The sequence below is a fragment of the Pseudoliparis swirei genome, chromosome 16 (assembly GCF_029220125.1).
Source record: "Pseudoliparis swirei isolate HS2019 ecotype Mariana Trench chromosome 16, NWPU_hadal_v1, whole genome shotgun sequence".
NCBI lineage: Eukaryota > Metazoa > Chordata > Actinopteri > Perciformes > Liparidae > Pseudoliparis > Pseudoliparis swirei.
The window spans coordinates 15,455,310-15,524,798 of NC_079403.1; the positions used below are offsets into that span (position 1 = coordinate 15,455,310).

General features: G+C 41.4%; 1 protein-coding gene across 1 annotated transcript; it reads left to right on the forward strand.

Moving 5' to 3' along the window:
* Window positions 1–3,303: 3,303 nt before the first annotated feature.
* On the forward strand, window positions 3,304–26,703 carry LOC130206399 (receptor activity-modifying protein 3-like). Its single transcript, XM_056434351.1, has 4 exons — window positions 3,304–3,574; window positions 18,763–18,792; window positions 18,951–19,110; window positions 24,620–26,703. The coding sequence occupies exons 1-4, from the start codon at window positions 3,523–3,525 to the stop codon at window positions 24,873–24,875; spliced, it is 498 nt and encodes a 165-aa protein (XP_056290326.1). The 5' UTR covers window positions 3,304–3,522; the 3' UTR covers window positions 24,876–26,703.
* Window positions 26,704–69,489: the final 42,786 nt, after the last annotated feature.

A 69,489-nucleotide genomic window follows, 5' to 3' on the forward strand; every position in this document is an offset into this window, starting at 1 on the left:
GGCCCATGAGCTCAGGGGGCCCCTAAGCCAGAGCCTCTGCATGAAGTCGCTTTTATTAACTTTGTATTACTATTGATATGATGATATGACACGATGCGCCATAGCCGGTAGGCCTATATGCTAGGCTTAAGTCATTCATGTCATGGTCATATAATTCGCGTTATGTTGTCTGCTCAGCTCCGGTATCGTTGTTCCATACGGACTGTTTTGTTAGCGATGTTTAAAAAATATTTTTTTCTTTTTTACATTTGTTGGTCTTTTTTTGTTTTGTTGCGGGGGGGGGGGGGGGGGGGGGCTTGACACGTCACAAGTCACGGCCCGAGTCAAGTCCGCCGGGGGCATCTCGCCGCGTCGCGTCGCCGCCGCATCGCGTCTCGCCGGCATCGCGTCTCGCTGCCCCCCATGTGTATATATATATACTGTATTTAATTCCTTTTTTATTCATTTCATTTGTTTTATATTATTTCTTTTTTTCACTTTAGAATTAAGCCATTCTATGAATCGGCCAAACCTCCCTTCCCAGGGGGGGGTGTGAGGGATTCTTATGGCAGAGACACACGAGGTGAATCAAACCGACCCCCCCCCCCACACCTGCAGAAGGTGTAGGCGATTCTACACCGAAAGTTTAGGAAATTTGCCTACAAACCCCCACGTGTGTGGGCAATGGCCGACACTCAGGGGAGGGCAGGCAAATCCCTAGAACTTTCTCCTACTGCCTCCTACGGACTCACAGATCCGTGCCGTCTGCTAGAAATCACTAGTATTACATAGTCTGATTCGCTGCTCCGTGACGTCACAGGCGACTTCAAAGCACAGAACCAGTTAGAACTGGTGGGTTGAGTGACGTCACAATGCTCGCTTCAAAGACGTCTCTATGGTAGTTCCGATGCGATATATCTTTGGCCACAAGTCTTTGGGGGCGCTGTTTCCCCCCTGGACACGAGGCAAAGAGACCCCGTATGTTCCCCTTTGAGTGAGAGACGACCAGTGTTGCCAGGTCCGCGGTTTTCCCGCGGAATTGGGCTACTTTTGAAGTGTTGCCGCGGGTTGAATTTTGTGTCCGCTGGTTCGGTCCTCGCTCATCTGCGCCGGCCGGGGGCGTCTCGCCGACGTCGTGTCTCGCCGGCATCGCGTCTCGCCATCGTCCCCGGCCGGCGTCTCGCTGCCCCCCCCCCATATGTATATATATATATATATATATATATATATATATATACTGTATTTAATTCCTTTTTTATTCATTTCATTTGTTTTATATTATTTCTTTTTTTCATTTTAGAATTAAGCCATTCTGTGAATCGGCCAAACCTCCCTTCCCAGGGGAGGGGTTTGAGCAGGGATGGATTAACCAACGGGCCTACCGGGCCCAGGCCCAGGGGCCCATGAGCTCAGGGGGCCCCTGGGCCTGAGCCTCCGCGCGTGACGTCGCTGTGATTAACATTGTATTGATATGAATATGATGATATGACACGATGCGCCGTATGCCGGTATATGCTAGGCTTAAGTCATTCATGTCAGTAACAAGGCCCCAATAGTCCTACTGAGGGATGGATTACCGAACGAGCCTACCGGCACCAGGGGCCCGTGAGCTCAGGGGCCCGTGAGCTCAGGGGCCCATGAGCTCAGGGGGCCCCTGGGCCTGAGGCCCGCTGTTATTAACATTGTATTGATATGAATATGATGATATGACAGGGGCCCGTGAGCTCATGCTGGGTTTAATCATTCATGTGAGTAACAGGGCCCCAATAGTCCTACTGGGGATGGATTACCGAGTTCAGGGGCCCATGAGCTCAGGGGCCCCTAATCCAGAGCCTCTGCGTGAAGTAGCTGTTATTAACTTTGTATTGATATGATGATATGACACGATGCGCCATAGCCGGTATATGCTAGGCTTAAGTCATTCATGTCATGGTCATATAATTCGCGTTATGTTGTCTGCTCAGCTCCGGTATCGTTGTTCCATACGGACTGTTTTGTTAGCGATGTAAAAAAAAACAATTATATTTAAATTTTTTTTTTTTGACTTTTTGTTTTTTTTGCGGGTGGGGGGGGGGGGCCTTGACACGTCCAGGCCCAGGGGCCCGTGGTTTCTTAATCCGTCCATGCTTATGACCACTATAGTCATCAGCTCCTCATCTTAAAGATAATACAATACAATATGGCCGTGGGTGCTTTTTAGATTTTTTGAGACAGTTAGTTCCTGAGACCTCGACACCATCAGCAGTGCGCTCGCGGAACACGATCCACCACCACCTGCCACCAGAAACCCTCATGGCTTCGGAGAACAGCGCCCCCTTCCGGTTCCGGCACGGCCCGCCACTGGTATCTTCCAAAGTGACATACTTTCTTTCGGTACATAATTCCCTCGGTTTGTTTCCCTGATGTTTCCTGGTTGAGCTGCAGTGAAGAGACGGTGACACGAAGATGGAATTCTGCACGGAGAAGACAGAAACTTTGGAAGATACCTTGATGTGTCTAATTTTGACAGCTGAAGCATACAGATGCACTCTGGGATACATTGATGTGCAGAATGAGGACTAGATTAGATTAGATTTAACAAATCGACTACGGATTGTATCTACCACCGTTTACATTGGAGGCAAAATGGTGACCTATCCTTTGAGTGTTTTCGGGCTAAACGTTGAATAAATACATTGATACAATTAAGGTGGATAAAAATAAGTCATTTTAATAAAATGAGGGTTACAATAATCTGAGTTGTTGCATTGCTGTTATTGAAGGCTTTTATGATGTCTGTGCGTAATCTCGGGTTTAAATTGGTCTGTTGTCTGATCCACGTGCAATTTCAAACTAAACCTGACGAGGTCAGTGTCGTTTCACACAAAACTGCAACCGACAGCAGTGATTGATTCAGCCTGACAGATACATTTTAATCTCGGGGATCATAGATCCGATTTATACAGCAGTGATATCGTAACAATGATAAATTGTATTGTTTTATTGCAGTGCAATTAGAATGGAATTATGATAGGATAACATTGATATCTTACTGTTTGTAATTCACTGTATATTCATATTAGTTGCACTCATTAAGATGTCAATCTAATAAAAAAAAAGACAGAGAACCCCCCCCCCCCCCCCCCCGCTGCTATTGCATGTTGGGTCTATCCACGGTTTCTTATCTGGCATTTAAATGCTGTGGATGAAAGGCTTCACTCTGCGCAGTTCCTCAGTAAACCTAATCCAGTTGTGCTTCGGAGGAACCCGATCCTCCTCCTCCTCCTCCTCCTCCCACACAGAGGATGCAGGGCAGTGGAGTGGTCCTAAGCTCTGACTCCTGACTGCAGAGAGAAGTGGTCGCGATCATCACAAGGACAGTCAGAAATCACACTCTTGGAAGCCCTAAGAATCCAACACTAATTTATCTTGACTCTCGAGAGCATGACAGAGCTCGGACTTCCACATTTGGGATGATTTTAATAATGGTTCGCTTCAAATGCACATTTTCACGGAGCTGCAGTTGAGGTTTCAATCAAAGTCCGACTGGATTCTCGCAGCGTGATGGATACAAATGAGTTCACAGTCCTGAAACTTTTTGTTGTCGGGATTTTGGGTGAGTGTGATGGATCTTTATGATTATTATAATGTATTCCTGCTTGTATTATTTATAGAACACGTTACATTACAAAGACTGAAACATGCATTCTGTGTGAAGACACTTGTCACAGCATCAATTCAATTCAATTCATTTTATTTTGTATAGCCCAATATCACAAATTACAAATTTGCCTCAGAGGGCTTTACAGTCTGAACCCACGACATCCCTGTCCCAGGACCTCACATCGGATCAGGAAAAACTCCCAAGAAATAGAGAAAACCCTTTCATCACACCAGAGCCCCTGCTGTTTTAGTAGTTTTTTCCCATCTCCTCACTCTTCAGGTATGCAATAGCCTTGAGCAATTCCATGGTATTCCAGTGTATTACCACTCAGGTGTGATACTCTTCATCACCATGCCTCTGCCTCTGCGTGTTAAGTTGCAAAGTGTACATCATAAGGATTGCTGTGACGGATCATGAACTCTAATCACCTCTCATATAGCGCATGCATTAAACGGGGAATATACTGTACTGCACCATGCCCCAGCGGACAGACCTGACCTATATCGCTGCCAATGGGAATTTCTGGATCTGGCTCATTAGCTGGTGGTCCAAGGAGGAAATCATGTATGAAATGATGTGTGTGACTGGTGAATCCACTCCCTGAAATGTACATTATCATGATTAGGATGTTTGTGTTGATGCTGTTGGATGTGCCCTGCTCAATATTGACACCAGAATACTGAGCATTGATTGATATCAGTCAGCATGAATCTATATAATCTGCGGTTGTTATTCGAAGCCCTGTTACCTCCTATAAGTGCAGCACTGAAAGTAGAGGCAGTACAGGGCACATATGACTCAGTGGTGAAGAGGAGTTCAGATATTAAGCTGATACGCAGCACAGTGGGCTCTCTCCATCAGCTGGTTAACTAGGATTAGTGCTCTTAGAGGGCAGTTGTGGAGCTGATATTTGGTCTGAGTGCCACCTGGTCTGACGCTGATAGAATGTACCCGGCTTCCTCCCATGTGGACACACAAGGAAGCCGATAGAGGATTTCAATATAAGGCTTGTCGTTCAGAGAGACTTTCAAACTGAGGTGCTTATCAAGTGTTGTTGTTTACCTTGTGCCTGTGGAGCGGTAAACCTAAAGGTGGATCAATAATGAACAAAATGACCAAAGATGCAATACTCTTCAGGAAGGCTTTTGGACATTTTACAGAGTTTTACCTGTACTAGATAATACAATGTGGTCCTTGTTTGGCTTCAGTCTGGACTCCTCTGGATCTCGACCACGTGAACAGCTGTGGCCCTGCAGCACCAAGCTCGGATTGTGACTTGAAGCATGTATGAAGCTCAGTCCCTCAAAATGCTACGGTCATGGAAAATGGAGAACACGATTTTTGTGTGATTTGTCTGCAGCTGTGGCGGCTATCAAAGTGAAGTGAGGCCGTGTTCCCAATGCTGTAAAGACTTGCTGCGCTGGTTTCCTGATAGCTCTTGTCTAGCCAAAAAGAGTTTCCCATTAGGATCTTCATTGGAGAGAAGAAAAGGTGGAGGCCAGATGCGTTCAAGGAGAACCAGATCACTCTGATTACTTTCAGTGTAAGGCAAGTGTGATTGATGCAGCAGGAACCAGAGTAAGCCCCCCCCCCCCCATCTGCACCGCAGTAGAAAAAAAAGAGCGACTCCGTCTGACGGCGAAGCATCTGCTCAGGCTAATAAACAGCGATTTATAAACTCTCACAGCAAGGGGACATGCCTTGGGCTCCATGTGTTCCTCTGCCATCTAAAAAATAGCACTTTTGTGAATTATTTAAAAATGCTATTCATAGACGTGGTGATGAGCTCAGTTGAGCGCATGTGGCTGATGCCCATATGCCATGCAGTTTTTACACATGGTGGTGTTTATCACCTGCACGTTCCAGGAATGTAATGCTTTCAAGTTTAGAAATCATGGCAAATCATTTGTTCAAATATATTTAAAAAAATGTTTATGTTGCTTTTTTGTCAGATATCAGGAAATAGGCCGATTGAATGTTACACTCGTAGTCTTCTTCGTCTTGTCATGCTGATTGTCCATCCTGCAGTTTGGCCCTGTTGGTCTATTCTGTACAGATATGTTCCACGTCTGTCTCCTGGAAGAGAGATCCCTCCTCTAAAGCTCCTTCTGAGGTTTCTTACTTTATTTTCTCCGTTAGTTTTTCCTCCTCTGAATCAAGCGTATCAAGGATGGAAGGTGTTACAAACACTTAAAGAAATATTTTTTAAACCATATGTTTTAAAACAACTCAGTCAAAATGTATAAACCTGCCATCCCACAGGGTTAAACATTCAAACTAAAAGTATTCAGTCGTGTGTCTGGTGTTCCCGACACTCACTAACACATAAAGAAAAAAATATTCAGAATATCTCGGATTACTAACGCGCTGGTCCGTGTCTCCTTTGTTCTGTGTCTCCTCTGTTTTGATTGGTTAATTCCCTTCACCTGCCCTCATCCACTCTTGTCTCGTTAGTGTCTCATGCCGTACACCTGTTTCCTCCCCTATATTGTGTCAGTCTTTCCCTTGTCTCCTGCTGGTTTGTTGTCTTTGGTTATGTCTTCCTTGTGCCCTGTGGATCCCTGACCTGCCCGTTTTGACCCTGCCTGTTTTGACCCTGCCTGTCTGCCGCGACCTCCGATTCTCTGCCTGCCTCTTTTTAGACTTTTTGTTTTTTTTGAACTTTTTGCCGCATTAAAGAGTTTTTTGTTATTCATATTGTTGCCGGTCCTGTTTCTCTGCACCTGAGCCTCACCCCGTGACAGGAATAGTCCGGACAGTAGATTGTAGTTGGTTCATTCTGCCACACTCGGCTTGTTCATCATTCAGACGTCCACGTCTCTGTCCCTGCACCCAAAAGAGTCGACATATAGTTAGAACATTGCAGACATGCTCGGTGTAGCAAATCCTTGATGTGTTGCTCATTCACACGTTTGAGCATCCTCTATAAAGCGCAACTGCAGTGGAAGCATGTTAAGAGCATTATTAATCTCAGTTGCCTGTAAAAGATTAATGAACTAGAAAGGTCCTGATCTTTGTCTCCTGACTCCTCCTGCTCATATCAAAGGCTAAAGCTGAGCTCCGGCTGATCCAGAGTCGCAGTGTGTGTCAGACCGAGCTCCTCGTGGTCATAAGACTGCGGAGGCTTCTTAAACTTTGTAGATGCGCATATTAACCAGATACGTACCTGTTATGATGATTCCATCTGCCAATAGAAATATATTTGTATTCATTACTAACTAGTTTTGACCAGCAAGTCATTTTTTGAGGCAAACATTCATTGGTGTCAGCTTCTCAAATATGAGCATCTGCATGTTCTATGACGGTAAACTGTTTATCTTTGGGGTCTGTTGACTGGATAACAAAATATACATTAATCTCACCATGAACCCCTCCTTAATGCACAGGAATAAGAACTGAGCAGTCAATGTTACTGCCTGCATGGACCAGTTGTTCTCAAATGGTGTTACACGTACCCCATGGCGTACGTGAAGGCACTCCAGGGGGTACGTTAAAAAATCCTCCTACTCCACAATGACTGATCAAAGCAAAGAAACAGACTGAGTCTGGAGAAGAGTTTGATCACAGCAGTCGCCTCCCTGCCATCGGACTGACAAGCACAAGTTTCTCACTAAAATAGAATGCAAAAGCACTCAGTTCAATGCAATCTTCAGTTTCTACTGTTCAATAATTCAGGCACTGATGGCACAGATGTATCTACCAAAAATGGTTAGGGGTTACTTGGCTGAAAAAAATGTCACAGGGGGGGTACATTACTCCAAAGCAGCCGTCTTCTATAATGACTCTCGTGACGTCATACGGGCTTCAAAATGCTGCAAGTCTAAGACTTTAATTTGAATGACAGCTCGGATTGTCTGAAGAAGAAGAAGTAAGAGGACAAACCGAGTTCCCATTATCTGATCTCATTTGCAGAGGACGTCATCCACTGGTACCGGCTCCTCCAAAGAGCAGCACGAGGGCAGAGACGGAGGTGGAGGGTCGTTAGTTGTCTCTTTATCACAGAACATAGGAGATATAGGAGAGAGGTCGTTTTCTGCCACACACCAGACAGATCCCCCGTTTTCAAAATAGAATAATGAGCACTATTTAACTGAGCATTGAATGGAAGTTGTAATGGATGATTGAAATGAATACCGACGGACTGAAAATAGCTTATGATGACAGGAGAGGGCCACAAGTTGTTTTCATCATTTTTGGTTGCACGGCCAAGAAGTAATTTTCCAATGAAATACGTTTCAATGACCACAGTAGACACTTTGTAATGAACTGAAACTGTAACGAATTGGATGAAGAAATAATAATCCTTGACATAATGATCAGTAATCCACTGCACTCTGTGTGAATCAGTCCTTGGTCGAAATAATAAATATTCGCTGAGATTGAGTAAGCAGCCTTTTACATTAAGAAACAGATCCAGACTTGTGGTGCTGAGAGAGAGCTTTGGTTACTGAGGAATGGTGCAATAGCTGTAAGAAGTTGTAAAATAATGCAAAATCTCACTGGCGGGGTTCATGGCGCTTCTTCAGTGATCCGTTTTTTAAAAACATGAATGACAAGTCAGTTTCAAGCCATCCTGTTCTAACTGCAAGCAAAATGACCATCTAGACATTTAAAAATGAGAACAATGAACAAATCTGGAAATCTAATAGTTAGGAAGAGTGTACCAGACCTCTGCTCGCTCCTCGTCTCTGCTAGAGACTAATGTAAATATTTTCACCGTCGAATCATTTGTATATTACTGTAATTATAATGAGTAATATAGGGGAGTTTATGGTTCATGTGATCTCGCATATTTCCTCTTTAATAAATACACCTACAGCAGTCAGACATCTATGCATTTATTCATGTATAGATCTTGTCACGGTTGTTATAAGGTGCGCCACCAGACAAATTAGCCCCAGTCAGATTTGGATTTTGTAAGTTTTTTATGAATATAGTGGAGAGCAAAGAGAGCACAGATACTTCAAAAGCTCCTGCAGTGATGTTACACTTCTCTCTGGTATTGGATCTCAGATTCATTAAGGCCCCACTCCCATCGGTCCTCTCGGTCTCTGCCCTGGGGTTGCAATGTGAATGTCGGACTCTGCCACAGCGTCTCTGTCTCTGCATACCAAACCTTCTCTCTGTCCGTCTCCCTCTTTGCCTCCTCTGCTCTCTTTTCTCTTTCGCCCTTTTGTCTGTAAAACCGGCAGATGAACAGCTTGTTGGCTCCCACTGCCTCCAGGGAAAAGGTCTTTGGCAATGTCGGCCAACCATTTATATTGCATTTCTTTTTTTGCTCAATTCCTTTATGCAATCAGTTTTTTTCCCAGGAAATGGGATTGAGTAAATAAATGTGAAAGGATTTGACGATCGCGTTATGTGTTTACTGTATAATTAAATCCGCCCATTTGTATATCCATTACATCCCTGGTGAGAAGTTTGGCCAAAGTCGGAGCGATAATGCATTCCTTTGGTGTGCTCTGGCTTTTATCACGCAGATTGTGCCAATTCTCTGTAATTAATGGTCAGAACAAGTTGACATATTTATAACCGGCTGTGTGGAGGACTGCATCACTCACAGGAGTAAAATGTTTACCGCTGCTGCGCTTCAACAAGTTCAGACATTTAGGGAAGATTGCATCAATTGCATGTGTCATTTTGGCAACAGGAGGCAGAATAGTAACACGGTGTCCTGTATTTCACATTGAGCCCAGTCCCAATTTAACAGCTTATTTTACAGCCTATTTATGTGAGAAGCAAAAATCACCCATTTCAATTAAACCGTGTTAATATATAGCTTTGTCTTTGTGTAGAGACTCCACTGTGATTCCTTTCAGAAGCATTTAGTGTTTTTCTGAAAAAAACAGCCGACATAAACGGGAGTAATTAATGCCTGCTGTGAAGTTATTTCAAACAATTACTTTTTTTTGCTTTTGTTGAAGGCAAGCCCTTCGGTGGAGCTAATTTGTGTGGTTTGTCAACAATGGGGTGAAAGAGAGGGGCTTTCATCTTTTGAAATGATACAGTTGTCTGGAGTTGAAGAGACCCGCATGGGGAATACCGTTCAAAACCTAAGTGGCGTTGCCTCTATAATGTTATATTTCTGGTTAATTATCTTCGTTAACCAAGAACAATTGCGAATTTATGTGCGCTGATTCTGCAAATTCAGTGTGTTATAATCAGATCCGAGCTCCTTATCAGTCACCAACAGCTGCCATGTGCATCTGTGTGAACACAACTGGCTCATGGGAATACTCTTTCACAAAACTAAATGCAAAAGCACCTTTTTAATTCCACTATTTTGTTCCGGCGCTCCATCACATAATGTTCATGAGACGCTGAGTGCAGCTGCGATAGCTCATAAACACATGGATTCTCCCCGCGAGGCCTTTTTCCGCTGAAACTCGGCTGTAATGTTCCTCTCTTCATGACAAATGGACTGCATATATATTGAGATGTTATCCCAAAAGCCTCGCATTCACCCACAACAGGCTGTCAAACCACAAGCAAAGCAATCACAAGCGCAACCGCTCCACCACCTACACACACAGCGGTTAAACAGGTTAAAGAAATTGCATTTGGCTCCGGAAAATCCCCCATCACAGATTCCTTCTTCTCCGCCACTGGCATCTTATTCTCCTCCCCCTCTTCCTGCTTTTGTTTGACAAGTAGCCCTCTGTCTTGGACATGTGTGTCATTTTTCCTCTTCCTCTCTCTCTCTTCAACCCTGGGACCCCCCCCACACACACACACACACACACACACACACACACACACACACACACACACACACACACACACACACACACACACACACACACACACACACACACACACACACACACACACACACACACACACACACTGATAAGAGCAGCCTGGATGCTTCCACTGAGGCCTGAGAGAAGGGAATATCTGTCTTGGTTTATCTTGCACTGCATGTAAGACACTCTTCTTCATTGTCTTTTTTACATTTTTAAATTGTTTATCTTTCAGGAGCTAGCTTTGGTTAAAAAGGAAATCAGTGGCAAGTTGCGCTGAACCATGAGAATACAATATTTTGTCTTTAGTGTAATATTTATCGCCCAGATTGACTTATTTTTCTACTTTCCCCAACGGCTTTCTTGTCCGGTCTCGGTTTGTTGATTGCTCATTCGCTCCTTGCGAATAATAATAATAATAATAATAATAATAATAATCACCCATCAGTCCATCACTGTAGTTTCCTCTCAGAGTTTTCTCATCTCCACGGGAGGTGATCACTTTTGCTTTTGAGTAAAATAATTCCAAGACTAACCAAAGGACATGAGGAGAGTCACACACCTTTCTGGGTCTGCATGTCTCTCGCTCCTGTGACTGTGGGTATTTCCAGATTTGTGGTAAACATCTGAAGCAGTTCATCAAGTCTGAGGCTTCAGAGGAGCAGCAGCGGCAGACAGCTGGTAGCCAGGCTGAGGAGAAGTGAGTCTTTGACAGGTGACATATCCATCTTAGAAATGATGTTCCCGAATGATGTTCTTTCCTCCATGTAATGCTGTAACAATATTATTGTTTGCTTAGATTCATGTCTGGATTTCTACTGAATTTCCCAACTGATTCAAGAGTCTGACTATCAGTCACATGTGCTAAAAATATAAGCTGTATAGTAATCAATAATAATATATTCAGAATATATCAAATCAATACGTATAACGCAATATGAGTTGCATGTACGAAGCCACAAATAATGCTTACCCAACGTTGCTGTACCCTCAGTTTTAAGTATCTTATAACTAATTGCAGTAATATATTTTGAGCTTAAAGCTTGTTGCGCTGTTAATTTCTGAGATATTCTTGTTGCTCTTTCCGAAAGCAATGTCTTAGTCCATCAGGAAAATCCAGAATCTATACTGTAAACTATTTGATTTGAAACTATTTCTATTGCATTTAGAAAATGGAAATACAGTCTCTTTAATATCTGATATCAACCCTCTGTATTAAGGAGACATCTTTGTGAACACAGCCACAGAAAAACAGTTTTAAAAAGAATTTCTTTCTCATAAGCTTTTATTTGTTTGGGCCACTAAAAAGAGTTTGTTACCCCCAAGAGGCTTAGAGGCATTTCAACGCTGAGAAGAAAATCTATTATGGGGAATAAAAAGGGAACATAGTTAAATTTGGGACAAAAGTTCAGAAAAAGATATGAGCTATTTATCGGTGTGAAAGTACAACGATATCGGTAATACTTTTATTAGATGATGTATGCCGGGACCATGAATAAAATGTCTTTTATAGTTTAATATGTGTTGTTCTGTTTGTTGTCCCTGACTCCAGAGGGTTAAACACTCACCAAATGATCAAACTGACCAGCACTTATACTCAGTTGTATTTGCTGTGGTCACAGTTTGTTTTCTTTCTCTTTCCTAACCTTGGACCAGCGGTGATCCTCTCACATAACCTAACACTGATTTTACGTGATGCTCTGTAACCCAACGTGACCCGGGCAGGTCAGTGTCTTTATCCCGACAACATCCTTTCCTTGTTGTTTTGTCAGATGAGGACACCTCGATGGCCCTCTGCGGGAGCCCTCTTCTACAAGGTCATTTATTTTCCAACTACTGAGCTCTACAGATGACATGGATGACTGAGTCTATCGCAGCCCATCCTTCTCAAATGCTGATGCTCCTTTAGCCGTCCTACACTTCAAACGGTGGCGCTCCAGGTGCCCTTCTTGCATCAATTTGAACACATGACATCTATTGCTTCTGTCCATCCTGGAGAGGGATCCTCTTCTGTTGCTCTCCTGAAGGTTTCTTCTCTTTTCCCCCTGTGACTGTAAAGACTGTAAAGCCCTCTGAGGAAAATGTGTAATTTGTGATGTTGGGCTATACAAAATAAACTGAATTGAATTGAATCAAAACTCTTCAGCACCTGATATTCACTTCAACTCTGTTCATGTCTGTTGTGGTTAAAAGGCTTTCTATTCATCTGTAGGGGAGTGCGAATATTTCTCAAAAAAGCAAGCTCTCTGCCTCCGTGACCTCAGGCGGATAACCTCAGTCATTGTTTGTAGAGCTGTGAATTCCCCTGGATCTGAGAAAGAAAAACAAAGGAGAAAGGAGTAACTTCATCCATGTAAAAGCAGAACAATTCTAATGGTGGGTCTTTTCTAAATTCTTGAGGTGTTTTGTACGGCATAAAAGGAATTAAAAAAAGTCTCTAAATATTCTTAAAATGATCTTATTATTATTAGGATGTTTTAAAATCTTAATCTATTACAATTCCTGCTGAAAAATCTGCAAAACAATTCCCAACAAAAGTTTGACCTCTCTCCTAAAATAAGATATCCATTATAATACGTTGCTTCCTTCTGGCCTGCTTATATGTTTTAGATGTCTTATATATTTTAGATGTCTTAGATGTCATCTGCAATTGAAAAACTAATTAATAAATTAACATCGGATGGTTGTGTTCTTATTGATGTAGCTTGTTTTAGTTGTTTTTCTGCAGATGGGGAATACGGGGGGGCAGCGGGGCTTGAAAAGCCAAGAACTCAATGATCTTCAAAGTAGAGTGGGAGGTCAGGGTGTTATTCATAAATGCTGAGCTTTGTTGGCGGATAAAATGAGCTTCAAATTTACTCAGAAAACAACGGTTTTGCTTGATTCACGTCAGATGTCCACACGTTGCTCAGAAATACTTAAGCAGTCTTCAGTGCCGAGTACATGAGCACAGCCCTGTAACTGCTGCTGTTCGATAGGTGAATGAGGACTGGATGGCAAAAAGTACTGTGTGGCTCTTGCTATTTAAATTGTACAAGGCTCGTGGCACATTTAATCATGTCACCCTAGTTATCAGAATCATCCAAACATTTACAGTTATAAAGCCCAGCCCTTCTTTTCTCAAAATTTGCAAAGGTTTTCATACCCATACTAAAACCAGTTCATCTCCTCAACCGCAAGGGCTATTTGAATAATGTGTGTTAGAATAAAGATGCAAATTGGGAGATTGGTTAAGATGTGTATATAGCAGTATATGTGTTTTGGTTTTTATAGTTATGAAAGACTGAACACAGAAAAAATCTAAAAATAAAAATAAACAAAAAAGGACCTCCAGGATGAAAATCTCTTTTAAATGACACATTTGTCAGCGTTCACTTTGCCAGATCTTAGCACAATATCTTAACAGTCTCTCTGCAAAGTTTGACTTTGATAAAGTGAAGTAGATCATTTTGAGAATTATTTTAGTAGACTTCACCAAATCGTGCTTTTTCTACAAAAAAAATTGTGATATTTCTATTTTCTCATGTAACGCACTTTTTTATTTCACTTTTATATCGCTAATGGTGTTCAATACATCCACATTCAGCAGTAACATAAACTAGATAAACCTAAATAATGCTTTTTTGCCATTAAATCATCATAAATATTTGCACATGTCATTTCACTCCGATGTAAATCCTGCAGCTTGATTATTAGATGCAGAGCAACAGACGTACGAGCGTCTGCTAATACATTATTAATAGGCAATTCGTGTTTTGTGATGTTCACGAAGCCAACGTGCATTTCTCTCCCTCTTTTCTTTACTCTTGCTCGCCTTCTGAATGCCCCATCACTCTCTTTTTTCATTTATTGCTCAATGTGCCTTCAGCGGATTTTCAGCGACTGTCTGTCTGTGGAGGAAGACAGCAGAAGACAGACGGCGCAGCAGGAAGAAAAATAGACAAAAAGACACCTGATGTATTACTCTTTCTAATTCCCCAGATTAGATTTGAATAAAGAAAACATTATTGCCCCAGGCATAGATACAGAGTGAGACAAAACCTCCCTCATATCCTGTTGGGGATGCATTATTTCATCCTCCCATGTGTTCAAACCAACAAAAGATGTTCACGGTGATGAAATCAGAAATTCAATTGGCAGAAAGAGTGCAGCCAAAGAGCAAAACTTCCCCCTCTAATTAAATCTGACAGTTATTACGAACCCTTCTCTTCCCCGGTACCTTCCTGTCCTGATGATGATGATGATGATGATAATGAAGAGGACAAGGCAGACCTGATAGAAGGCGGAGGTTGTTGAACAAGTCCTGCCTCTTGCTTTAAATCTATTTGAACAGTTCTGGCAATTCATCTACTTCTGTTCATCTTCTATTTCCGGCAATTTCATCAATATTTATCTTACCAACCTAACTGGCCACCTGAGCGAAATTTAACTGCCACGCAACCAGCGTGTAACACCTTCAAGCACCTTGAATTAGCGATCCCCTAGTTTAACACAGCTCTGCCTGGCTGGCATAATTCACACGTTTAATGTTGTTTCAATGTCGCACTCAGGCCACTTTTGAGTCGACAGTTCTAATTCGGGGCAAAAGATTTGTTGGTTTAAAGTTTGCCCCGAATAACAAATAATTACTGATTCTTGCTTTAAGGTGCAAGTATCCTATTCAAGTGGAGGTTGTCTTTTTATGGATTTGGTGTGAGGCCTAATGAACCTGTATGGTGATTGCTTCCTATGAAGTTAGGAACAAAAGGAGACTTACTTATGCCAGTTTTATTATGTTTGTGACTTTTTATTCGTCTATCAATAGTGTAACAGTTATTCCACCATAAATAGCCATTTTTCATTCTCAAGCATTCATTTGACAAAAAACAAGAGCCAGAATGCTTTGATTTGGCAAACTATCACACGCCAGGACGAGAGAAGCACCAAGCAGCTTTAATTCATACTCTGGAGCCTGTAAATCAACCACATCTCCCAGATAAACACTCACTGATTCCTGCAGCTCATCAACCTGATAGAGTGGATTTAGTGTCAAACTGACCCTCATGCTGAAGGCAATCCTGCTGCGAGATTATTGTACGATCCTCTCTCCTGCTTGTGTTTAATTATTCCTTTCAATAATATTTGATGGGTGTACGTGTCGACAGCTCGCGAGAATCGCACTCGAACAAGCATACAAAACAGCGTGATTTGTCCCATCTGAATAGTGAAAGCTGCTCTCGCCTTGGAAGCTCTTTGATTTCCGTCTTCTCAGATTCACCCAGCAGTTTGTTTGAAACTGTGTGGTTGAACTTTATGCTGAATAGAAAGCCCCGTCCGACTCAATTTATGGGTTACAGCAGCACAGATTTATTTTAATGACATTCATGGGAATAATATGCATACAACATGAAGAAGAAGAAGAAGCATTCTAGAGACAAAATATTCCGTTTAGCAAACACAAATACGCAACCCTTGAAAATAAATGCATTTTGCATAAATGCATTTTGAACTATTGCAGATGATTTACAGTATTTAGTTGTGTGAATCTGGACAGTTTAATTTGGTCATGGACTTTATACAAAAAAATCAATCCATTTATATTAAAATCAATGACCAACCATTTACATTCTCGACTTACAGCTCCACTGCGTATTTGAATGTGTACTTAGTCTCCAACGTGCCCGGAGTTGAGGGGAAATGAAATGCCACAGGAGAGCTGAGGGAAAGCAGCCGGCTGAAAGACAACTTTTAAAGTCGTAGAACTTTCAAAGATTGACATTTTCAGAGTGCTCTGTAATTTTCCATAATATTTGATGTATTGATTACTAGACACAAAGGACATACTTTCTCTGAATCTGAAGAAATGATTTTCTGTCTGTGTGTGCCTTGAAGAGAAGACAGGAAGTGGATTTTCCCTGAGGGAACAATAGTCCCAGAGAAAGAGCTGTGTGTATTTGACTTTGTGACATCTGACGAGCTCGGGGATTTCAGGCTGTCTTTTTCGATCCCATCTAATGAACTCGCCCGTCACCTTCAGGGCCCCGTTTGTTCCAAAACCTCTCATCTGAGTCCAAGTCCCTGTCATCTTTCAACTTTTACTTCCTTTTTCCTTTTTTTGTTTCAAATAATCCAACGCTGTGGGAACTACGTGATTGTGCATTCTTGTTCTTTTAATGCTTTTGCTAAATCTGTGAATGCATCGAGTTCAGTTCATAATCGGATTTCAAACCATTGACAATTGAATTCAGAACCACACATTTGTACACAATTAAATTTTCAATAGCAATACTGGTGCTTTTAAGTTTTGCAATGACTTACAGGAGAACATTGATACCACAAATCTTCTCATCTAACTCAACACAAAAGCACAAGATACAAAATGTCAGACCTTTGAAGGGTCTGTAAACTAAAAATATAAATAATAATAAAAATAAATCTTGTCTTTGGGTCTACAGATGAAAAATAGCCTCTTGGCTAACTCTGGCACATTTACTGCAATGTTTTTATCAATGTGCACTGTCCCTTATTAAATAAACCATTTGTCAGGGTGAAACAAAATAAAAAAGCTAATCAAAGTACAGCTAGTAAAATCAGGCCAGAATCTATTCAAATACTTGATCCATCTATAATATTCAAGACGAATATAACACCAGAATATAATAAATAGAATAATCTCCTCCCATCACAAACACTGCACCTCCAAACATCCTCAAACAGGGAAGTCTCTATATTTAGCCCGATAACTGGGTAGCAGTCTTCGTCCTGAGGGCATCTTTCCCACTGACTCTTCGCTTTGTAAGGGTGGCACTTCAAAGGGAGAATTCACCTTCCTGTGCAGCCGCACGTTTAGCTTTGGTCAGCCGTAACACTGGCGTGGAAAAAATTAGCTGCTGTGAGTTTGAATCAGAGAACAGGGAGGGGTGAGAAAAGTTTTTAATAGTGTGTACGATGGATGCACTTTTGTATTTAGCGGTATTATTGGGACACTTCCATTTCACTGTCATTTTTCTTCTCTGTTTGTCTCTTTCCTATTTTCTTTACCTCAGCTGGGTGTTCACCAAAAGACTAAACACATAAAAAACACATGGAACTGAAAACACTGTGCATGTGACAAAATAATGCATTTTCGGAATTTTTTTGATTTTGTTTGTTTGTTTCACTCATTCACGAAAATAGAGGTGATCTGGTTCGTATGTCACAAATAATCTGCTGATGTTTCGCAGGCAATGCCATTTACCACTGTCACGACATCTTATGTGAAGATCAGTTGGCACTGAAGACAGACGAGGCTCATGGGAAGTCTTGCTTCCATTGCTTCCATGGCTGAGTTGCAGTGGATCTCAGGCAACCGGTCAATAAAAGGCCCAGGGTCGGGAAACCTTGATGACATACTTGTGGTACTGACCGTGTTTACATGCATTCGAATAACTGGCTTAGTCGGACTGAAATCGAATTATCCGTTTCATGTAAACACCTTTGTTCGACTGTGCGGTCCGACTACGATCCGATTAACACCCCTGGATAACTCGATCCGATCCGGTTGATAATTAGACTATCGCGGCATGTAGCGGTGAATTGGATTAGGAACTGGACTTTGCGTCTTTGCGCATGCTTGAGATCCCGCCGCGCTCCTCCCCCCTCCCTCCCATGTCGTGACCCGGAAGTCGAAAGAGACGATAAGTTGTCACTGCCGGGAGCCTGGCCGGCAGAAAACAAACAAACAACGCTGTGGAGAACACAAGAGCCACCACACATTTCTGGACCGAAGAGCAGACAGAATTTATGCTTAATGTATTGAAGGAGTTGAACATACTAAAGTTCATGGTTCTTTCTCGAAATGTTGATGTGGTTGTTGTTGGTAGTGGTGAAGAATTACTCACTGCCATGTATATTGGGATAATAGCAGATGACCCAAAAGATAGCATAGTCCGACTAAAGCAAGATTCGAATTACACCATCATGTAAACGCACTGACTGATTCCCTGCAGAAGGAACTCATTGTGCCTCTTATCTCTGGAGTTACTCCCCCTACTCCCTCCCATTGTGCTGAAAAAAGCTCTTGTTGACTCCTCTAGTGAATAATAGAAGTCGTTACCACCTTCATTTTCGAAACACAATGCAACCGCTGCGGACGCTCTACTATAAAAGTTCACATGGGATTTTGCAAAGCTTTTGATGTGAAACAAGAGCACTGGGGAGTTTGAGTTACTTAAAAGATTTAGTTTGAATGCAGCTCAGAGATGATACATATTCCGACAAAGATCGACGCGTTGATTTTGATCAGTGGATCAATGGTCACAGAGAGAAGCACACACTACATTCATGTGTTTTTTAAAATTGAATATGTATAACATTTGTAGCCTAAGTCATTACCAGTTCACTCTATTTGACACTTTATTCCCTTTTATTTCTCTACAGTCAATGCCTGGTTGATGCGGGGGTTGTCAGGTAAGAATACGCATCCATCAAATACAATGAGATGACAGTCCCTGGGGACACCTGAACTGAATTGCTGTTTTGCTGACATGGCCATTTATCAAAAGTGAAACCCACAAAGCAGGATATATGACCCATGAATGTTCTTCTTCTTCTTTCCGTCTTCTCAGCCACTGAGAGTTTCAACATCGAGCCCACTCTCCCCCGGCCAAAGAAACTCTGCAATGAGTCCCGTCTGCAGTGGGAGGTGGAGGTCTGTGGAGAGGGCTTCAAGCGGGACATGGGTCACATAGATCAACAGCACTGGTGTAACCTCACATACTTCATCAGGTACTACATTATGTTTATAACAGTATACAACTGTGTTAACCAGGAGAGGGGTGGGGGGGGGATACAAGTCAGAGTTGCTTTGGGCCATTTTGAAAGACTTCCATCAACTAGAGGCTGTGTTTATAATTGGAGGAGAATTTAACGCTGGAATGAAAAGCCATTGACTTCATCTTGTCTTCCGGAGTATTTTCAAAGCGATGCAACATCTGACACGCTTGATGTTGCACTGCACAACAAATCTGTTGAAAAAACAGAAAACCGATGACAAGTTATGCAGATACCCCTCCTAATATATAAAACTGTTTACCATCAATTGTCTTTATTGGCATGTTGGGGATTTTGCATCAGTCCTGCTGCTGTAGTTGTCAGCACTAACATGCAGCACAAAAAACGACATTGATGAAATAATACATAACCCTTTCTTTCTGATTTGTAAATAGATTTCTGAACATTTCTCCTCAGAGAACTTATCTCTGCCAGTCCTCTTTTCTCACGTACTGTTGTCTCCTTGTTTGTTTGCTCTATATTCGTAGTCTCGGTGAAGGGGTGCTACACGGTGGTACTCTCAACGGAACGCTTAATTGATAGAAAGACGGTAATCCATCTCAGCCTCATGCAGCTGGTTGGATGTGTGTGGGTGGGAAGACAGCTGGAGGTCTGCTTCCCAAAACCAGAGTTGTTTTTAAAGAGCATCTGAGCTTTGACCACCCATCTGTATCTATCGTTATCCAACTCTTCACCTCATTCCCCCCGCTCACCTTTGACCTCTCACATTTATTTATTTTCCTTTTAACTGCGGAGTCAGAAGGGGAGGGAGAGACTTTTGCGGTTTCTCGCAAATACACACACGTGGGAGCTTAAAATCAACGTCAAAATAATCATCTGATTCAAGGATTTCTAGGAAAAATGAAGTAAAAATATTCTGTGAAGAGGAGTTTCACCCATGAGTCAGTCTCTCTTTCTTTTTACAGTCATGCACTAATTTATTAAAATATGTGTATATTGAAGTGTGAAATGTGAGATGAACTACATCAAGAGTAACTGTCAACTAAATATGACGCTCATGAAGCCAGATGACTTTGGACATGATGGTCAGGGATAACATTTAGGAGGTCAGGTAGCAACGGAGCCTTTCATTTAGACATTTCAACAGCCATCTATCGATCTGGCTGTCAGCGGTGCCATTTGGAAATGTATATAAGGATTGCTTTTGCAGAAACAATAATTGGATAGAAAATAGCAAAACTGTAGCGTGATGAAATGTGAAATTAGATGTCAAAGCAAACCAAAGTTAAAGCTGCTATATTCAATACTATTCTAATAAATCACAGTACTACTTGTGTCACCCAACCCAATCATCCAACTCTGTATTTACCCTCAACCTTATGGAGTGTTTCTTGTTTTTCAGATTGTTTTGTTGTCTGTTTTGATTCCCTCGTAGCGTCATTCCAGACACAGCAGGCAGATGTTTTCAGAGAAAAGGCGCATCCACCGCACGGTACCTGCAACACCAAACAGCAGCTGGCGACTAGCTGGTGAACACAGTGGAACATTTAGCAGCTCAAGAGCTGGTTGGAGAGATGGTGGAGACCAAAAACAGAGCTAACAGAGAGGGAATATTGGACTTATATTCGTTGGGTAGAAACAAACACAACTTCAAATGAATGATAATGTTTATCCTTAACCACTGGTTGTGTAAGGAGGCACATGTTTGTACCGTTAGATTAAAAGGTATTACTTGTTTTTATTGTGATCAAAGCTCCCAAAAAATCTGTTTAGTACGAAAACGCTATTAATCTGATCTCATCCAAGTTCAACGCCTGCCTCTCTTTGAGGCTCGGCTTTCCTCTTTCTGAATGCAGTCTAGAGTCAGCCACACAAAATGATTCAGTCAAAAGTACATCAAAACAAGTGATACTGATTTTCAAATAGATGGACACTGAACACTGACCTGAGCTCTGGCTCAGATCACGAAGCTGGTCCAACTCTGATTCTTCACGTGGGCATATTGCAGCGTATCAAGTTGTTTACATTCCAGAGCTCAGGTCCAAATGGTGTCTCAAGTGGTACTAAAGTCAAAGTACAGGCAGATTGTCTCTGCTGGCTACAAAGAAACATAACACAGGACTTCTTTCAACTTTGGCTGAAATGTGGAGTGAGACTGCTCATGGGAGAAGTTTCCCTGAGGGGTTTAGTTCAACCCAAAACATGGTCTTTAAACCTAACCCAGTAGGTGGGTTGCCTAAACCTAAGGAGATTTCTGACAGAGTCCTGAAGGCAAACGTGTCCCATGTGCACTTCAGGTTGAACTGATCAGATTTTGGTGGTCAAACGTCACGGTCACCACACAAAACACATTTATGACCATAACTCAAGAATTAAAATGCTAATTATGACAATTTCACACATATATTTCATTTTGATGAAAGACATTTTTAATGTGGGTGTATTTACTACACTACTATTACATGTCATTTAGCTGACGCTTTTATCCAAAGCGACTTACAACCACGTTACATTCATACACCGTAGACACAGCTACAGGGAGCAATTCAGGGTTTGGTGTCTTGCTGAAGGACACATCGACTAGGGTGGGGATTGAACCGCCAACCCTCTGATTGAAAGATGGACCTGCTTACCACTGACCCACAGCTCCCCTATTTGTGCACTTAATACTTCATTTGAGCCTGAAGGAAGGGGATAACAAGGCGGGAGAGAAAGAGGCCGAGCAAAGGCACAAGAGGAACAAGAGAGTAGAGAGAGGCATCGGGCTTGGAAGAGCAAGGGGCCTCATGTTTAAACAAAAGCGACCCCTGCAAAGCTTCCTCCCTTTGACAAACGAGCCGTGCCCCTCTGCCGCGCTCTCTGCATGGCCAAACACGCAGTCAACGTGATTGTTATTGTTGTAAATGAGCCGACATTTCTAAGACACAAGTGTGAGTGTGTTGTGTGTGTCCGTACAAGTATTCACACACTTCAATCATTTACTTCTAGTAATTATCCATTTTCTGCCCACAGTTGTTTCCAGCTCATAGAGTAGGCTTAATGTTGAGCACTAAGGAGCAGGGAACAGTGGTGTCGGTCTATCTGGACCTTTTAATAATATACTGGAGAGTCACTGTTAGGAATTAGTGTTAGTCCCTGTACGGAGCAGATGCTGTTTCCTACTGCCACTAATGATAACTGATGAACCATTAAGATGAGCAAGCCTCATTTTAAGTGGGTTATGTGGTTCACACAACTGACTGCTACCAACAACTGTACCAGCCAGCCATGGAGAGAGAGCTCGGTGCATGCTTCCCAATCATAGAGAGATGTTCTGCGTTGCACAACGATATAAGTTCCAAAACATAAGACGCATAGTCCAAAAAAAATACGTTTGCTTTGCCTCATTCTGGAGAATTTCACTTGCGCACAGTTTAAGTGTTTATTCGTTTAATCTGATTCACCAGTAAATTGAGTCGTCGCTCCCAGAGCATAAACAACGGAAACACAGTAAATACCAACGAAGAGAAGCAGCATTGCATCCTTATGCTAGTGTGTGTTAGTGTGTGTCTGGTGTGTGGATGGGCCAAGGCGTCCGCTTGATGCATATATTAAGTGTGTCTCAGTAGAAATCTAATATCAGCTGGTCAGGGGTTATCTTGCCCGAGCAGTATAATAATAATAATAATAGATTATATTTATAATGCACTTTTTAATTTGCATGGGCAAAACTCAAAGTGCTACAAAGTAAAAATGGTTTAGATAAAACAGAATAAAAGCAGCGACGTCTATGTTCAAATCTAGTGAAAAGCTATTCTAAAAAGGTGTGTTTTTAGGCCTTTTTTAAAAACATCCACAGTCTGTGGTGTCCTCAGCTGGTTTGAGAGGGCATTCCACAGTCTCGGAGCAGCGGAGCAGAAGGCTCGGTCTCCCATAATTTTCAGTTTGGTCCTGGGGGGAAGAAGGAGGTTTGCCTTTTCAGAGTGTAGGCTCCTCGTGGAATTTTGTGGGGTGAGAAGTTCTTTGATATATGAGGGCGCATTTCCATGAATGCACTGATAGGTGAAGAGGGTGATTTTGTAGTCAATCCTGAGTGAGACCGGGAGTATGGTTATTGTGGGTTCAACTGGGAGCTATGATGTCTCAGGGGGAGCTATTGATACATCATTTTCGCAGGAAATAAATAATATTAGAAACTAAAGATATGCTCTCCGCAGCTTTCGTATAAACTATCCGTACCTTTATGTCATTAGAAACTGTCTTGAGCAAAATATCACATGCATGTGCTGTTTATGTGTTTGAGATCATGTTTGCAGTTATATAATGTATCTAATACCATGTTATTCCTTCAGTAAATCATCTGAACTTGGGATAACTATTTTTACTCTGTTTATTGTGCGTGCGTGGCAGTTTGAAAACCTTTTAGCTTTTGTGTTTTACATCTGGGGAAAAAACTTAAAAAGTATTGTTATTCCCCACAGTCCTGAATGCTGCATTTTGAGCACTTCTGCTTGAAATTAAAAAAATATATTTCTCCCTCCATCCTGTTATTTCATTCTCCAATCACTCACCCAGTCTTCTGCAGAGGTATAAATCACACTTTTAGAAATTATTTGACGTTTTTGCACATAGAACAATCCTTATTTACTCATAATTAGTTTTATGGACAAACTTTTTACTAAGAGCAAAAAGATATGCCGTTTGTAGCCTACATTAAGATGTCCATTTCCCCCAGTATCTTGCAACATTAAGCTCAACTTTTTTCAGTTTCCACAAAATAAACTATTGGGGCCTCTTTGCCTTATATGCTTTGCATTATTTATATATATATAAAACATACAAATAAAGTATAATGAGCAGTATGCTTGAGTTTCATGTATATTGAAGTAGCTGACAGTCTGTATGTAGTCAACAACTGACGGTCAAATAGAATATAGGAAGTTCAATTGAATAATATCTTAACAATATTTATTGTCAGATTTCATATTGAACTGAATGAATTATAAATAATATATACTCTTATCATAAATACAAGTTATTCTCTTATTTCTAGTAAATTAAGGGCTGCATGCAAAAAATAAATACAGAGATATTTTGTAAAATGTGCATCTTAGAATATTTTTTTTACTGAATTGTAGTTACGATTCAGCTTTAAATTCAGTTTATTCAGGTGTGAAGTGATGTTAACCAAGAAACATGATATTATATTATTATCTTCTAAAAAGATAAATTTGTGTGCAGGGACTTTATCTGTGATTGAAGCGTCTTGTTTCCGCTCAACTACACTCACTGTGAACGTCATTGTTAACCAGTGAACTCATGCGTTCAGATTCTGAACATATTGGGCTATGACAACTTTTATTTTCTGTTCCTACATTTTGGATGTGAGTGGGTACGTTAGTTTAAAAGATGTGCTCCGTCTCGTAGGGGTGCATCACATTGACGCTTTTAATAATCCTCACGGTCTCTGAACAGAACAGAAGTCAGTTGTGATTTTCTTCTAATCCTTCCCCTCTCTTCCCAGTGAGTACTACGTCTTCACCAGCTGCACAGAGACGAAGGCCGAACTCGTCAGCTGCTACTGGCCCAATCCACTGGTGGAGAGCTACATCATCGGTATACACAAGCACTTTTTCTCCCACTGCCCCATGGACCAGGTGGTGTGGGTGGACCCGCCTGAAGACACGCTCACTATCCTCATCCTCGTCCCCGTTTTCCTCACATTGGCCATGATCGCCCTGGTGGTCTGGTGCAGCAAGAGGAGTGATGTTCTGGCTTAGAAGGAGAGGAAGATGGAAGAAGGTGGAGCCGGGTGGAGTTCGGACGTCTCTACTCAAATTATTCTGTACAGAGGAGTGAGCAAAGGTTTTAGGAGATTGCTTCAGCTGGCCAAATGACCCCATAAGTGATGCCACAAATCACCTCAACCTTCAGGGAAAATTAAGAAAGTAGGGCCTGGGAGTACAACGCAGTATTTTATTTCATATTCTGATATAATGAGTGTGATTTTTCACAGTTTTGACATTGATGTACAATCACTCAACATGCATAACTGTTAAAGAAGCATTTGAAGCACGGAATTCAGTTCCACTGTTGAACATCTGATATGTTAATGCTTAGCAGTAGAATGTTGCTACTGTCCAAAGGGAGAAAAACACAGCACCCATGAAGCTCACTTTTTCACAATAGTTTATTTGGAACCAAAAAAGAAAAATAATACGTTTTAGAGCAGAACCTGAACAAGAAATTGTAAAGAATCTCTCATAAAACCACAACTATCGCTTTTTACACTTTGTTAAACAAAATTTAAAACATGTTAATTACAGTAAGTGGGATTTGTTACATTTGGATGGCGCCATATTAGCGGTTTCCCTTGTTTACCGCCTTAAAGAAATACTTCACTCACAAAACGACCATTTCTATCCCAATTACCATCACATGTTACATGGGAATATTGAAGATTTATTTTTTCATGCATGCAGCTTGGGTAAACAGAGAATCTGAAAAAAGATGGAAAAAGTATTTTAAATAATCCGATTGTGGCAAAAATGTATGTGTTTGTGAAGTACTGAGATGCGACTGGATAAACAAGAGTATATTTCACATACTGTGTTAGAGTTTGGAAACAATATTGAAATAGTTTGGCTATTGTTTGGCACGGCCCCCATTTTATTGGCAAAGTATTCCTTTATTAAACTAAGCTGAGCGGACATGAAATCTTCTAATTTAACTCTCGACGAAAAAGTAAATCATCCTATTTTCCCAAATAGTCAAACTCTTCCTTGGAGACACAGAGGACAATGACCGACATCACTTGGGTCATTGGGTCAATTGACCAGCGGGACAATCAACTAAATTCTTGAAGCTCATGGATCCGGACCGCTGACCTCGGGGATTTATGTCTGAGCTTTGGACCTTTGCTGAAGGCCAAAGTATCCACTAAGCCTCTGAGGCAGTGACTGAAGTCTAAACTGGTGGGAGACGACTCCCAGAGGACACCATTGTAACATATTACTGGATGATGGCTTGGATAAAAAAAAAGTAGAAGACGACAAATTTGGACTTAGTACTGATTCTGAAAGTTTGATCTTACTGTTGAGTTACTGAAATGACTGTCGCCACTGGAAAGGATGCACTGGCTCTGCAACCCAAAGACAAGACAACACGATGATCCATATATATTTTGGGACTAACATTTCTTGTGTGACTACCTGAGCCTCAAGGGATTGTTTTGTAACGTATCAGATACTGTTGAGTAAACTACTGTTCACTCACAAAGAGAGGGTTCTCAATGGAAACGAAGAACTTTGAAGTGACATTGAAACCTCATTCTGAACAGGTATGCTCTCTGTCCGTGCGGTTTACTGTATGTGCATCGACCCTCCTGTGTTACTCAGACCACACCGATGCTTTGAAGTGAATTCCTTGGGGGAACGGCTTGATTTAATGTACACACTTCATTCGTTCTTTGAATTCTACAGGCACGAGGCAACTAAACCAAGCACTGCTATTTTCTTTTCTTCCAAAGCATAAGGCATCAACCACTGTATGTCAAGCCTCACCTGCACACTTCTCTCTATGGAAACTGATAAATATCTCTTAAAATAAGTGTCTGCTCTCCTTCATTACATGAACAAAGCAAAGTACATAGAAAACAAGCACTTTCTAACTTTCTAACTCAAATGTTGCGATGCAATGTACTCATAGCTTGTACATCTGGGATTGAACTCATTGGGTCTCACGCAGTAAGCAATCGTACGAATAAGTTTCCATTCATCAGTTTTGTGTGGTCCAGACCTGTCGTAGTCATCGGTTGGTTGTTCCATTAGCCAACCGATAACCGAGCCTAAGGTTTTCACTGTTGGATCGTATATTTCATTACTTTGAAGCAATTTTTTGTGTTTGTTCTTCAATAGTTTGGAAATTCAATGTAGGACATATGGGGCAGGCTGCAAAGCCCACTAAGGTACTAATGTGGCCTTGTCTAACAGTTATAAACCACTTCAATGCCAACAAAAAAACAGTCAATATAATTGTTAGATTCCGAGAAACCTCATAAACTTCATCTACTCCAGGTAAATATTCTTAAGATTTCAATAAACCAAACCCACTAAATGGTCGCCATTTTTTCCTGCAACAGCCAATCATGTATTCAGATTCTGAGACTTCCCCTCTATGCAGACTTATTCACAGTAACAACTCCGTTAGACTTCACTCTTCTGGTGTTTTCTTTTAGTAGGATTATTTTGGTGTAACCTCCTTTGGAAAGATATCCAGCCCAGCGCAGGTCAGACGGTGCAACTCATAATTAAACAAACAATCACATTCAGTAAGTTTCATGATTCATCGCACGGCCTACAGGTGTTTCCTATGAAACCAACCCACCTAGAATCTGGCGCCTCTGAAGTCGTCCAGAAGCTGCTCCGCCCCACTGAGTGAGCACTGCTTATGAATAAATATCTGAATCCACTTAAGTCCTCTCATCTGAGAGGCATGATAATGTACGTGTCTGTGTAGCACTAAACATCCATCACTGTCAAAAGGAAATGCAATCATTCCAGGCTTGCTTCGGCATGCTCATTTAATCATTTTCCTGACTGGATATATGGTCACAATTAAACTCAAAACAAAGCTAGAACTATGCTTCATGTCCCCATTTTCCTTTTCTCACTGTTTCTTTAGCAATCGGGAGAACACACAAATACATAAAGATGTGCAGACACATCCAATCTTGAACTATGAGTGTTAAATTAAGCTCTTCTTATCCTTGTTTAGCCATTCATATTTTCCTCCGTGTTCAGCACTATTACCATTCCATTATCCAAACCGCTTATCCTTCTTTAGGGTCGCGGTGAACTGTTACCAGACAAACTTTCTATTCCAAATGCACATTTCAAAGGAAAGTGAGGTCACAGTATGAGGATGACATGTCATCTTTACAGATATTTAAAGGGCCTGGTGGGGACAGCTGTGTCCAGCTATTCCATCTGATTAGAAGTCCATCTGGTCATCAAACTACGTGAACCAATAAGAAATGACTATACGTGGTTGAAGTCTGTCTCCGGCTTAATTCATACTGCACAAAACACCTGGTCCCACCAGCATCTGAAATGATAAAACGTATTTCCTTTCAGTGGAGTCTCTGCTCTCCGTGGATTAGCTAGTGGGGATATATTGTGTCGTAGTAGACTTGCTGTTGACTATTTACATTTTAATTGTTGTGCACACTGAGAATCTGTGTGTCCAAAAAAGAGGAAGACATGTTGCAGCTTTAAAAAAAAAGTAGTTTAATTTAGTAAGCCTACTTATCAACCTTCCTACTTGTATTTAGGTTTCCTACAGTTTATAAACTGTTCCACAAATAGTGGTTTAGCTTTTAAACAAAAAAATAGATACGTCTGTTTGATAAACGTGTTAACTAGTCCTGGAGCGACCGAGCGAACAGCAATTAACAAAAGGCCAGGAGGAGAAAAACGAAAAGAACAGAGAAAGTAATGAAACTCAGAGCTGATAATTAGAACAAGCATGTTTTGTATTGCTAGGCTGCTACAGGAAGACATCGGCATGAATAACAAGTGGCACAACAAGTGGGAACTCCTGCGTAGGGTTACCAAGGTGTTTGGGGCTTTTAAATGCACAACAATGTGCCTGAAACCTTCACATAATTCATCACTCTAACTCTGTTTCAGTTCTTTTCATTCTCTGGCCTTTCCACAGGCCTTAGATGAGCTTCTTTCACACTGCAGTGAAAAGGTGCTTTTGGAAAATGAATGGAGCGTGTTCAGTCTCAACAGCTCAAAACACTTTAAAAGTTTCTCAGTCAAGCATGTGTGTGTGTGTGTGTGTGTGTGTGTGTGTGAGTGCGTTCAGCCTCAGACATCATTCTTTTATGAAGATACCTATATTATCTTGACTTACTTAAACAGACAGGACAGCTGAATGCACGAATGATTTGCTGCGCGTCTGTGTCCATCTAGAAACAATACAAATACAAAGAACACCCAGTCGTGCAGTTTCAAATCTTATCTTTGCATCATGTAAATAGACTCAGAGTCAAAGGATGCAGTCATCTCTGTCAGTGGGGGATGTCAATGATGTTGACATTGCTGTTGAGTCCGAACTGTGAGGCACAAAGCCGGAAAAGACAAACTCAATGACCACAAAACAATCACAGTATCATTACGGGCTCCTCCTAAACAAACAAGCTGCAAGATATCAGGCAATATTTATTATTTTTTATATTTTTTATATTTATTAGACATGAAGCGGAACAAGTGGTTGTTCTGGTTTCTTCTGAGAGGCCAAACAAAAGGGTTCAGAGACACAAACCCAGCAGTCTGAGGGGACACGTCGCAGTGCAGTTGCCCTCAAGGATGGCTTTTTACAACTCCTCCACGGCCAGCGTCTTGGAGGCAGGAAGGAAATTAAAGCTTTTTCCCAGACTTGACAGAAGAATTCAGGGAAGTGGGTTGACCCGGCGGTTTTGACCAAAAGCAGTGCAGGAAGTGCGAGAGTGCCATGCTTCCCCGCAGGGCTCCACTGTTGTGACGGCTGACCCGCTGGCCAGGCACCAAGCACTGCGGCCCAACTGCCTTTTCAAGGTTTATGGCAATTTCTTGCATTTTATTTCAGTTATTTTCGGCTATTATTGTAAAATTTAAACTACTGAATTCCTGCTTTGTATTTATTTTTCTACACAGCAAGAATGTGAAACAATGTGCCATGAAAAGCCAACAATCTGTAGGTTTTCATACCCCAATCATCCCAGCAGGTGACTTCGCTGATGAGTTCACCTCCTTCAACTGAGAGGAATCAGGGAAATCAGCTGGTGAAGTATTTGGTTTGGATAGAAAACCATGTGACCTCCGAGGCTCATGGCTCCCTGTTTCTGTTCTATCAAATCTGATTAAAATGCTGCATTATAATGAGGCTACTGGCTAAAGTCAGGGAGCAGCTTTCATCATCAAACATGGATAATAATGACACTCTTAACACTCATTAAACATGAAATATTAGCTTAAAGAATTGCCAATTTATCATTTCAGTCTAAACCTACATTGCAAACACCAGTGCAAAGACTCGCACTGCTTTACATTGCATCACATTGACATCTGCCATCAGATATAATCCCCCCCAACACTATTTACTTCTTAATTAATTGAAGGAAACCAGAATTACACCTGTTACCATGTGCCTCTACAGTGTTGTCCCCAAATTACCAATATTGAGACACAGTGTTTGACTAACTGACTCATGGCAGAACCTCATCATAGGGGATGATTGACCCTGCTCATGGAGGCTCTGCACAAAAGAGTTGTTGAGATCGGTTTAGATTCATATCTCTCCAACAAAATAACGTTCCCATAGAACTGAACTGCATTCTCAATGATGGTTCGAGAGAAAAGTATTTTCTACCGGATCATGGTCACAGCTTTAAACAGCTTTTGGTTAACATTGTAAACAAAAAGAAAAGAAAAACGCTCCTAAACTTTTGCTTAGGTTTAGTAAAAACATCCTTGTTTGGCGTTAATTACTTAAATAATGACAGTAAAGTGTTCAGTGACAATCAAATGAATAAGGGCTGGCCATGCTGACGACATGTTTTTGTAAATTTCAAGTGACGAAATCAAATCTGACTGCAGTTTAACTGAAAGATCTGAAAAAACGGAGGGATCACATATGTTATTAGGTTCACCCATTCCAAGTAACAAGTAAATAAAGTCCAATATTTAATAACAAAAGGCATTTGAGTCCTCTCTACGAAATAAAAATGTCCGCTTCTTTACTTTTCTTTGCTTCTGTACTCTACTTTTTTTTTTACCAGTGTTTGTTTTGGCCTGGTGAATGAACCTTTTCTTAAAGTGAAACATGAACACAGTGTTCTGTCTCAGCGCAGAGAGAATACATGTTTAAATGGCTGCTGCTGTTTTCCCAGTTCCCTCCATGAATTTCCTCCTCTGTTCTGTTGTCTTGATCCCAGCATGCATACACACACACACACACACACACACACACACACACACACACACACACACACACACACACACACACACACACACACACACACACACACACACACACACACACACACACACACACACACACACACACACACACACAGACATGTTTTCAAATGGTTCTATTTTTGAAGCAATGTACACACAGTGTGACTCATCACTTCAGGGGTCAAGTGGTGTGTTTTGCTTATATAATTCATGATACATGTCTTGTGTTTGCATGTGTAGAGGCCCGGGTAGAGGGAGGGGAAGGAGCACTCTTCACACACAATACACAAATACACACACACAAATGGTGGTCATTTGCGAGGACTATATATTGACTTGAATTAAATTAATTTGACGGGGGCCAAACACTGCATGCCCAGCTCCACCCAGAGCCTCTGTCAATGACTTGAAATCCCCATGAGACCATCCAAAATGCCCTTCAGTTCTCACAAGTAGCTCAACCAGACCCCCCCACCAACACAAACACACACACACACACACACACACATACACACACACTTTCCCACAGTAGAGCTCTCTGAAGCACATGACCCAAACAGGACATCCTCCCAATCTTTCACCCTCTTTAGTTCCCACTCTGCTCCTCCACCCCCCATAAACCACCCTTTCGCAGTTATTTACTTTTTTTTTTTTTTGAACGAGCCACATTTGCCTTCTTACCAGTTAGAGTCGGACAACAGAGAACGAAGAAACTGATTGATGTAATGAACAATCAACAACCCAATAATGTTGTTCTTCTTAAATGCATGGATTTCCTATAAAAGTCAAGATGTTTAAACCTAAAACAAATTTGAGTTTGAGGGAAATCTCAGCATCAGATAAACTAACGTTGAGTCATTTCTTTGAACAACTCTGTCAACCTTTGATTCGCTTCCTGACTTCTCAAATATATCCACGTCTCAAAGGAAGAGGCAACGTGTCCCACGGCTTCTGAAAGGCTGAGTCGACATTCAAGGTTTATTTCGCCATATGGAGGGAGGAACAAAACTATACGTTCATAATCACTTTTTCCTTTTTTATGTTGATGAAAAACGTGATCGAGGTGGTCTTACGTTCCAAACCAAAAAAATTGGGGGGGAAACAGCGCTGTCAATTAACAAAACCACCGTTCCTGCGTTTTAGGCTCCTGCAGCCGCCTTACTCGAGCCTCCATCTTTATTTCACCATCCCCACTGCTTGTGATGACATTTTCACTATCACTCTCTAATCCTCTTTTTCCTGCTTTCACCTTTCTCATATATTCAATTCAATTCAGTTTATTTGTATAGCCCAAACACATAGACATCCCTGTCCCAAAACCTCACATCGGATCAGGAAAAACTCCCAAATAACCCTTCAGGGGGGAAAAAGGGAAGAAACCTTCAGGAGAGAACAGAGGAGGATCCCTCTCCAGGATGGACAGATGCAATAGATGTCATGTGTACAGAAGGACAGATTTAGAGTTAAAATACATTCCTCCTCCTCCTCCTCCTCCTCCTCCATCATTCTTTACCCCAGTGATCCCTCTGCCCTTTTTTTGATTGACTCCCCCTGTTGCTGGCCAGATCTCCACACAGCTGGACACACACTAACACAGTCTCTCTCTCTCTCGCTCTCTCACAGACACACACACACACACACACTTGGCTGGGACAAAAAAGCTCAAGCGAAGAAGGCATTACTAAACTAGAATGGGCACTCGGTAGAGCGCATACCTTCGCATATCACAAGATTGGGCATTGAATTCTGAACATTTTGGCATTAGTTGCATGCCAATTGGACAAAATGTATCGTGCTATGGTAAAAAAAGAGTTTGACCTTTCCATGACCTTGACCTTGACCTTTGACCCGATTGATCCCAAAATCTAATCAAATGGTCCCCGGATAATAACCAATCATCCCACCAAATTTCATGCGATTCAAGAACATTTTGACCTGTTCATGACCTTTGACCTTGACCTTTGAACCGATCGATCCCAAAATCTAGTCAACTGGTCCCCGGATAATAACCAATCATCCCACCAAATTTCATGCGATTCGGTTCAATACTTTTTGAGATTTGCGAATAACACGCATACAAATAAATAAATAATAAATAAATACATAAATAAATAAATAAATAAATACACGGCGATCAAAACATAACCTTCCGGCATTTTCAATGCGAAGGTAATTAATAAATGTGTTTTAAGCACAAACATGTTTGCAGTGTTTTGTAAATCCTCAGGCTAGGGCCACTTTTGCACAACTTTGCATAATGTCACATTATCTTTCCAATAACAGCGTCATCATGGTTGTGTGACAAGTGGCTTTGTTTCAGATATTTAAGATTATTTGCAACCTCTCTTCTTTGAGTATGTTGCTTCACATTTCTTTTATTGTTCAGTGATTATGTGTTTGACAGGTTTTAGTGTCAAACGATTTTTCTGTTACCAGAATATTTCTTCAACTCTGCTCTGCAACAACCCCCAAATAATAGATTTCCGTGAGTTGTTTTCTTTTTGAGCGCAAAAGTTATTTTTCTTCATTGTTCCATATAACTGGGTCCTAAACCTGCATGCATGTACTAGTGAAAGCTAAATTCCAACATATTTTTCTATATAACCACACGAAATGAAATGAAATGAAAAATGTAATTAAATTGTAATGATTCGCCATTAAAAAAAACTGGGTCATTGCCGCAGTGAATCGAATGTTTATACTGTGGAGAGGACACGCTGCAGAAAAAGGCTTATGCTAACAGTTTGTGCAAAATCGTATTAAGTTGTCTTTCTGACAAATTTATAGGCTGCCAGATGTTTGCAGTTTCCACATCTTGTTACTTCTTCGCTATGTTAATGTGACACGGTCGTTATTCAGCTGGAAATATATTCAGTTAGCAGACGCTTTTCTAGGAGCTGCTGGGTATGAAAAATCCTCTGTGGCACGAGATTGATGGGAAACTATAGAGCAAATATGCATCGCATGGATTTATATAATTGATATACCAGAATGCATGAGTAACATTTGCTATTAAACACTCTGAAATCTACATGCAAGAAGACCAGCTTACTGAAATGTAAAGTAAGCAAAGCATTTTCCACTCTCATATACTTATTCTGATAAATGACCGATGAGAAGATAAATATCTCTATTTTTGAAAAAATGTCTTTCTGGAAAAAATTGTATCAATCAATAATTAATTTATTTGTGTTTGTCGTGTCTACAAACCAAAGTCCAAACCCAATGAAATGGAAGTTTAACCGCGCCCGAATTCGATGGATAAACCAATAAAATCAATGGTTGGAATTGCAGGAGGCGTTGACACATTTCAGCTGCCTTTAAAGAATACACAGGAAGTCAAAGAAGCAGTTACTTCCTGTTAGATCCGATCTGTAGGCTACTAGTAGGTTTCAGGCTTCGTTTGGATTTATTTATGTGTTCGGAAATACTAATTTATGTAGAAATGTGCGTGTATTGTATGTATTGTATCTCATTTGTTCTTGTCTGCCTGTGAAACACTTTTCCAATCGATTTGATATGTGTTGTATCAATACACTTTATTATTATCAATCCCACAATATATGTTTTTAAAACCCACCCTCACTGAGACTAAGAGCCAACAATCTAGCGCTAAATATTACAACTACACCGCAAAATAGGATGATATACTAAACGTGGTGTTTATTGTCAAATCCAAGAGCCAATCAACTCTCTGATCCAGCGACAGCCAGGCATTTCCCATCATGCACTGGGTCATGCAGTCAGTGGAGAGCAACCGCTGCACCTGGCTCTAAAAACTGCGCCCGCCTCGCTCTGGTGAGGTCAGCGTTGTCCACATGTGCCGGTGATCGATTGGCTTCTCTCGCCCGCAGTCAGGAGCTCCTCCTGTAGTCCGACCTGAATGCGACAACTTTATTACTCCCTTTGAACTTGACAAAGGCAGCACATACCAAATCCACTTCTTCCAGTCTTTCCTTTCACAAGAAAATGTAGAGTGCGTAACTGTTTCCAAGAGGGAACTCAAACTCTGACCATTCCACTAACGAGCAAACTCAATGGATTAGCTTACAGTAGCCAAGGCTATCCATCACTGACCCGATACACACCGCCAGATGATGCCATGGGCCAACAGATCATAATAGTCGGTCTTCTCCCTCTGTAAATCTATTCAAATCTTATATTGGAACTGTCACATAAAAATGTCTATCTGAAAAGTTTTGAGGAAAATCATTCGCAGGCCAGTATTATATTCTGAAGAAATATGTGAATAAGTTCACGGAGGACGTACAATTTGCCCGTAGGAAGTATGTTATGTTTTAAGAATATCTCTGAGCTATTTGTAACTTCAGAAGTCAGTTTCACTTTTCCGGTGACGTTTGTGCCTTGTTGTATTCTGGGTGTTGCATCCTGCTGCCACTACAAAAGTGGATTCAAAGAGGCCTTTTCAACAAAAAAAATGTCTTCCTGTTTATACCTATTCTTGTCCCTCTACACACGCGGACATACACATATTTATGTTTTCCAGTTTGAAACCTATACTTGCTTGCTTGCATGAACATAATACGCACATCCCTTGCATGCAAACAGCTTCTTACTAATAAAAACACCTGGACAGATCGATTGCATAAATAGTTCATGCTGCATATTATGATCTTCTTAGTCTTTTTGCCTATGAAACAGGATTTCCCTGGACATCATCGATCTGAATAGTGTCTGAGGGATGACAAGGAACACAAGAAAATAATCCAAACACACCTTTAATTTTCTTATGGACAGAGAAATCTCACTTTCAAGAAGATTGCTTTTGTTATATAAAGTCATGGTGAACGATGGGTTTGAACACACTCAATTAGATAGAAGCTGAGAATAAAAACCATGCACTCTTTTTAACAGCACAAATGAGGATTTCTTCAGATTGCATTTCTAGAAGAGGAAAGACAGAAATAATTACATTTCAAGACATAGAGAAAGAAAGAGAATAAACATTGTGATCTGTACTTATTTGACCTGCAATCGATGCATTTAATAATAAAATGTGCTCATACCAATGATTTTGCATATTCAACAGCATATAACAGATATTTCAATCAGAACCAAACATTTGTATATAGAGCCACTCTAAATTCATGGCAATTGCTTTCCTTCTTTGTCCTTATCTTATTGGTGAAGTTTGAATTTCACTTGCTATACTGTTGTCTGTTCAGTAGTGAAGTAGTGACAGTATTGGTGCTTTCTCAGTCATTCCAACAAACGGCTTCTGCCGCTAGAAATGTAAAATACATATTTTTGCTGGCACAGTCCTTCACTGCAAAGGCTGAACCTGACACCATGCTCTTCATGAAGGGGCTGCAAATGGATTTCTTCTTTTATTAATTCATTTATATACAAAAGCTGAGCTGTATACTTTTAGACTGGAATACATATCAGAGTTGTATAAGCAGGTGTTTTTGTACCCCATGGGTTCTGCTATTCTCCCCGTGATTCACAGGAACCACAAAGTGAATGATTCAGTGGAAAAAGCAAAGCTTCATAGTTGTACATCAGAGGGGTTCAAAGGACGCAGAGAAACTACACTGCTTATCATCAAAAGCTACGTTCATCTTACTTTTTGATGGTGAGTGTGGGTCTTAAATTACCTTTGGCAACACCTAGGGCTTGATGTAAGTATATGTGTGTGTGTGTGTGTGTGTGTTCATGAGTTATAATACACATATCAGCAGCAGGCTATGGGTTTTTCATTTAGTATTCTTATAAAGGCTGCTCTGAGAGTATATTAACCATGTGGTGTGAATCACGTGCGAGCAGGTAGGATATCAGCTGGAGGTGTGGCCTTGAATCCTGCAACCGCCCTGAGGGGGTCGGCCTGCTGCCAAGTGTTTGTATTGAGGCGTCAACACCGGGGAGAGGAGACCCAGTCGAGTGTCACAGAGGGTGAAGCAGCCGAAGGTGAATCTGTTCCTCCAGGATCTCACAGATACCAGCTCAGACAGTGAAATGCACACTCCTGCAGCTTTCGTATGCATGTTGCAATACGTGTTTGTTTTTTTGCCTGGAAAGACAATGCGATGTTAGGCATTGCTGCTGATTTATATGTTTTTTTTTCCACTTTGTTTTTTACCACAGGTGAGCGTGTCAGTATATGTCAGTTTTCTATTAGCATGCACAAGTCTCATTTCATATATATATATATATATATACACAAATGTATATACAAACATATATATACTTATATGTGTGTGTATATATGTATGTATATTCAATTCAATTCATGTTTATGTATGTATAAATATATATACATATATATATATGAATGTATATATACTTATATGTATGTGTGTACATATATATATGTACATATGTGTGCATATGTATGTATGTTTATGTATGCATGTATGAATATATATAAAAATATATATGAATGTATATATACACTTATATGTATGTGTGTATATATATATATACAGGACTGTCTCAGAAAATTAGAATATTGTGATAAAGTTCTTTATTTTCTGTAATGCAATTAAAAAAACAAAAATGTCATGCATTCTGGATTCATTACAAATCAACTGAAATATTGCAAGCCTTTTATTCTTTTAATATTGCTGATTATGGCTTACAGCTTAAGAAAACTCTAAAATCCTATCTCATAAAATTTTAATATTTCCTCAGACCAAGTAAAAAAAAGATTTATAACAGCTGAGTGTTTGTCAAGGCTCAGGAAACCCTTGCAGGTGTTTGAGTTAATTAGACAATTCAAGTGATTTGTTTAATACCCTACTAGTATACTTTTTCATGATATTCTAATATTTAGAGATAGGATATTTGAGTTTTCTTAAGCTGTAAGCCATAATCAGCAATATTAAAAGAATAAAAGGCTTGCAATATTTCAGTTGATTTGTAATGAATCCAGAATGCATGACATTTTTGTTTTTTTAATTGCATTGCAGAAAATAAAGAACTTCATCACAATATTCTAATTTTCTGAGACAGTCCTGTATATATACACTACCGTTCAAAAGTTTGGGGTCACTTAGAAATGTCTTTATTTTTCAAAGAAAAGCACTGTTTTTTCAATAAAGATAACATTAATCAAAAATACACACTATACATTGTTAATGTGGTAAATGACTATTCTAGGTGGAAACGTCTGGTTTCTAATGAAATATCTCCATAGGTGTATAGAGGCCCATTTCCATCAACTATCACTCCAGTGTTCTCATGGTACATTGTGTTTGCTAATCGCCTGAGAAGACTAATATCTGATTAGAAAACCCTTATGCAATTATGTTAGCACAGCTGAAAACAGTTATGCTGGTGATATAAGCTATACAACTGGCCTTCCTTTGAGCTTGAAGTTTGAAGAACACAATTAAAACTTCAAATATTCATCATTATTTCTAACCTTGTCAATGTCTTGACTATATTTTCTATTCAATTTTCAATTCATTTGATAAATAAAAGTGAGTTTTCATGGAAGACACGAAATTGTCTGGATGACCCCAAACTTTTGAACGGTAGTGTATATATAAGAAAAGCATCATTTAAGGTTCTTACAAGGAGGTTACGTGTGTGTGTGCGTGTTCAGGAGAGGCTTTCACCCACAGGTGTTTGGAGACCCCACCCAACACAATGCCGCTTAAAACCTCTAAGCCCCGCCCACAAAACAAAGTACACACGCGTTACACTTTGCTGCCCCTCGTCTCCAGTTCTGAGACCTGTTGCTAAACCGTACAATGATAGTCTTAATTATTACGTAATAATTCATAGTTTGGAAATATTTACACAGAAGCACCTCCTACCTCTTGAAGCGGTCCATGCAAAAAACAGCTTGATCTGGGAATCGCCTGCACCCCGATAGTGGTGGGTGGGGGCCCTGTGAGCTTCACAGATTGGGTGGGTGGGAAGGCGATTCTCAGATTCATCTGTGAATCGCCAAGGTCAAAGAGATAAAAAGAGGAACAAAAACGAGTGTATATATATATATATATATGAAAAGGTTGGAGAAATCACTTATCAGTTGTTTCCATTTACTGGTGAAACATGATCTTTTTGCAAGTTTATTTGTGTCCTTAAAAATGTAACCACGTTGTACTTTTATTTGTAGGATTTATAGCATAATAGTTGTGGTATACCGTACCACATACTGTGCTGTTTACCGAGAGCTGCTGTCGAGAGAACCGAGGCCATAGTGAGTAAAATGTGAAACGGCTTGGGGTTCAGACGGTTAAAAGATATAAACGCCACATGACATAAAGTATTTTTCCAGCTGTGTGATTGACAGCCAGACAGCGATCATTAATTGCCATTAAGTTGCCATGGCGACCGGCCAAACTCCCACTAGATCTTGGGCTGAGTGACAGCTGATTGTGGGTTGTGAAGATTTGCATATGGAGATACGGCAGAAGGAGAGAGAGGACATGTTGGGAAGATACTGTGAGACTGAGTCCTGTGGCTGAGATGACTGTGAATGCTCCAGAGGAGATATGTGTGTGCTGCAGGTATCAGACATTATGCTCATAGGCATGCAAAGTAATCCATGATACCTCCAGGGCTCTCTCCTGTCCACTGACATCCTTTTACTAATACTCATATAATGGCTCGTAGAAAATGTTACGGAAATATATTGTATTTTTCAAACATTCTTTCACAAATGTCCAGCAAAACTTGTCCTTTTCAGCATGCTACAGTTATACAATTTTTCCAAATACCCTTCCATCTTTATGTGGAAAAGTGGGTCACCAAACCAATTGGATATGTTTAAGGAGAGATTAACTACAGAAGTGTTACTTAAGTACCAAAGTTATATTACAAATAGTTAACTTAATGGTTTCACACGGGACATGAAGGCATCTCCTGGGTGAGAGTTCAGTGGTTTTGGACGCAGCTAAATGGATGCATGAAGAGAACTGGAACTGTAGGGCCAGTGCACTTGCGTTTCCTTTTACCCAACAGCTCTGGATTCAATGATGAATGAACCTATAAACAAATTTAAAAAAGACTTTCCATGCGTTTGTATTTCGAAGTTGACTTACAAAAAAAAAAAATCCGCTGATTTAAAGTAGTTTCTTTTAGGTCTCTTGAAAAACGTCTATATGGGCCCATCGGCATCACAAACCCAGAAGTCGAAATTACCCTTTTAGGCCCCGGACAAAGTTTGCTTCAGTGCTTCCTCGATGATTGATCGACCCCCACCTTCTTCCCTACGCAGAGTTGGTGTCTCTTATGCTTATCGTTTTACGATAACATATACTGACTTGATGTGTATATGACTTACAGGGAATTAGATGAGCCAATTATGAGGAGAAATGGATGATGTTATAGATCTTTTGGGATGAACGTTGCTGGCATTATGCCATGTTCTTATTCAGCCAGACTCTCCTCCCTGGTCTTTAATTAATGTCTGTGTGCTTTAAGAGGCTAATTATCTGTCTCCTGCCAGAGAGAAAGAAGTGCCACGTATTTTACCACTGAACACAAACTGAAAGCTAAATGGTTTTAAAGAGTTCATGACAGTAATAACTAATTAGTTTGAATTATTGAGCAAACAGAGACAGGGACAGTAAGTTTTAAGTACCATTGTGACATTCATAACTCGAACCACTGTCAATTGAATTGTTAAAAGGTTGCAATGTTAGCACACATGATTTGTTTTACTCCGAAACAAGACCACATTTATTTTACTTTTTTATTCCTCTTTTTTCCTAAAAGAACAGGCCAATACTTGATGTATTCTGAGATCTACAATGAAAAGGCTCGATGGTGTTTTGAGCCCTCACCGGCGCCTTCCAGGCAGCCGCTGCCTGGAAGGCTCCGGAAGGTGGTCCCGCCCCCCAAAACTCTGATCCAATCAATGCGCTACCCCCACTTGGAGCGGAGCGCATATTCAAATCCACTTTTGGGCGCATTGCATATTCAAACCGCGCATTTGGAGCCCAACCCACTTGGGGCGCATTTTGGGCGCATTTTACCCACTTGGTTTCACAATTTCAAAGGGTCGTAGCTATTTTTGGGCGCCTAATGTTGTGGTAATGTTATTTCAACCTGCTAGCTAGCAGATAGATGATGCTAATCTTAGCTGTGGTAATGTCATTTCTACCTGCTAGCGAGCTAAATCTGGTTAAAACATTAGGTAACAAAGTAAGATTAATTACTGCAGATTAATCACTGTATTTGAGTGATTGTTAATGGTTAGTGGTTATCTTTCAAATGATGCCTGTGAGGCACTTGACGTTGAGACTGGTTGACTCTCAGGCTGCTTTGGAATAAGGATACCTCTGAGGCAGCCACCAGTTTTTGGATAACTCTGAGGCATCATAGGTAGTGTTGACTGCCAGGCTGCCTAGTCGTTGGTATACAGGTTAACTCACAGGCATCCAGTTGGTTTTAGATACCTGTAAGGCATCTAGACGGACATTAAGAGGGGCTGACTCCCAGGCTGCTTACTAACACTGGTTAGCTCTCAGGCAGCCAATTAGCTTTGGATGCCTGTGAGGCACTTGATGTTGAGACACTTGATGTTGAGACTGGTTGACTGTAGACTGATATCCCTTAGTTAAATTGTCCTCATGCCTCCTCATACAGATAGGCCTATTGAATAAATCTGCCAGATTATTTTTAACATTGCATATGCCTAACATTATGTGATAATACTAATCACACTCATATTGCCTTTCTCTTTCAGTTCATGAAGAAATGGTGCCCAGGAAGGGTAAGGTTCAACCTAGACCTACTTTAATGACTAAAAAAAAGTCTTTCACACACTGACATTTAACAATGACTTCAATAATTCCCCAAAAAATACTTATTAGTTCCTTGCAATGTCTTTATACAGTAGGATGAGCGGAAGGCCCTGCAGGTGTCAAAAGGTGGTAAGTTATTCTTTATCTTGCCATCTGGACTCGAGTACTACAACACTAGTTCATCTCCTCATATAGCAAATTTGGTTACTTCTTGTTACTTTATAGGACCATCTGCAAAGATCGCAATTTTCCACCAGTCACCACTGGTTGGTGGAGCCTCCGCCCCAGCCCCAACCCCATCTAGCCCTGCTGCTCCATCCACCCTTCCTGCCCCATCCGGCCCTGCTGCTCCACCAAGCCCTACTGCCCCATCCCAGCCGGCATTTCAGAATGTCCACAGCCTTTTGAGGACATGCTCGGGGCATCGGAGCAAAAGGTGAAGTGCACAGCTAGGCATAGGTTTCTTCAAGACCACCAACGTTAATCACGGAGTTCCACAAGGTTCTGTGCTTGGACCAATTTTATTTACCTTATACATGCTTCCTTTGGGCAATATTATCAGGAAACACTCCATAAACTTTCATTGTTATGCAGATGATACTCAACTATATCTATCGATAAAACCAGAGGAGAGCAACCAACTTGGTAAAATTCAAGCATGTCTTAAAGACATAAAAACATGGATGACCTGCAACTTCTTGATGTTAAACTCAGACAAAACCGAAGTAATTTTAATCGGCCCTGAGCACCTCAGAGATCAATTATCTGGTGATGTGGATTCTGTAGACGGCATTGCCCTAGCATCCAACACCATTGTAAAGAATCTTGGCGTTATCTTTGATCGGGACTTGTCCTTTAACTCCCACGTAAAGCAAATCTCAAGGACTGCATTCTTTCATCTACGTAATATTTCAAAAATCAGGCACATCTTGTTTAAAAAAGATGCAGAAAAATTGGTTCACGCGTTCGTTACTTCGAGACTGGATTACTGCAACTCCTTATTATCAGGCTGCTCTAATAAGTCTCTTAGGTCCCTCCAGTTGATCCAGAATGCTGCAGCTCGTGTTCTCACTAAAACTAAGAAAAGAGATCACATCACTCCTGCACTAGGCTACCCATAAAATCCAGAATCACTTTTAAAATTCTTCTCTTAACCTACAAAGCCTTGATTGGTGATGCACCATCATATCTTAAGGAGCTTGTAGTACCATATTGCCCCACTAGAGAGCTATGCTCACTAAATGCGGGACTACTTGTAGTTCCTAGAGTCTTAAAAAGTAGAATGGGAGCCAGAGCCTTTAGTTATCAAGCTCCTCTTTTATGGAACCAGCTTCCAATTTCAGTCCGGGAGGCAGACACAGTCACCTCGTTTAAGAGTAGACTTAAGACCTTCCTCTTTGACAGAGCTTATAGTTAGGGCTGAATCAGGTTTTCCCTGGTCCAGCCCCTTGATATGCTGCTATAGGCTTATAGCTGCCGGGGGATGTTTAGGATGCACTGAGTACCTATCTCCTCTTTTTTCTCTCCTTAAGGATGCATTTTCATCTCTCAATCACACGTTACTAACTCTGCTTTCTCCCCGGAGTCCTTTTGACTTCACGTCTCATGGGGTCATCGGACCCTATGAGATGGCATATATCCTATCTGCCTGATGGATCATCGAGATCTGGGTCGTGGAGTACCTGCTCCTGACTACGCCACTGTCCTGTTGAGACTCCGCCCACTGTTGAGACTCCGCCCACTCCTCCTCCCCACCGCCATCTGCCTGATGGATCGTGGAGGTCTCCATCGTGGAATATGCCTACTATGAACTATTCATACACTCTGTCACATTCATTGAATGTATTTAAACTATAAATCTGTCCTTCTGTACACATTACATCTATTGCATCTGTCCATCCTGGAGAGGGATCCTCCTCTCTCTTCTCCTGAAGGTTTCTTCCCTTTTTTTCCCCCTGAAGGGTTATTTGGGAGTTTTTCCTGGTCCGATGCGAGGTTTTGGGGCAGGGATGTCTATGTGTTCAGATTGTAAAGCACTCCGAGACAAATTTGTAATTTGTGAAATTGGGCTATACAAATAAACTGAATTGAATTGAATTGAATTATATATGAAAAGGTTGGATAAATCACTTATCAGGTGTTTCCATTTTCTGGTGAAACATGATCTTTTTGCAAGTTTATTTGTGTCCTTAAAAATGTAACCACGTTGTATTTTTATTTGTAGGATTTAGAGCATTATAGTTGTGGTATACCGTACCACATACTGTGCTGTTTACCGAGAGCTGCTGTCGAGAGAACCGAGGCCATAGTGAGTAAAATGTGAAACGGCTTGGGGTTCAGACGGTTAAAAGATATAAACACCACATGACAAAGTATTTTTCCAGCTGTGTGATTGACAGCCAGACAGCGATCATTAATTGCCATTAAGTTGCCATGGCGACCGGCCAAACTCCCACTAGATCTTGGGCTGAGTGACAGCTGATTGTGGGTTGTGAAGATTTGCATATGGAGATACGGCAGAAGGAGAGAGAGGACATGTTGGGCAGATACTGTGAGACTGAGTCCTGTGGCTGAGATGACTGTGAATGCTCCAGAGGAGATATGTGTGTGCTGCAGGTATCAGACATTATGCTCATAGGCATGCAAAGTAATCCATGATACCTCCAGGGCTCTCTCCTGTCCACTGACATCCTTTTACTAATACTCATATAATGGCTCGTAGAAAATGTTACGGAAATATATAGTATTTTTCAAACATTCTTTTACAAATGTCCAGCAAAACTTGTCCTTTTCAGCATGCTACAGTTATACAATTTTTCCAAATACCCTTCCATCTTTATGTGGAAAAGTGGGTCACCAAACCAATTGGATATGTTTAAGGAGAGATTAACTACAGAAGTGTTACTTAAGTACCAAAGTTATATTACAAATAGTTAACTTAATGGTTTCACACGGGACATGAAGGCATCTCCTGGGTGAGAGTTCAGTGGTTTTGGACGCAGCTAAATGGATGCATGAAGAGAACTGGAACTGTAGGGCCAGTGCACTTGCGTTTCCTTAAACCCAACAGCTCTGGATTCAATGATGAATGAACCTATAAACAAATTTAAAAAAGACTTTCCATGCGTTTGTATTTCGAAGTTGACTTACAAAAAAAAAAAATCCGCTGATTTAAAGTAGTTTCTTTTAGGTCTCTTGAAAAACGTCTATATGGGCCCATCGGCATCACAAACCCAGAAGTCGAAATTACCCTTTTAGGCCCCGGACAAAGTTTGCTTCAGTGCTTCCTCGATGATTGATCGACCCCCACCTTCTTCCCTACGCAGAGTTGGTGTCTCTTATGCTTATCGTTTTACGATAACATATACTGACTTGATGTGTATATGACTTACAGGGAATTAGATGAGCCAATTATGAGGAGAAATGGATGATGTTATAGATCTTTTGGGATGAACGTTGCTGGCATTATGCCATGTTCTTATTCCAGCCAGACTCTCCCTCCCTGGTCTTTAATTAATGTCTGTGTGCTTTAAGAGAGGCTAATTATCTGTCTCCTGCCAGAGAGAAAGAAGTGCCACGTATTTTACCACTGAACACAAACTGAAAGCTAAATGGTTTTAAAGAGTTCATGACAGTAATAACTAATTAGTTTGAATTATTGAGCAAACAGAGACAGGGACAGTAAGTTTTAAGTACCATTGTGACATTCATAACTCGAACCACTGTCAATTGAATTGTTAAAAGGTTGCAATGTTAGCACACATGATTTGTTTTACTCCGAAACAAGACCACATTTATTTTACTTTTTTATTCCTCTTCTTTCCTAAAAGAACAGGCCAATACTTGATGATGTATTCTGAGATCTACAATGAAAAGCCATATGTAGTTCTTGCATTGAATAATATGTGAAGACAATTGTAGAAATAAGGAATTTAAAAATGGTAACCTATAAAATTACAGTATTTTTGGTTTGCATTCAATCATATTCAGATTACATAAATACACATTTTGTAGAAAGTAAATCATGTGGGTCAACACTGCACAGTCAGGGAGGGCAGTGTGGAGTTAAATAACACGAACAGTAAATAATCACAATAAACCCCCAAAAATGTACCTATTCACAGCAAACACATGATAAGTGGCACACTAATAAAATATAAAAAATATATAGCTGCTCTGACACTGTGGTCCCCCTTCAGCCCAGCACAAAATCCCACAAGCTAAAATAAAAACGTAAAAATGTACCGATGCAATTGACCAACTTAAAAACAACACTGAATATAATAGGCCTGGAGAAAACAGTGATTGTTCCTTCAAGGAGTGTTTAAAAACAAAAGAACACCATTAATATAGAAATGGAACATGCACATAGATATTTCATAAGAACATGGGTCGATAGCATTTCATAAAAACATGCATCGGGAGGGTAGATCGACCTCTATATTGACCCCGCCCCCAGTGAGTTTTCTGAAGTCTTAAGCAATTCCTCCACGTTAACGTCCCTCACCGAACAATAAACACATTTATGATTTAGTTCAATGAACTTAAAATATTATATCATATTTCTACAAACATGCTTTTAGAATATGCACCAAAATAAAGGAGAGCTTACCAAATGAGTCCCCAACAAGGCCTCAGCTGCTCTCAGGGGTTTGACTACCCAGGACGAAAAGGCCCAGGTGAGCTTCCCAACCCTTTTTATAAGCTCTATCTCTTTTTCCTGGGTCCTTAATTGCAGGCTGCCTGTTACCTGCCTTACCACATTTAAAACTATCCTTTTGTTCAATATTGAGTCACATTTAGCAGTTTTTGAGCGGTGGTTGTGATTCTGAGAACACACATGTTGTCTCATGACTCTCCCAGTGCTTCTAAAAGGTCCCAGCTGGGATTTTGTCTGTCCTGACCTTCAGGACGTGCAATGAAAAACACTTTGTGATGCCAAGAGGAGGGTTAGTCAAGCTTTGAGACGCTCCTTTAATGTCACTTAGTTTCCTGCTCTTCAGCAGTTTTTATCCTCTTTTAAAGTTTTATTTTGAAGATGTGCATAACCGATGAGCTGTGACATGCAGCCTGGAGATTCGCTCTCAAACCCACACAACAGCTGCCGATAGAACATTTCAGGCAGACGCTCTTTTCACAGAGGGGTTCATTTGATGCTGCAAAGCCAGCTGCACTGGCCTGAAATGTTTATTTCTGAGAAAAGTCTGCACTATAATTTGCTGTCAAAGCACCAGCTGAACACAACGACAGCGGCCCTGGAGTGTTTCCAACAATGAAACAAGAAATATTTCTTGACCTCGCATTGCCTTTCACATCACAAGACCTCAGTCACTGCAGACTGCTTAATGGACATGCTTCAGCACAAAATCCTCTTTATCGTGTTGTTGGGAACAGGAAATAAGAGCGGGAAATTACAGCGAACGATTCAATTAAATCCAGTTTATTCTATACAGCCCAATATCACAAATTACTAATTTGACTCAGTGGGCTTTACAATCTGTACACATACGACATCCCTGTCCCAGGACCTCATATCGGATCAGGAACAACTCCAAATAAATACGCTATGAATTATTAATACACCTTTGTTGTATTTGTTTTTACTATAGATGCTGTAAACTTATCATGAATATCACTTGACTCAGGACTCAATCTTAATTTGTATTAGTTTGCAGCATGGTGTTCCCTTTAAATCTCTGTTTACCATTTTGCATAAACACTTTATCTTATGGTCGTTGGACTTATATTTCCAGGTTAGTCCCCCCCCCCCCCCCCCTGCTGGTAGAGATGCAGAGTTTTGAAACCTTTTACTATTTGTGCCACATGACAAGACAAGAGACATTAACTATTAAATGCCTCAAGCAATACCTTTAAAAAAAAATCTATTGAGTGTAGTCGGAAGTCATATAATATCAGCATCTAGGAATTGAGCACAACTGAGCAAGTAGTCAAAGGAGGTGGAGGGGGAGCCTTTTCCGAGCTTTGTGGCTTTTAAAAGGAATTACTGAGAGCGTAGTGCGTGTGTGCAGAGCGAGTGTTGACACGAGAAAGAGGGACGTAGATGCGCCGAGAGCGAACAGCTGTTGCTGATCGGAGCTGAGATCATATTGGAGGTCATACATGTGTGAGTTTCATGTGCGTCTTTGACTTACAGTGACTAAACGCTGCGTTTGTAAAGTGAAGGTGGTTAGCCTGACGTGAGCCGTAATGTCAAACTAAGAGTCCCCGGCTCTTCCCCAGCACGGCCAGGAAAACAAAGCAATCAAATAACATTTGGCGAGAAGACAAAACCAAACTTCTAACGGATATTTGCCCTGACGACTTCATCAAGAGTCAATTGGAGAAAACCCAAAATGTTTTCCCAGAGGATGAGAGAGAGAGGACACGAGAGGGCGGGAGAGCAAACCGATCAATGTCAAGTTCAGGGAGACGACAGAGCGTAGATGATGACGACGTAAGTATGTCATGGGGAGATTTTTAGTGCGCCCATGTCATTGGAATGTGAAACAAGTAAGATAAGATAAGATAAGATATATACTTTTATTAATCCCCAAGGGGAAATTAGTTCTCTGCATTTAACCCATCCTTAGTTGTTAAGGAGCAGTGGGCTGCAGTGATGCGCCCGGGAAGCAACTGGGGGTTCAGTGCCTTGCTCAAGGACACTTCGACTTGCAACAACTAATGGGGAGAGCGGGGATCGAACCGACAACCTTGGGGTTGCAGGACGACCCCCTTACCCCACTGAGCTACAGCCGCCCCAGAAGTACAGACCGAATCAAACGCAGATGATGTTACTGAAACACAACTCTTGGTTTGAACTTTCAGGTGTGAAAATGGCCTCGGATAACATGTGCAGGACTGGCACTGTCCTGAATTGATCCTTGAATAGATCCTTATTCCACTGCACACATCTACGCCCCCCCCTCTCCCTCTTTACTGTATTGCAGTTCTTGGGAAGGATTTTTGTCTTTTTCTTGTGTTTGGGCCCCAGGTCCTGGAGATGTGTTGTGTATACACACAGATAATGCAGCTTGGTTTCACCACTTGCCTGCATCCTGCCTGTCGCTGACTAAACTACAGAAATACAATGGACTCCCATGAATTGGCCTCAGAGGTCCCAAACCGTCTGGTCCTTTCCGAACATGGATTTCTCATGCTGTTGGCTACTTTTGAAGTTGTCACGATGCAACATCCAGGTCTGAAAAGAGAAGCCAATGCAGACGTGTCTCACGTCTGGATTATTTTTAATGGCCAGCCGGTTGCAACTCCTCTGGTTGCAAAAAGAAGTCTGATTTATAGAAGTCAATGAGAAAAATCTGACTTGATTTATTACTTCAGTATACATTATAAAAAAGAGTTTATCAATCGGTGGTTTCAAGTCTTTTTCAATATGTGATGTTCATTTAGTAAATGATGTTCCCATTTAAAAGTAAAAACTAGATAGAGCAGGGTTTGCTTTAGGGCGGGGCTACTTTGTGATTGACAGGTAGCTACCACTGTGTGATCCAGTCTGGGATAAGTTTAACCTTTTCACAATGTGTTTTCAGTTCATGAAAGTTAATAGTAATCTTTTTGATCGCCTAAAATATCTTATTCAGAGTTTGGGAAAAATCCCAAATGGCGACGACTTGGTGTAGATTGTAAATGAATCAAAGTGACCGATTGATTTGAGACGAACATGAATCATTAGAGTCCCAGTATTGCAAGAAAACATCTAATAATGTAAAGGTAAACATTACACCTGCTAAACATCAACACACTACAACCATCATTGCAGGCATGTTAGCATGTATATTTAGCTAGCATGGATACAAGTGTAGGAGTTCAAGATCTGTCACGCCGACGTCACAGGTAGCGAGGTGCAGGAGCTCATGTGCAGAGGAATCGAGGAGTCAGCGTAGATAAACAAAAAGGCGCTCTTTAATGAGGCAAACGTTTCCACACAAAAAACAACAAAGTCCAAAAAGGGGCAGGCAGAGAATCGGGGTTCAGGGCAGACAGGCAGGATCAGGTAAACGCACAACACACAGGACAACAGAAAAAAGACAACAATCCAGCAACAGACAAGGGAAAGAGTGGCACAATATATAGGGGGGGAAACAGGTGTACGACATGGAAACAGGTGTATGACATGAGACATTAACGAGACAAGAGTGGCTGAGGGCAGGTGCAGGGAATGACACAATCAAGGAGACAGAGGAGACAAAGAGAAGACACAGTAGACACCGAGGAGACACAGAGTACACACAGAACAGAACCTTACACACTGAGGGCTCAATGGAGTATGTTTGTGATTAATGGGCCTGCGTGTGCAGGCGCCTTCTACACCGATATAAACCCCAGAGGTGATTACCAGGTGGAGATTGGTTTTATTGGAACTTTACAGAGTAATAAGCTGCAATGAAAGTCAATGTGGAAGATCATGCTGAGAGTGACAGATTGTATACTTGGGAATGAGTGGTTGAAAAGCCTCCTTATCCTCCTGGCACTGGATTGTATTGCCTGGCTATAAGGAGGAAAGTAGGTCATTGGTGATGCTTTGTTCATAAGTTCATTGTGTAAATATAGGCTTTGCAGGCGGGAGAAGCACGTTCCACTTTAAAGTTCTTACAGAGAAATGTTCTCAGGCTTCACACTTTATTTCAATTGATGTATACTAAGATGTATTTGCAGTGCTTCGTCTCCCAAACGAAATAAATTGTTGTTACATGCCCTCTAGATTGAGAGAGATCAAACATGTTGAATCTTTATTTTAGTTGGAAATAAACAAACTGAACAAAGGTGTGTTTTTCTGCAGTATTGGACCAGCAGATCTCACTGAGCACAGTACGGCACACAGTCGAACACACGCACAGCAAAGCCAACATCCTGGGTAGTCTCTTAGTCTTTACGTAATCCCAAGCACCACTTAAACTGATCCCATTGTGTGTGTGTGTGTGGGGGGGGGGGGGGGGGTTGCTGTGTTTATGTTCTTTTTATCTCACCATCCATTTTCTATATACACTTGTCAGGGTCACAGGAAGCTTGCGTTAGTCCCAGCATGAAATGGGTGAGAGGGTACGACAGCCTGAACAGGTCACCAGTGTATTATGTGTCCTTATATTATATCTCTGCCTCGCAATACAACAACAATACAACAAAGCTGTTTCTTCATTTCGAGGATGAGGAGTCCGACTTTTGGGATATGGAGCTTTAACCTCCTTCATTTGGCGTAGTATTATGTATGTAGCCATTAAGTGGTCACGTCTGATTGAGCCAATTGTCATTTAAAGGACTTGAAGTCTTTGAAATTAAGGACCCATTGTTGACGAAATCACAAAGAATCTAGAGTTGCAATCCGTTATCCAATGTTATCATTTGAAACTGCGTATATGTGCCTTGCAATAATAGGTGTGACAGTGATTTCGGGGTATGGGGTTTACTGCTCAACGGTAAATGTGAATTCTGAGCGTCTGTGTTGTAAACGGTGTGTGTTCCGCTTGTATCTGCTATGAGAGTCACTGAGAATGTGACAAACTGGGGGAAAGGTCCCGGTTTCGCTTTGTGGAAGTATCTCCGGCCATATCTGTCAGAGAGAGCAGTTGCTCTTTGTTTCAGCGAGATATCGCTGTCAAGTGTTCTTGACGTGTGAAGTCAACATTAGTGATGGGGGGAGACCACTCGATAACCCTCGAGACACGCTCACGCATCAGTCGGGTTGCATTTAGATAAGAAGGCTGCTGTCTCATGCCTCTATAGACGGCAGGCGTCCTCCACTGTCGCCTCAGCAGCGCACATTTTTTTGTTGACAGGCTTGGGATTGAATGTTCACCCTGGATTACAAGTGCTGTGTTCTGTACAAATGCATTTGATAATAGTAAATGCTCATTATTAATTGTATTTTGTCTTAAACGATTGTAATGAACGTGTTCTCATGCCTGGTGTTTTTCTAATTGCATCTTGACTGTGCATGACGTTTTACAGGTTATTTATTTGTTATGCAGCATTTGCTGCCTGCACAGGTAATTATTCTTCTCTCCTTGTACATATTCTTAGATCAAATTCTATAATTGCTAACAATGTATCACACAAATGAAGTGAATAGTGGGTCACCTATAGTAGTCGAGCTGTGGTTGAAACCTTTTTGGTTTGATTCCAGGTGACTCGTTTTCTCATCTTGTTTCACGTAATTTCTCAACTTTTTGTCTGAAATAAAGGAATTAAAAAATGAAGATAAAAGAAAAAAAAAAGTGTTTGTTGCCTTTCCCAATCCACTCAAGTAGTCAGCAGTAATGCGAATAATAATGTTGTTTTGTCAGAAGTTCAATGCCATTTGGCTGCCTTTGTATGTGAGCTTCAAATTATGATGTTCTTTGGACTCGTCAAGGACGGCGTGCCAATATAAAAAAAATATATATATATGTCTTTTTAAAAATTAAACATCTGTCCACGTAGGAAGTTAGGTTTAGGCAACAAGACCACTTTGCTACGGTCAGGAACAGAGCGTGGTTGACATTAATGTCACTGACTTACTCCTCTATCGATGTCGGACATGAAAAAACATCAACGTTTGCTTTTAGTGTCTCGCCCTATCTTGCAATTTATAAAACAGTCAGTGGCTCTGAGTGGGTCGTAAGAGCAGGTCTGTGATTACATTGGAGTTCGTTACAAGGCTGCTTGATAGCATACAGGTGCTCAACAGCGGACCGGTGTCAGACGCCACAGAGCACTAACCATGCTCGGTTTTGTGAAGCATTGAGAGTGAGAACAGAAAGTCCAGCTGGTGTCATATGCACCTCTGGACAGTGTGGAACAAAACTGAACCATACGCAGTTGGTTCTTGCTAAACGTACAGTCCAATTAAAATTGTGGGCTGCGTGCAAACTGAGTCTCTGCAGTGAGGTGCTGTTTATTTAAGAACTACAGTCTGCCAAACAGTGTGATGCATAATAACCAGACAGCACAGAGTCTCATGTGTTTGGGCAATATTAATAAACAACCATATCGTGTGTGAGAGCTAATTATATGAGCCTGCTTCTATTTGTTTTCAGAAAGTCCTCTGTGTTTTTTTTCTTCCCCCTGCCACATCAAAGAAAAACAATAACCAAACACTAGGTATGTTAAAATAAGGGGCTCACTCAGTCTGTATTGTACTTTTGTTCTGGGATACGTTCATATATGTCCCTCAGGTGATATTAATTCTGTTACTGATTAGCACATTGTGCTTTGGTCTGTGGAAAAACAAAATGATTTCTCAAGACGTTGCCGTTTCATTTTGGTTGATTTCCACATTACGATATAAATAATGCCCTGGCTTCTCACAGCGAGGGTATAGCCTCTGGTTCCTAACATTGGGATGTGAGCCAGATGCATTGTGGAAAGGACCTGCTGTCCCACTGGGTTTGAGTCATTGTCAGGATTTTACTCACATTCAGAAGGAAATAACTGGGAAGGATTGATAGCCACTGAAATCCGATAAGGCATTTCAGACGCTGCGTTGATAAGAGAACAAAAGCCAAACTCTTGTCTTTGAATTGAAAATCTAAGCAAAACCGACTTTTTTTCCCAACTATGTCCGAGAAATAGTGCTGCATACATGCTTTTGTTGCAACAGTCCATTTATATAAAGTTATTATTTTTTTTGCATAGTTTTTTATTCTGAGAGCACATTTTGGGGTTTTGAGAGCAAATGTTTTTAATTTGAGAGCAGAAATTTGCTCTCAAATAATATAATATAGAAATATATCTAATTTCATATCATGATAGATTGCTTATACTGTTCCCAGTGTATTCAGTGAAAATTGCAAATGCCCTACTTTTCCTGTCCTGAAGGCTAAAAGGAAGAACTGACCTTTAAATACACAGCAGTTGCTACTTGAATCTAAGAGAGACTTTAAACATGTTTAACATTTGAGCCATTAACAAGAACACTCTCTTCTGATTATATTGTCTGCTAGATTGAGCTAGATTACCAGATGTTTCTGCTCCAGACAACACAGCTGGGTCTCCAGCCCGCTTGGATAAACTGAAAACAAGAAACATGTGAATGTGAGTATGGGTTCCACTCTGACTTCAACCCCAGAGCTGTTTTTGATGGAGATATCGAGTGCACTAATACCTGGTGACAAATGATTTGTCAGTATGTTTCAACGGTTCTGCTTGTTGGATCAAACCATGTAGGACACCTCTACCTCCCACATCGTTCTCTAAAAATGTCCAACTTGTCATAGCTTCTCAAATGTTTAGGCCTACATGAAACATAAATAAATAAATACCTGAACATAACCAGGAAATGTGTAAAAAATACAACAAATATTTTTTTAAATTGCTATCAAAATTGGACAAATGAAGCTTAGCGTAAATTCAGACAGGAAGACCAAACCCCTCACGCCAGTCTTTCATCCCTACGCTCTCGTAACTTACTCGCCGTCATCGCTCGGCGCCATCAATCATGACTCCAGCTGTGCAGATCAAACAATGACATGGCGAGCCAATCAACTCGCTGCTGTCTCATTCAGATATGACCGTCTCTCTACCTTCAGTTCATTCAGGTTGCTGTCATGCACCCCTCCACCGCCCCATCTCCAGGCAGTCTTCACGGATCCATGAGCTTGATCAACTCATCATCCCATCAGCTCATCAGCACCACCAGGTCTGGACTCCTCGGGGGGGGGGGGGGGGAGATCTATCTCGTTGCTGATCGGGGCAGTCGGCCCTCAACTACAAATCTCCCCGTAGAGTCCAAGCGCCAAAGACTCTGAGACTTCACCATTGCACATCACATGTTAACAATAAACATGATCCTTTCTTCATCTAACTGGTCGTTCCCTGATTGAACTGGCTGGTTGATACTGTATCTGACCTTTTAGTGCGGTTTGCACCAGTATGATAATTGTCTATTCTGCTTTTCTAACTATTGTGCAAAATATCACACAGTGTTTGTTGGCATGTTGAACGGTGTTTTGTGAAATCTCCACAGGAGCAACTTAGCCCTTGAAGAGAGCTACTATTATAGCTATTAAGCTATAAACTGCACTGACCGCAGGATAACCCCCGACAAGACAAAAGGAGCGAAGATCAGCACTCATCACCCTCAGACAAACATGCTTAATTACAGCATCCCACACAAAACATTGCTTTGTTCCAGCGAGTGGGCGAATACACTGAACCCCTATTTCTGCCAGTTTTAAAGATTATTACAGTGCCTTTTAGGTTCAGCCCTCTTGCTTTGTCTCTCTCTCTAAAAGTCTTATTAGCTTGTTTGTCCAATTCAACTTAAATCAATCTGTTAAAGGAAATTTCCCAAGCTAGCTTGACAGTGATGATGTTTACGAGCAGCATGAGACCATTCATCAAAGCTTGTTATAAGCTGGTGGCATATACAATCCATTCAGTGTCAGCTTCCTCTGCACTGCTTTCTTGTTGACTTATGGCTTGTTTGGAAAGCAAAGATGCATAAAAGGACAACAATATGTTGACACGTAAAGCACAAATGAAATATAACAGTGTCAGATAAAAAATGAAAGACCTGATCCAAACTGAAGATCGACTGCACCGATGATTTATCTGGCATTGGTGTACATCAGAGGATTACATTTAAACTAGTGCTGGGCAAAGATGGAGAAAAAATGTAATCAATTAATCGCATGATTTTTCTGTGATTTTTCTGAGATTCTTCTGTGATTTATCGCATTATGCGAAAAATTCAATAAGGAATAAAAAACTAGCGTTGTGCACGCTTAAAAAAAAAAAAGTAATGTTATTGGAACAATATAACATGCTCTTTACGAGCAGCAGCAAGTATACATAGTAGATACATCAGTTTTCTTTTCTGAACAAGAACCAGAAGAAACATTTATCAGGGAACAGCATCAGCAAAACGTTCAGTGATACAGGTTGAGCAGTGATAACCTTTTACATCCACTTTTTGTATCCATTCCTCCGACTTTACATTTTCTTCCTCCTCTGCACCAAGCCAGTTGCTAAGACGCACGAGTTCATTTACCATCTCTTCTTCTGAACAATATGACCAGCAAGAGAAAACAACCTTTCACAGGGTACAGATGTTGCAGGTGTGGCCAAGTTCGTCTGTGCAATGGAGGCAAGACTGCTGTGTGAGCCACCGCTCTAACGGAAAGGCCTCTGCACTGACGGTGGGCTCCGCTCTGTATCGACGCACATTGTTCTCAACTGAGTCTTCCTCTCGCTCAGAATCAGACTCTGATGAAGCAACAAATAGGGCTAATTTATCTTTTGGCGGCTCAGATGCTGTTGCTTCCACAGATTTATCTGCAACACCCTGTTCCATGAAAAAAGCATGTGAATGACCACAGTTCATCGATATAATGAAGTGTAACTCCAAGATGACTGTGGTGACCCAGCGATGTCCAGTATTAGTGCACGCTCAGACCGACATCTTCCCCCACAGCGGTCGGCCTGCAGTCCGTCGCTATCCACTTGGCCAAGGCATTTGTTCATTTTACTTCCGTTGATTTGTCAACAGTTTTCCCGCACGCCGCATCCAAAGTAGTCTGCCGAAGTTTCACTCCGCTGGTTGTTTGGGGAGCTGGGCTGGAATCAATGCGGTATAACGCCTTTAGATGGTACTTCATGCTCGTAGTACTCCGGCGATAAACTCATTCCAGTCTGCAGTGGTTACAAAGTAATACAACCGTAAAGAGTTATTGATCAGGTCTGTTCCTCTGTACTTCTACGTCCGACACACCAGTGAGTACCCAGTATGTATTTTGTAGTACCTCCTATGTACATTACTTTGTAATTTATCGGCTAGAATTTCAATCTAGCGGCTAATCGTACATTATCTATTCAAAAAAGGCCAGTGACGAACTCCCTTGATTAAAAAAAAGTAACTTCAAAATCATGCATATGTCTTGGCCCTGATGTATAATTGTTTATGCCAATTTAATTTCCTCCCCACGGACAAGCTTGCAGCTCTCGACTCTGAGGTAAAAAACAAAACAAATGACATCGATTTACTGCTCGCCGCTTCTCGCTGAAGAACCGACTTTGAGTCAGTCTTTGTTTGCGTGCTTAAAGACATATTTTTGTGATGTGATGCCAGACTACCACCTGACAGCATGACATGTCTTCTGATCACTGAATGGAGGTGATAGATTACAGATGTTGTGTGATGGAGGTGTTTGCAGATGTATGTGGATTGTTGACTGTGATATTTGCCATTGTAAATGCTCTTATGAAAGACATCAATCTCAGCTGTGTGCATCTGTGGTTTGTTTATGTTGCGTGGAACAAAGAATGATGAACGCCTCGAGGAAGCAGAGAAGCCTTTCAGTTATCAATGCAGATTCTCACATTTACGCGAGGACTCATATTGCTGTATTCTATCATAAGACAGGAGACTGACAGGCTGAGTTTGTTCAGGGTTTATGTTTTTCTGGGCTTTTCGATGCCTGGTTGACACCGGGTTTTCAGGCATTTAGGTAAAACACACACCTACACACACACACACACACACACACACACACAAACACATGCTCACACAAGGAGAGACGGAAATCTGAGGACTTTAGATAGCAGTGAGGTGTTGTGCTGATAAGACTTTTGAAACCTCCTGTGAATACGGCGTCTGTGTCCGGCTCATCCGTCTGAACACCTCACCTCGCATGGCAGCTACGTCCGTGTGGGCCTCCGGTTTTCTTTATTTAATTACACATCCACCAGCTCAATGACATTTGACAGTTTATTTTTATGAGCAGCTGAACACCTGCGGTCTCAGCCTACATGAAGCATGTGTGTGTCTGTGTGTGCGTGTGTGCGTGTGTGTGGCTGTGTGTGGGGGTGTCAAATGTCATCAGAGCCCGGTGCGCCCACGGAGCAGGTCAGTGACACATTATTGTCTAATTGCCTTTTCTTGTCATTAAAGGAGGGGAATGTTTTTTTTATGCCATACAATGTGCAACTTGACTCAGCGCTTCTAAAGAACCTTTGTGAAGAATATGTTGTGTTTACTGGCTGTGAAGTTGTATTAACCGCATCTTCTCACGAGCTGTATCACCACCGAACTGTAATTTAATTTCAAGGTTAAAATGTCCATCAAAAAGCCAACGTGTCCATATTTCATATGAAACAAAAAGAACAGATTCCTTGACTTCAGTTTAAACGTTACACTGTTTTATCACCTAAAAGTCTGTTGTAGTTGCACACTATAAAATATAATTATCATTTGTAAGATGTCAGTTTAAAATTCAGACTGTGTGCTGGAAAGCATTCTCTGTATTTGCCTTTTTAATACTGGATTCACTTCATGAGGAAAACTATATAGTCACCTTAAAATCAATATATTCAGAATAAATGTCTACATATTACATAGATACATATACTTATCACAGACAAAGTGTCACAAAGTGCAGTTCAGTCGTCATTAACACAATTTGGCAATAACAGTGTGGTCTCGCCCCACTGCTCTCTCTTACCTCCACTTTCTCATCGTCAACCGTTTCTGGTTCTACTTGAAGAGGACAACAAATGATGAAACTATTCATCTTCTTCACGCTGCCTTTCACATCCAGGCAAAGTGACAAGAGGAGAAAGCGTATCGTCACGTACGAGCTCGCCTCTATTCCACTAGCTTCTGAATCCACTCATGCAGAATTTCCTCCATCCGTGAAAGAAACAAATGTGTGTGTGTGTGTGTGTGTGTGTGTGTGTGTACTTAGTCTGCCACAATCATTAATTGTGGGAAAAAGTGTTTTGTTGTTTGTAAGAGGAAGCTAAAAACAGACTTATTAAATAAATTATATTAGATAATTTTCTAAACATATGAGGCAAATCACACACCATACTGGTAAGAAGGATAGTTATTAGTTGTAGCAAGACTGTGGGTGTCAGTGGGCACAAAGTGGAATCGCACAGGCGGGTTTGACTGGAAGAATAACTTTTTATTATATTCCGGCTCTCAGGACGCTGCTGCTCTGCTGCCAGGTCTCCTTTCCCTGCTCACTCGCTAGCTCTGCATATATAGAGGACAGAAAATGCACCTAATTGGGTGCAGCTGAGGCCACTTTGCCACTCCGGCACTGTTCCTCGAGCCACACCCCCGCTTCACCCACTCTGCAGCTGTGCTTCCGCACACCCCGCTGCCACATTAGTGTAGTTAAAACACTTCTTCTAGAGCTACGTCTTTCTACTATCTTTCTGCTTGCTTGTCGTTACCAGTGGCGCCCCTAGGCTAAAAAACCCGGGGCTAAAGCCCCGGATGTTTTTTAATTAGCCCCGAATGTTAATAAAAAAAATAAAAAAAATGAAGATTTGGCACACAAGTGGTTAACACCTCCAGGTCGCACGTGACGTCATTCACCCAAAACAGCGGAGCTCGTGATACGCGCCGACACAAGAAAAACTCCTGTTGTGGTTCCCATGTGCTGGTGTAGATGGACAAGGTTAGCTGACCTGTGACTCACGGTAAATGGTTTCCTCGCAATGGTCGACCTTTATTATTCATCTCTGGTCAGATGTGTGCTGATGGGAAGGTACAGTAAGTAGTCTATGCTGGCAGTGACCCTTACCTCCCATTGTTAAAGCATTGTGTGTGTGGGGGGGGAGGGGGGGGGGGGGGGGGGGGGGAGTAAAATAATTAGTTGAAGTTTACTTTTACTTGTGCACCTGCTAGGTTGAGATAAACCTGCAAAGTGTATGATGGCACACACACACACACACACACCCCACACACACACGTCAGGAAGTAATACGCCTGGCTGAATGTGTTGGTGTATGTTAACACACAGAGCGAGGAGACAAGCGTGAGAGCTGAAACTCATTTGAGTCGCTCATCACATTTGTGTATTTATACACTCCTGGTTACATTGCTTCATTTAATAACCCCACCGACATTTTTCCATCATAACTTCTCCCGAAATGTATTATTTCTTTGTCTTCGGATGGCATGGCAGAGGTCATTAAAAATGTGTCTGCAGAGTGAAACATTCTATAGTTACTCTGTACTGTTTCTTATTACCTTCGCATTGAAAATGCGGAAGGTAATGTTTTAATCTCTGTGTATTTATTTATTTATTTGTATGCGTGTTATTCGCATAAGTAAAAAAGTATTAAACCGAATCGCATGAAATTTGGTGGGATGATTGGTTATAATCCGGGGACCATTTGATTAGATTTTGAGATCGATCGGGTCAAAGGTCAAGGTCAAGGTCATAAAAAAGGTCAAAATCTTCTTTTTACCATAGCGCGGTCAATTTATATCCAATTGGCATGCAACTAATGCCAAAATCTTCATAATTCAATGCCCAATCTTGTGATATGCGACGGTATGCACTCTACCGAGTGCCCGTTCTAGTTGTATATGCTACAGTCGGCTCAGCCTCCGAGGGATTTGGCGAGGAATAACTTTTACTCAATGTCAGCATTTACTGCCAATGCACTGAAAGTCATACTTGCCAAAAAAATAGGCTCTATTTTACAAGAAAAACCTGATGTCAAATATTGTGTTGTTATGTCAGAGTCATAATGCTGTATTTTGAGAAACAAATATATTTTTGTATAAAATATTCTGAGAATAAAGTCATAATATTGTGAGAATATGATTATATACTATATCATAATCCATCCATCCATCCATTCTCATCCGCTTAATCTGGGGTCGGGTGGTGGAGGCAGCAGGCCCAGCAGGCTGACCCAGACTTCCCTCTCACACGCAACACTTCCTCGTTCATTCTGGGGGATCACGAGGCGATCCCAGGCCAGCTGGGAGATATAATCCCTCCAGCGTGTCCTGGGTCTTCCCCGGGGTCTCCTCCCAGTTGGACGTGTCTGTAAAACCTCTAAAGGGAGGCGTCCAGGAGACATCCGAATTCGATGTCTGAACTACCTCAGCTGACCTTTCGACGCGAAGGAGTAGCGGCTCAACTCCGAGCTCCTTACCTTATCTCTAAAGGCTGAGCCTGGCCACCCTACGGAGGAAACTCATTTTGGCCGCTTGTATCATAATATGAGAATAAAATGTTAGCAAAAAGAAATCATCAAATTATGAGACCAAAGTAGTAATAATAAAACCATTTCATGAGAATAAAGTCACAATATTACAGTCAAAGATTTTGAGTGATAAATCATAAATATATGGCAAAAAACTGTTTATTTCTTTGTAGTCAGGGCAACTATGTTAAAATGAGGATGAAGTTTACGCCACTTAAGGACAGTTTATGGGTGATGGATAGAAATGCATCTGTTTTGCATTCGTTTCCCATCTGCATACTTAATGATCATCCATCATATTTAAACAGAAGTTAATATGAATTCCCAAAGCTGTGCTCTGCCACGTTCAGTGCTGTATTCCACACAAGAACAAGAGGCTTCTGCTGCAAAGCTCCCCGTTTGTGTGCAATGGATATCGGGATGGTAGAGAATTGAACGAGCACTGAAACCGCTAAAATGTGTATACCATGGAGAAAAAAGAGAATCATGACAGACCGGCATGCAATATGTAACAAAGAGGGAATTAATTTAAGTTCTGACTAAATGTGATTCAACGTTGTGGGAGGAAAAATGAAAGCCAGAGATAGAGAAGCGGCAACAGAAGCTACGGTGTGATTACACAAAGCCTTCCATCCAACCAGCCAGTCTCCATAACGCTCACTATTACTGCGGTCCTCCGAACATTTTTCTTTATACGGTTTGCATTATTTCTCATCACAGCTGGATTTATGAACACCAGTGTGACAAATTATCCAAACTATACACATAGATAAATGGGAATCATACAAGGGCTTTGAAATAGCATATCCGTTTTTTCCTCTCAGTCTTTAATTTATCTTGGTGTAAGTTTGTTCTCTTTGATCTATAAGTCTCCAGCTTTCATTATTTGATAAGGTGTAAAAAGTACTATTACAAATCTCTTCATTTATTATTGAAGATGAATATCATCACTTTAGTAGATGGTCTTTGTTATCACAGGGCTGTGATGTGCAGAGTTATGACAACCAACAATGCTGCTGGCTGTGCAGAGGCCGTCTGTCATCCTTGATTCATCTTCTCTCTGACTCTTTGGGTTTTTCTATAAATGTCCGATACCCTCTATCTGATGGTGACTTTCCAAGTGTGTCTCAAAAATGATAAGGCAATGGAAACTGACGAACTTTAAAGCTTGTCCTCAAAAACTCCAAAAGAGTCAACGCCATTTCACCGGCATCCTGTGCCTGTTCACACCGACAAATACCTGGTGCTTTGAATTCAAAGATATGTCATAATTAATAAATGTTAGATTTGATCAATACTATCTTTGTGTCTGTGTTCATTAATTTTCTAATTCAGGTTTTTTTAAACTATGTTTTCCGTTGTCCATGATGTTGAAAGCTTGGCAGGCGTGTGTGGTGTCTGGGTGTAGCTAGGATCAGCTGTGGAGGTGTGTGGGGGAGTGGCTCAGGGAACAGATGCCGGGAAAAAGCCTAATTGGCCTCAGCTGCAGGGTATCAGCTCATCAGTTTCTCTACCCTATGTGAGGTGGCATAGGGATGGAGGCAAGAGGCTCACTATAACCCGATGGCTTGTCATATCGGATATGAAAAAAACACGAGACCGGATAATGACCCGATTTTATTGGCCAGGCATCTGGGCGGATGTGCGCCGTTGGTCTGCGTCCTGCCCGGACTGTCAATTGTAGTGATGGTGAGATGAAGCCTCATGAGGCATCGAACCACTTCAGCCAATTGGTTCGAGAAAGGGTTCACTTCTCGAAGCTTCATGTGCTCACGAAACCCCCTACTGGCCAAGTGTATAATCACAGGCAGCTGTATCTGAACCACATAATGTGATGCATTGAATTGTTGTGTCTGTTATGGCTGTTGGGAATGACTATGAATTACAAAAATGTATGACCAAATCATTTCTGTACATAAATTATCACATATGTGCATAATAAAATATTTGTTGAATGTATTCTGTGTGTGTAAATGTTCCCAAAATGGTAGTATCATATGATACGGCAGGTTGTGTAATAATGTTATTATGTCACTTTAGGAAAATGGCATGGGCTTAAGCAGGCAGAGGACAGTGAACATGTGTGTGTGTAACTAGGAAGAGGGGACTGAATATGCTTGTGTAACTTGGACAGTGATGTACAGGACAGGGGACATTTTATTCATTTGTATTCAGAAATAACAGTTTCTCAACAGTTCCATCTTATCACCTATCCTTCTCTCCTAACTCTCCAAACTATTTCTCTCTCTAAACTCTCCAAACTCTCAACCAACAACCCACATGTTGAATGGAGCCTGAGGGGTTTATATTGCTGTCAAACCTCCCGGCAATATCTGAACCACTTCCCGAAGCAGTCACGTGGTACAGCCGGGCAGCGAGGCTTCGGACGTCATCATTTTTGGCTCCTCCCCTAAATGAAGCAAGCCTCGATACGCGCTTCCAGGAAACGCCCCCTCCGTTACTCGACACACGCTTCGAAGCGTCGGCACATCTCGTAACAACACTAGTCAATTGGTATACACAGCACCACCTGGGCGGAGCATATGCAGCAGGTGAGCGCGGTGCTAGAGTCGCTGACACAGGCGTGGCTCACCGGCCAACCATGGGAAGTGTGCAGTGGACGGAGGGAGGTACGGTATCTGGGGTACCACTTGGGCAGGTGCGCACGCAGATAGACAAAACCGCCGCTACCGCAGCCTGCCCGAGGCCCAAGACTAAAAGAGGGACGAGGCAGTTTCTGGGTCTGGCGGGCTATTACAGACATTTATCCGAAACGTTGCAGAGCTGACCAGCCCCATGACGGACCTGACCCAGAAAGGTGCCTCAGATCCGGTCCAGTGGACGGAGCGGTGCCAGTTGGTGTTTGAGGAGGTAAAGCAAGCTCTCTGTGGGGAACCACTCCTTCATACACCTAACTTCTCTCTCCCTTTTACTCTGCAGACTGATGCATCGAACAGATGGCTGGGGTCTGTTTTGTCCCAGCAGGTAGAGGGGGTTGACCGCCCCGTGCTGTACATCAGCCGCTAGAGGTAGGGCAAGTACAGCAGGGTAGAGAGGAAGTGCCCGGCCATCCGGTGGGCGGTCGACTCCCTGCGCTACTACCTCCTGGGACACTCATTCCCCCTCTGGTCGTCCTGCTCCAGTGGCTCCACCGCATCTGGCTTTACAGCCTTTTAATTTCAAGGTGATCCATAGACTGGAGACACAGATGGTTGTGGCCGACTTCCTCTCCCGCTCTCATTGGTGTGATAGGGAGTAGGTTAGGCCGAATTGGGGCCCGGCCTAAATCGGGCGGTGGGGGTATGTGGTGTCTGGGTGTAGCTAGGATCAGCTGTGGAGGTGTGTGGGAGAGTGGCTCAGGGAACAGGTGCCGGGCCTCAGCCTAATTGGCCTCAGCTGCAGGGTATCAGCTCATCAGTGTCTCTACCCTATAGAGCGTATTCACTCACGTGACCACAACAACTTTTGGCGGCCATGTTGGGGTCCATGCAACATTGTTGTTTTTTTTTTTATCTTTTTTTCTTTAGAAATGACCATTATATCCTGAAGGAGACATTTCAGTTCAAAAAACGGTGTGCTTCTGTGCTTATTGTTGGATGTTTGTTGGTTGATGTTGATTCAGAATATGGGTTTATCAGCTCAACAAGAGGCTATTACTTCAACTTGTCATGCATCTACTTCGCTTTCACTTTCGGCGTAGCGTTAGGACTGTTCTGTGTTTGTGTTTCTGGTGACATCGGTTGTGGGCACCATTGACATGATCAATAAATCTTTTTTTTTTTTTTTTTTTCTTAAAATCATGTTCTTTCACTGCAAAAAGGAACTGTGGATGGAACTTGGGAGGGAAGAATGAACATGGCCAACTCTGTCGCGATGATGTCTGCCTTTACTCTGTGATTCATTTCAAAAAAAAAAAAAAACACTGTCTCATGGAAACAGCAGCACGCAGCAGCCACAGCAAGCAGTCACTGGTGGTGCTGAAGGAGCGCTGGAGGCTGGCTGTGCGACTAGGGATCGAGTATGAACAGGGCCGGGACGCTTTTTTGTCCGATCCATTTTTTTTATAGAAGTATAATAGTTAAATAGTTAATAGTTGTTAATGTCCCATGGTCATGTAGTGAAAATGAAAAAAACTGTTACAGGAATGTGACCGGGCTGGTAACTGGTATAGCTAAATAAATCAGTGTTTAAGCGAAAAATATAAAAAAAAGCAATAAATATTCAATTCCAACCGCTGAAATCTTTCTTTGGTAATGCAGAAGGACATGAGGTTAATGGCCTCTCGCAATGACTATTAACTCAGTGTGCTGGGGGGGGGGACAGCCTAGAACCTGTTACAGGGTGATAATAGTTGGAACCCATTCTGATGAAAACGTAGATGGTGCGTGAATTGCCTTCATGAACGTGTGTGTGGGTTTGAAAATAAGGCCACCCAAATGTATTCAATTCTCAGGTTTCATAATCTGATCTCATAGCTCCGTTAGCTCCATTTGTTGAACAAGCTTTAAACCAAACCTTTGAGGAAAAGAGTATTGCTCTCATAGAGCCCATCAGCATGTCTTTAATTTCACAGACTATTTTTTGAGTCCAGGTACTGATACACTAGGTATATTTAAGGCTCAACTAGGATTAGAAAATGCAAATTCTGCAAAAGTTATCTCCTCAGCATGGAGATTACAGGTCTTTGTTCTGCTCCGACATTTACTCATCTCTATTTCTATTTTAGTCCTATTGTCAAGATGCAGAGGAAATGGTGGAGCTACGTTGCCACGGTGCCTTCATGATACGTTATCCTCATTAGAAAAACCACAACGACTTAGTATGAGGTACTAAATATTTAAATTGATTACTTCAATTGAGTCAGTCAGTCTAGTTAAATAATACCTTCAATCTTGTTATGCTGTTCTGGGTTTCATTTCCACTGTCTGTTTTGCTGTTAAAAGAGATCTTAAAAAGACAATAGGAGGAACACTCATTAATCACTCTTCTTGAGTGAAAAAAAATTAAACAAAACATTGCGTTACATAGATAATCTTCAGTTCTCCGTGGCTTTGTCCGGATAAGACATTTAAAACAAAGAAGCAAATTGGACTAGATGGAAACTGCCAATTGTAAAAGTTTGATGACACCATGGTAGCAGCTGACACCCCGTAACACGGAGAAACACTTGTTTACAATTTATAATCATTCTACAAACGTCTGATTAGGCCCTGTGTTCTGTGTGAGACCAATTCAAGGAAAGCAATTCAGAGCACATTGTGTTCTGTCAGTGGCTTCAACAATTATACAAGTACATGTATTATTAAAGACGCACTCAAACAGCTTACTTTAATAGAAAGAAAAGACATAGAGTGAAACTGATTTTATAATGAATAGGTGTATACAAACAGAGTTCACAGAGAGAACCTTTCATCTTTTAAATGGAAGTCTAGGTTAAATCAATATGTGTTCTTGTTATTTAGATGAAGTGCTGTTAAAAGGAGTGCTATTCTGTCCCAGCCATGCCATCTGTAAATAGTGGGAGGCAAAAGCTGAACATAATAAAGATTTCAAAATTGGATTTTGCAGAGCTGTAGTATAATTAATGCTGATTTTATAATACCATCAAGAAGTATCTAAGGACCTGGTGAACATCACAGTTGGCCCTGAACATCCATCCAGTGTGGATGATGCAAAACCTGTGAAGCTTTGCCTAAAGGAGATTTCAAACTGCTTTAATTATCTTCACTAGCAACTATCAAAGAAAGTTTTTAAACTCCCATGGGGACCTGCGTCTGCTGTTTCCACCTCAAAAACACTCTAGGATCAAAAAGATTAAAACTGGCAAAGAATGTGCAATCTAGTCAATTTATGTATTTTTATTTAGATTGCATTTGTATTTGTTTCACATATTTTGCATGCAAACATTGTCTTCCATACAAATCTCAGGTCATTCTAAGATTCCCTCTTTATTACCCTTTTCATCTCCCAATGTTCATCTTTTTGCTGGTGTCCCTCCAACATATCTGTGTTTTTTCAGAAGTCAGCTGGCATCACTCAGGATGGGATGAAGCTTGACATCCATTCCCTTCTCAGTGGTCAGGCGGATAGAACGCTGGCCTCAGGTGCAAGCGAGTGCAGCATGTCAACCAATTTCGAAGCCAGGGGGTCAGACAAAGCAGCATGCGTCACATTACCCTGTTTACTGCTGTGGATACACCTGCATCATCGTGTTCAACTGGACATGAGAACAAGCATGCATGAGAAGTAGGAGCTGTGGCAATTTTACCAGGAGCAGAAAATCATGAATTAGCAGCACCTCGGGGTGCTGCCCTCATATTATCATGTTAACACGTGCTCATGATGCTCTGGTGAAACTGGGTCATTGCAGCAGAAAACACAAATAAATACACATTACACATGTATGCATGGTATTGAACGCTGAAAGCTAGAAAGCATAAATAATGTGAAAAGCTAAATTGTGGTCCTTAAATATAAAGAACATCTTATTGTTGGTGACGGGTGAGATGGAGTAATGGTTTATGATATTCACTTTTTTCCATCAGCTCCACGTATTTATGAAAAATGTCTGCCAATTTAACCATTCCTCAGCTTTCGAAAGGACCCGGGGGCACACAGGCCAAGGAGGAATTTATGGTAATATAATTTCCACCTCCTGCGTTTGTGTAACTACAGCACCATTTGTCTTCAGGGAAACTACTGTAAATGCAAACTATTCTCTCTCTCACACCAAGCCATCAACAAAAGGGATCCTTGGTTGATCCTTTGAGACCACGACAAAAACCAGACGCATCGCAGGAGAGCATGGTTCGTACTGCTAGGAGGAGAACATTATACAGCTATAGGGGGAAGAAGCAGCAGGGGAATTCAGAGGATAGATGTGACACAAATTCATGAAAGACAGACAGATAAATAAAAGAGGGTGTGGAAAGGTAATAATAGGAATGAAGGCAACAATGGGGGAGGGAATGAAAAGAGAAAGGGTATAGACTATGGAGGAGGAGGAGGCACTCCACACACAACTGTGTGCTGATGGATCGTCTGGGTCGTGGAATTCCTGCTCATGACTACGCCACTGTCCTGTTGAGACTCCTCTCCTCCCTCCTCCCACACCCCTGATGGATGATGGATCGTGGTCTCCATAATGGATATATATACCTATTACTATACTATTCATACTGTCATATTTTTTTAAATGTAAATATTTAAAAATCTTCTCTGTCATCTATTACATCTATCTCATCATCCTGTCCATCTAGGCCTCCTCTCCTCTCCTCTTCTCTCCTTTTTTTTTTTTCCCTTTTTTTCCCCTTTTTTTTTATTTTTGTGGTTTTTTGTGGGGTTTGGGTGTGGGGATGGGGTGTTGTGTGTTGTGTAAGAAAATGTAATTTGTTGTAAAATGAAAATTGATGAATGGAATAATTGAATTGAATTGAATTGAACTGTTTCAATCAAAGGGAACTCTAAAAGTTGCAGAGACATGTAGAGTTTAGTGTCGTAAGTTTGTCATCCACTTGGTAATTTATATTTTATTTGGAGGTTCTCCAGTATGAACTTCTCATGGACTCATTTGAGAACTGTGCCTGAAAAATTCCGGCAGAACCACATTTCCCGGCATCTTAACACCCAGATGGTTAAATGCTGAGAAAATTTGTTTTTTTAAAGCACTCTGCTTGGTTTAACTGTCAAGATGTATTTAAAGAGGTAAGACCGGTTTGGTTTCAGACCTGGGGCGGGGAACAATTTATTCAAATGTGGATATAGAGAGTGAGAGACAAACAATTGCTTTGGACGTTCCATTTTTATTGCTTTGAGCGCAGGTTAGAAACTGGACTTATCATTGCTGTGAAAACGAGGGAAAAACTCCCCATGAACTTTAGTCTGTGGAAAGAAACTTCTGAAAAGGCTTTTCAAAGAGAGATAACCTCACTAGGACAGCTGGGTGTGTTGGATGGTTGGTACACTTTCCAAGTGCAGAATTCAAATCAATTCCAATTCAGTTCATTTTGTATAGCCAAACATCACAAATTAAAAATTTGCCTCAGAGGGCTTAACAGTCTGTACACAGAGACATCCCTGTCCCAGGACCTCACATCGGGTCAGGAAAAACTCCCAAGAAATAGAAAAACACCTTTCACGGGGATAAAAGGGAAGAAACCTTCAGGAGAGCAACAGAGGACGATCCCTCTCCAGGATGGACAGAAGCAATAGATGTCATGTGTAGAGAAGGAATCATTACTGAGTTACAACACATTCAATGAGTATGACAGAGTGTATGAATAGTTGGTAGTCGTCATGGACCACGATCCAGACCTCCATGATCCATCAGGCAGATGGAGGTAGAGAGGAGGAGTGGGTGGGGCATCAGAAAGGACCATGGCCAGACCCAGCCAGGTCCAATGGACCCTATGAGACGTGAAGCCACAAAGACTTTAATACTATCAAGAAAGAAATGTGCCAATTGATCATTGCTTTTGTGAATAATCGGTGTAGAGTTGGTAATGTGCAATGGAGAGATGAGAATTCATCTATAAGGAGAGAGAGAAGAGGAGATAGGTGCTCGGTTCCTCAGCGTTGTCCTCGGCAGCATGGTATCAAACATTGGTACCACTTCTTCCTCTCCTGCGTCCTGTGATCTGGCTCTGGAGATCTTCAAACTGGGACTTCTGCTGGAAGCTTTCTGTGACCTGAAAGAGGGAAGTCTTTTCCTTCGGCCACTTAAT

What these genes read in the sequence shown, in the direction of transcription:
- LOC130206399 (XM_056434351.1), top strand. Translation starts at nt 3,523, where the DNA reads ATGGATACAAATGAGTTCACAGTCCTGAAACTTTTTGTTGTCGGGATT. An exon ending in TTTTGTTGTCGGGATTTTGG is followed by an intron (nt 3,575 to 18,762) that starts GTGAGTGTGATG and finishes ATTTCTCTACAG; the next exon opens with TCAATGCCTGGTTGATGCGG. An exon ending in GTTGATGCGGGGGTTGTCAG is followed by an intron (nt 18,793 to 18,950) that starts GTAAGAATACGC and finishes CCGTCTTCTCAG; the next exon opens with CCACTGAGAGTTTCAACATC.